The sequence below is a fragment of the Pteronotus mesoamericanus genome, unplaced genomic scaffold, assembly GCF_021234165.1.
Source record: "Pteronotus mesoamericanus isolate MK-2021 breed Mesoamerican mustached bat unplaced genomic scaffold, CSHL_Meso_final contig_657, whole genome shotgun sequence".
NCBI classification, from domain to species: domain Eukaryota; kingdom Metazoa; phylum Chordata; class Mammalia; order Chiroptera; family Mormoopidae; genus Pteronotus; species Pteronotus mesoamericanus.
The window spans coordinates 17,940,877-18,012,965 of NW_026555229.1; the positions used below are offsets into that span (position 1 = coordinate 17,940,877).

General features: G+C 48.1%; 2 pseudogenes; both read left to right on the forward strand.

The window, feature by feature from the left end:
- Positions 1-17,884: 17,884 nt before the first annotated feature.
- On the forward strand, positions 17,885-18,844 carry LOC129077053 (dual specificity protein phosphatase 12-like; annotated as a pseudogene).
- Positions 18,845-54,117: 35,273 nt separating this feature from the next.
- Positions 54,118-54,325, forward strand: LOC129077334 (60S ribosomal protein L38-like; annotated as a pseudogene).
- Positions 54,326-72,089: the final 17,764 nt, after the last annotated feature.

The following is a 72,089-nucleotide window of genomic DNA, read 5'->3' on the forward strand; positions in this document are numbered from 1 at the left end:
CCAAAATAAAACAGAGTTTTTTTTTTTAAATTTAAAAGAGTATCAGTAAGCTCTGGGACAAATTCCAGCAGTCTAGGACATATAGAATCAGAGTCCCAGAAGGCAGTGGTTCAGATGATGAAAGTGGGTCTAAAAATGTTCTCCAGCTCATTTCTGTGGCTCCTCCCAGCCTTAAAATATGCACAGGGCGTCCATCAACAGGTCCTTAGGGGGCAGCCACGTTTTGAGACGGGTTAATATACCCAGTTCACAGATTAGGTAACTGGCCCGTACTGAGAACAGCTAGATCATGGCTCGTTTCACTTGGCCTCAATTCCATCCAGAACCCACATGGTCTCAAATCTGTGCTTCACACCTGTGCATCTCAAACTACTCCACAGATGGGAAACTTCTTCTTTAAAGAGCCTGGGAGTAATGTCTTAGGCTCTGTGGTCCACACAGCCTCTGCTGCAGCAGCTTCACTGCCACGGCCACCCAAAAGCAGCCTGGGACATTATGTAAGTGAGCGAGCATGGCTGTGTTCTGATAACACTTTATTTCCATACATTGAAACTTGAATCGCATATATTTCATGTCACAAAATATTTTTTGTTTTTTGATTTTTTTCAACAGCAACAACAACAAAAAAAACATTCTTAGCTCACAGGCCATACAAAAACAGACTCAGTTTCGACTTGGCCACAGGCCACAGCCTGCTGAGCCCTATGCTAATCCATCCACACATCAGGCAAGCAGCTCTCCGTGGTGACGAGCTGGGCGTCTGGGTCCCGTGGGCAGTTTTGGTCTTGAACTCATCACTCCACTGCTCCCTCCTCTGCTCATGCACCCCTCTGCTTGTCCCTGGGCCTGCTGAGCTCTTCGATTCCCAGATTTCCACTCACCCCTCAGACATGAATAGTGTCAACACGATTCACTTCACCACCCCTGCATAGCCTAGGACCCCACTGACTGTTGCCTTTTCCGGAAACCAGGTACTTCATTGGCATGCCACTTGGAAATTCAAGGGAGGGACACATTTATTTTCAAAGAAAATCGTATCCTCCGGGGCAGTTTGCAACCGCAGCCTCAGGTGGGAAGGCCCCCCGAGCTCTAGGTAAGCCTGTTGTCAAAATCAATGGGGCAGAAGTCACGTTGGTTTGATACTTTTCACAAACAGCCCCTTCTGCATTTTATCCTGAAGTTCTCTCTTTGGGACACAAAACTCTTTTTCAGTGGATTATTTTAGCTACAAGCAGTTCTGTAATCTCTGTCCCCTGGGGTCAAGTTCAAAGAGAATTCCGATGTGATTAAGTACGCATATGCAAGTAGTAGATTTATGTTACTGTTCCATTCTTTGTGGTGTTGGCATTGGGGGCAGGGAATTATAAGAACTGCTGTGTGCTCAGTTTATTTCCTAAAACATTAACTCATCAGTCCACCCTGCAAATAAAAGCACTTCTTGGGACATTTGAAATTCAAAGCGAACCACGCTCATGGCTCTATGAGTTGGAGAGGAGGAGGAGATGATTAACAAGAAGGGACCATGACCAGCGAGCTGATGAAGCTCTGCTACTTGTGAACGCAGTTCGCAGAAGTCAGCCTCAGGCGCTGCAGGCGCACGCGACTGAGGAGCTGAACCGCACGCGGTCCCTGGAGCAGTGGACTGGGGCTGCCCCATGCAGGGGGTTAATGGAAACGCAGGGAGCTTCTCCCTTTTAACAAAGTACTTGAGCCTTATCCTGGCACCCCCACTGGGTGAGGGGTTACCAAGCCAGTTAGAGGAGAGAGAAATTCTGTTACAGCCTTGGCCGGCAGAGCTGCTCTGGTCCTGATTGGCCACCAGTGACAAATGATGTTTGGGATCCAAACCCCTGCAGAGCCACCTCTTCTGCACCCCAGGGTGCAGAGGCCCTTTGGGAAAATGACTGGTAAGCAGATTCGAGTCACAGACTGGTCTCTATATAGGATCCCATTTAATCCTCGCACCCATCCCAAGAGGAGGTTTTAGCATCATCCCACCTCGTGCACAGGAAAATCCCATTTTACAATGGAGAACATGGAGAGTCACGGAGGTTATCAAGGCAGAGTGGGGGCTGGGCATCAAGTCAGCTCTTATAATATGCCCTGGGGATAGGGCCCTTGGTATCCTGAGATGCCCTGTTACCTCAGCCATCACATCAAACCCAAGCAAACTGTCGGTCAAGACTCAGTGGGGGTGGGGAAGTGGCTGGCCTGGCCCTTGAGCAAGAAAAAAGAGAAAATGGGGAGGGGTGTATAAAACAAAAACTGGAGGCCCACTCGGATCCAAGTGAGGACCGACCTGCATGGATGCATCCGGGAAGCCCACGTGGGGGTTCTGCTGGACCTGGACATGCACCATGCAAGATGCACCTTGAGAGAGCCCGCTCCCTAGGAAAGGAAGCCTAGGCAAAAGCTATTGGCCTGGCCAACAGATTCGCTGGAGAGGAGGCAGACTCTGATTTAGGTGAGGGATTTGTTGTTTGCGATGGTTGGTCCCTCTGCAGGCCCCATGGAGTCATGACAGAGTTCTAGAGAGGAAGAGCCAGTAAGAGAAAGGTGAATTCATGTGTGCTCATGAAGAGACAGGCCCCGAGGCCAGGCAGCCTGTGCCAAGTCCCGCTGCCCCCTCCTGATACCCATGTGACCCATAGAAGCTGCGTGACTTACCTGGGTGTATTGTATTTTTAAAAAAAGAATGACTTTGTGATTTACTAATCCTATCGTTCTCATATTCTTGGCATGGGAGAAAAGAGAAACAGAAGTAAGGTGGAAGAAATCTGGTAAAAATCCTATAGTTGAATTTGAATAGGAAGTATAAATAAGTATTCAAAATGTATTTCACATCTACAAAAGAAAAGAACTAGTTCTGATATGTATTCCCTGGAAAGGCCTAGAAACAATCACCAACCCAAGAGAAATAAATATCCCTCACACTCATAGAGCGTTTTTGAAATATTATTTCCTACTGAAAGGAACCAGGGTTACTTGAAGATATGCTTGGTTCCAGGACTGGTACAGAAGTTTATAAAATGAGACTAGCCAGAGCCCCAGCAAAGACTCGGGGTCATGACAAAGGACTCAGGAGCTGGTGGGGAAGGGGCTCCCACCGTCCAAGGTTGGAGAAATCTGCGCATCAGTAGAGTAATAACCACCATGGATCAAAACACACCACATGTTAAAATCTGTGAGATGCATTATGGTACTAAAACTAGCCGGTTGCCGTTGGAGGACGCTAGAGAACCCGTTCATTATTTTCAAAACTGATAAACTTAAAGCAAAGCAATCAAGCATTCAACCTGTCCTTCCTAGAATGACCGTGCCGCTGACGACCCAGAGTTAAGGCAGGGACATTCCTCACTATAGAAGCATCCCAGCCAACAAAGAGCCATGATAGAATTAGAATGTCACCATTTTGCAATCCCTAATAAATTAATGGACCTACGTACGCCTTGATCCTTAATGGCTTCTAATATCATAAAGAGCTACAGAAATAGAGATGAGACAGAGACAGAGAAACAGAGACGGAGAACCAGCCACTATGTGCCTTCTGGTAGGAAAACACACCGCCCCCAATGAAGTAGTATTAACCATCCCCTCCCCAAAATGAACTTGAATCTGATCAAGCTTCTAGATTCAACTACCAATTTTTAGGAAATCCGCAGAGGAGCCTGTTAAAGAACACCAAAGGGATGCAGTTGGCACAGCCCAGACTGCGGAAGCCCCATTGGGCAAACAGCCTGGTTTCTTGCCTGATTAAATTGCAAGAGGGGAAACTATAGAATAGAAAAAACTTAAGAGACAAGTCGACCAGTCACAATGTATGGACTTTTGTGGATCCTGATTCAAATAAATTAGCTGTTGAAAAACTATGACATCTATGTGACAAGTGGAAATTTGAACACTGACTTGACGATATTAAGAAATCATTACCGATTTATTTTAGCGCTGATAATTCTACTAGGCATCTGTCTGATGCATCCTTATCTCAGACGCACCCTGAAATATTTACGACTCTGCAGCTGAATTCTGAATAGTGCCGGTTGGCCCCTGAGCTTCAGCGGAGGCCATGGTGCCCCGCCCACACCCGGCTTCCCAGAGGATGCCCAGTCAAAGATGGCGGATGCCTAGAACGCTGGGTGGCCCATGGCGCCACCTGGTGGCAGAGGACTTTATCCTTAGCATGTTTAATTTACTTCCTCAGTTGCTTGGGCGGCATCTTAAGGGTGCCAGAGATCCTGTGTGGGCAGCTGGGATGCAATCAGGTGAATCGGGATTATTACTTGTAACATGACTCTCCTATAGGCTCAGCTGGTAAGGTCTACAGAAAGCCAGGGGACTTATTACTTACAAAGAGGTAACAATTTCTTCCACGAACCTGGAAGGACTTTTTCTAAAGTTCCTTGGCAGCTTCCCAAGGAGAGAACCCAATGGCTTCTTCTATTAAAGTCCTTCTATTAAAGATCACTTAAACCCTAGTGTATTTGGGTTTAAATGCATAGCCCCTTCCTTTTCCTTAGCAAATTATTCCCAAACCAGTGGTGCTCAAACTTTGGAAGGCATCAGACTCAGTAAAATTACAGGTTCTGGGGCCAGCCACGGCTCCAGAATTTTGGGAGTGAGTCTAGGAGAAGCAGGGCCCTTGACAAATGCTTAGGTCACCAGGAGAGGCTGTTCTCTTCCTCAAAAGAAAAGAGAAAAAAAGAGACTTCTCCCTCTCCTTCCCATTAGTTACAACTCAGGACCTTCAAGGCCACCTGCATCTCTCCTGTGAGGCAGATGCTCACTCTGTGTCTTGACGGTGCTGCAGCCTCTCCAAGTGGGCCCAGGAGACAGACCCACAGCCCAGGCCAGCTGATGGTCACGACCCCTTCCCCCTGTCCTCACCAGCTGATTCCAGGATTTCCAAACTACCCCAGGGCTTGATCTTCTTGTGGATTCAAGAGGGGCGGGCAATGGACCTGCTGACAAAACGTGACTTGGGGCGGGGATGACTGATCATGGGGCACGGAGCAGCCTCCTCCTGTGCACGTCAGACCTTGTGCAGGAAGCACCAATGCTAGAGACCTGGCCCCTGGCCCCTAGGACTCCCAGTCTAACCGGCTCCACTCCCCATGCCCTCCACAGCCACCCTCCATCCATCCCTACCTGGCCCTGCCCTGCGCCGGGCCTTCCCATCTCCCCCGAGACCATCCCTATAATCTCCAGTCCACTGTCACCCCCAGTCAAGCCCAGGCCCTGAAGTCTTCCAGCGGCCGACACTGTTTATTCAGGGTTCAGCCGCAGAGCCATTGTAAATATTTCAGTGTGCATCTGAGAAAAGGATGCCTCAGGTAAGAGCTCTCCTTGTAAAAAACAAAAAGAAGAAGAAGAAGAAAACACATCCATAATAGAACTATCACCCCTAAAAGATACTCAACTCATTAGTCGTTGGAGAAATGCAAATCAAAACCAAAATTGAAATACCACTTTATACCCACTGGGATGGCTATAATCAGAAAGACAGATAATAAGTGTTGGTGAGAGCATGAAAAAACTGGCACCCTCATACATTACTGCTGGGAATGTAAAATGATGCAGCCGCTTTGGCAAACAGTCTGGCAGCCCCTCAGAACATTAACCGGAGCATTAGCATATCACTCAGCAATTCTACTCCTAGGTATTTACCCAAGAGAATTAAAAACATGTTCACGCAAACCTTTGTACACAACCATTCGGGGCAGCGTTATTTATAACAGCCAAAAAATGGAAACAACACAAATGTCTATCAACTGGTAAATGGAAAAGCAAAATGTGCTATGCACATCAAATGAACTATTTTTCAGGCATAAAGAGGAACCAAGTACTGAATCATGCTACAGTATGGATGAACCTTGAAAACATTATGCTAAGTAAAAGAAGACAAACACAAAAGACCACGTATTGTATCCATTTATATGAAATGTCGAGAACAGGCAAATTCATAGAGAAAATAGATCAGTGGTTGTCTGGGGCTGGGAGGAGGGGAATGGGAAGTGACTGCTTATGGGCACGGATATCCTTTGGGGGTGATGAGAATGTTCTGGAACTCGATAGCGGTGATAGTGGCAAACCTGTGAACATAATCAAAACCACTGATCTGTACACTTTAAAATGGTATATGTAAGGTGAGGGCTCCATAGCTCAGGGGTTATTAGAGCACTGGCCTTGTAAAATGGTGTATGTAAATTATTTATTTAAAAAACAGCTGATTAAAAGTCATCCAAGATTCTGATCCAAACAATCAGCCTCCTGCACCCTGTACTGATCCCGCTCGTGACGTCCACCCCAGCCTAACGCACCAGAGTCCCGCATGAGAAGAACTGTGCCACTCGCATCTGTTGCTAAGGGGACACCTGCCATTTTTTTACCATGTGATGCTGGGGAGGGGGCACTCCCCTTAAAGTTAACCAGATCAAGGAGCGCCCTAGAGCAGCCACAGACTGGCATCGGAGCAGCCCTTGAGCTGTTAGGTGGGGGGACATCAGGAGGAAGCAGCAATGACACAAAAGCCAAGAGGGACAGTCAGGGGGGGGAAGAGTGGGCAGCAGAGAGGCTGTTGTCCTTCCCGATGGCTCCAGCAGCTCCGTGAGCTGTGCTCAAAGTCCTGCTTTTGGATTTCTGTGGGTGGCTGTCATATCTTACAGTGACCGTCTGCCTGTCACCAGAGCTCATTTGAGGGAGGTCTGTCTTTGTGCTGAAAAGAGCTGGATGACAACACCCAGCAGGCATCTGTAGACCCAGGCTGGGTAGACCAGCTGGCCCTGGCGTCACGGCCTTAGAGATGGGTTTTTTGGTGAGCATCCTTTATGGAAAATACAGCAAATCTCAAAAGACCTTTTCAGGACCCCGGCCAAGAGAGCCCTGAGCCAACTGCCTGAGATTCTGTATGGAGAACTCCAGACTCCTTTCAGATGCTGGCCACGGCAGCCCTCAGACCTGTCCAGCCAAGAGAAAACCCTGCTCCTCTGGCCATGTGAGAGGAGCAGGCTTCTCCGCAGACTGTGACCAGTGACTGTGTTGGTGCCTTTCTTTGCTTCCCTTTGCCTTCTGCCTTATTGATATGAGTGAGCCTCTGCAACCCCCTCAAATTAGCCCAGTTTATCTAGGATAAAAGTTGGTGTGGAATAATAAAGGTAGTCAGACCAGCTATCTTATCTGGAGTGACCTTGAACTTAGCAGTATTCTTCAAAGTAAGGAAAAGACATTTCACATCTCACTTTTAATGAGGTGAAGAATTGTTACGAGAAATATTTACCTTTCATCTACTGTGCTGAGAGATGGGGGAGATTTGTCAGCTTTGATCTCCACTTGTTTAATTACTGGCAAATGTGTGCTCCAGCCAGTGGGATCATGAAGTTTCACTCTTTCTGCAAAAGATGGCAGCAGGGGACCCAGCAGCCTGGCCTTTCATTTTCCCAGATCAAAGCCGAGCCGGCACCCTGAGGAGACGCTCCTGAAGAAGAAGCGGGCTGCGGGATCCTGACCCAAGGTCACTGACCAGCACTTCCCATGGGGTCTCCCTTTCTGCCCTCCCACCCAAAGGGAAAGGCAGGGCATAGTCCGGGGCCTGTGAGGCCTGAGCCACGTAATTGCCCACATGCCGCACGCCCAGCTCCAGCTCCAGGCGAGCGCGGCACACCTGTGCACCCACGGCCTTGGGTCCAGCGCCCATCGCCCTCCGTGCGGCGCTCCTCACACCTGATTCCACCTGCTTTGGCCCTTGCGGCCACAGCCTCAAGCCGGTCCTTTCCTGAACCTCACCTGCACAGCCCAGGCGAGGGACACCATCCCAAGGATAGACCAGGAGACAGAAAATGAGACAAAGGCTGACCTTCTCAAGCTGCCCACAACACAGAAGCTGGGACTTGGCCTCTGGCCACGCACGGGGCTGATGGTGACCATGGGAAGGAGGGTGGGCAGCACCTGGGGGAGGGCGCTGTCAGCCGGGATTGATAGCTCAACCCTCCTAACAGACAGGTAACTCCCTGGTAACCGTCTCCGAGGGAGGGGGTTCACTTACACATTCTCTCAGGGCCCTTCCCACTTTACCATCTGGTCTTCACATGCTATTCATGGAGCCTCTTCTGTAACCAGAACTGTGCTGGCTACTGGAAAAGACACGTGGGGTGACGACAACAATTACAGTGATGATGACGGTCACTCCCATTTATTGAGCGCTCACTACACACCAGACACTGTGCAACAACTAATTCTTTTATCATCTTATCACAAATACCTGTGGAGTCAGTACTGTTATTATTCTCATTTGAGAGATGAGCCCAGAAAGATTAAGTAACTTTCTCAACTTCATACGGCTGTAAGATGACAGAGGTGTCAGGATATTAAATTTCCCTAAAAAAAAAAAAAAAAGAAAAGAAAAAGAATAAGTTTCCCTTATATTCCAACCAAGGAGAAAAGACGAATCCATATGAAACAACAGAAGAGGAAAATATGACATAGACTTAAATTGTGCAATACAAGGTTACGCTCTAGAGCAGGAGTCAGAAAACAACGGCACGTACACCAAATGGCCCGCTGCCTGCTTTTGTAAATAAAGTTTTATTGGAACACAGCCACACCCATTTGGTACATATTGATTATGGCTGCTTCCGTGCTGCAATAACAGAACCGAGCAGCTGCAACAGAGGCCGTGTGGCCCGCAGAGCGCAGAGCTAAAATATTTACCACCTGTCCCTTTAAAGCCTGCCAAACCCCTCTTTTATGGTGACCAACTGGCTGGGTTTGCTCAGCACTAAGGGAGTTTCTGAGATTCCGGGCTTTATGTTTTAAAAGCATTAGAATCCTGGGTAGACTGAGACAGGTTGGTCATACTACCTGCTCTAGAGAAGCTCAGAGGAGAGCAAGGTCCATGGGCATTACAGAGGCAACAGAGGCGGACCTTGAAAAATGTGCAGGGTTTGGATACAGGGTGGGTGGGACCTGGGGAGTGTAGAGAGAGGACGGACGTCTGAGACAGGAAAGACCAGCCGGGGCCTGGAAGAAAATGGCATGAGATGTCTGTGGGACAGCAAGGACAGATGTGGGTCCCCTTGAGCAGAGAGTGCCTGTTGGGCAGCAGAAGTAAGTTCCACTAATGGGAACCTCCACAGAGGATACACTCATTCGTTGTTCGTGGTGGGGTCAGCTGATTCCACCTGCTGGGCAGTTTGTAAATAGGTATCAAATGTTAAATGTGCATGTGTTTGACTGCCTATGGGAGAGTGACTACATTAACAATCCCAAATCTACACCGCCCTGTATCCAAGCATTCTGAAAGGTGACTCTGAGCTCTTCCCATCTTTACCTCTTGTGGTTGAGTTCAACCATGTGACTTGCTCTGGCCAATGGGAAGTTAGTAGACTTGCCTCAAGTGAAACTTGGAAAAGCCCTTGCACGTTTCTGCTTTCTCTCTTGAGCTTTTGCTTCTGCCCTGGGAACATGTCGAGCCATGGAGCAAAGCTGAGCCGTCCCAGCTGTACCAGGCAAGGCCATCTGAGCTCACTCAGCCTGGGGCCAACCCACAGACATGTGAGTGAGCCCAGCCAAGCCCAGAAGAACAGCGCAGTCAAGCTCCGCCTAAGTTGCCAACTGCAGATTCATGAGTTAAATAAATGCTTATTGTTTTAAGCAACTGAATGTTACACAGCATTATTGTGCAAATAGAGAACTACCTTATAGTCCTCTATAAACTTATCTTTTCGATTTAATCAGACAAACATGCAAAGATATGCGAAGAAGAATAGCCCTTAGACTATTGTTTTTAAGAGTCTTTTTAAAGTATTTTTTCAATGATCTGAATGCTCAACAGTGTGGGCTGGGTTTTTAAAAATTAAGACCATACAATGGAATATCATTAGCCAGTTGGGAAGGAAAAACAGCTTTTAAACTATAATCTATTATTTGTCATATTGGAGAGAGAGATGTATGCATCAAAATATTCATAGTGATTATCTTGGAGTGGTTGTGTTTTTTACTTCTTTGTCATATTCTGTATTGCATGAATTTGTAAAATGACAATGCATTATCTTTACAGGCAGAAAAAAGCCAGAAATGTCACCAAAAGAAGCTGTCTCAATATGTATAAAAACTTGGCCTTCCAGTCCATAGAAAACCCCCGTCCTCTCCCCCAGCTCCCCTGCTACCAACTTCTAGAATGGAATCCGATTGACCTTGAGGTTGCCCTTCCCACTAGCCCAGGAAAACAGAACCCACCTTGGTTGGGGGGCAGGGGAGACAAAGCCCCAGGGAGGCCTCCTTTGGAGATGCCGAGAAAAAGGTCTCCCTTCCCAACCACCTGCAAATGGAACAAGGAAATTATCCGTGAAACCAAATCCAACCATGTTTTTAAAAATCTTTCTATCCAAGTCATAATATTTTTGAAGTGAGATTTACTTTACAATATTTTAATAACTGCAGTGTTGCGACTAGAAGTCCTTTGTAGCTGGTCTCAGGGGCCTTCCTGGGACGTTGCACTTAATGAGGTTTATAATTCAATATAACTACATCTGCATCTTTAATTATGCCTAACATTTAATCTTCATTGCTCCACTTGAATTGGAAGAGCTAAAATTGGGCCTGCTGTAGTTTAATCTGATAATAAACGGCCATGACATTCAGAGCAAAAATGTGCTCATTTCATTAGTGTGGCCGACACATCTACCATTTGCCTGAACTGAACAAATATTCTCACCAGTCCTTCCAACTGTAACAGAGAACATTGTCTGAAACAATCCCCCTGTTGCCGCCAGGAACTCTAGAGCCAAAGAGGACCTTGGACGCTAAAGTAGTCCAACATCACTGTTTCTCAAGGGAGAGTGCACTGAAACCAGAGAGGTTAAATCATTTGTCCAAAGTCACACAGCCAGCTGGCAGATAGAGGATATCACAGGAAACAAGCCCTGGATTCTTGAATTCCTGCCCGATGGTCTATCTTTCATCTCTCTCCTGCCACCCTGTCATATGTGGTAAAGTAGGACACTTTTTGTTAGACAAGCATCCTTTTGGGCAACCACCACCTCCCTTTTTTAAAAAAAATGGAGCCCAGACAAGTACCTATATTGAGCTTCACACCGCAACTCCAAACTCAAAGCAATAACAAAATATAAAAAGAAAATGTTAAAGCTACACCTTCCTTAGAAACAAGATGAGTATCTCCATGGACCAAAACCCATGAAAATAACACATGAAGTAGCCTAAAGCTTGGGGCCATTTGGCTGCAGGTCTGGAAAGAGGCAGAGGGGGTCCTAGTGGCCGGAAAGTCATTTGGAAATGATAGAGTTAGACAATCACACTTTGGCGAGCACCGTAGTAACAATGGACTCGGGCGAGAACCGTGAATGAACACTAAAATTTGTGGGTAAAACTGGGAGGATGAACAAGACTTCCGCACAACATGCTCATTATGCATAGAGGGGAAAATATGAACAGGCAAAGTGAGAGGCCTCGTGGACAGCCCCTCACACAAGTTCCCGTCAGCAGCCACGCGCGCACGAGCAGGAGCACAGCCTCGCTTCCCAGACTCTTCCCACGTCTCCGCTGTTTATGTCGCCATTAACTCATTCTCGTTTGCAAACCCTCTGCCCTCTACGGCTGCACCATCTTGGACCGCCACCTCTCAGGAAGCAGGGATTGGTCTGCTTCTTTTATCTGGAAGGCGCCAGTCAAAAGAGGATGTCCCTGACACCTCACATGTGCACCTTAGAAGGGCTTTTCCACCCAGTTCCTCATTTGAAAGTCTAAAATTTTCTCCCAATTTAAAAAATGCAAAAACAAAGGCTCAGTGCAGTAAAGCCCTTTGCCCAACATCACGCACCTAGCACATGGTGAGGGGGTTGAGCCCAGGTCTCCTGGTTGCAATGATAAGATGCCGCAGTAGACACAGTGGCTGACTCCCCGGTACCCATCCCCCCTCCCACTGGGGGGCCGCAGCCCAGTTTCAGGGACTGGCCCTGCCTCTGTGTGGGCCTTGCTCCGTCAACACGAATCATGGAATCCCATCTCCCTTCTTCAGTGACTGGAGCAAGAGCCCGGCCTAGGTTGGTCATCACGTGCCACTCCCCGGGCCTGGCCACTGGCTCCTGCCAAAGAGACAAGGTAAAGTCCGCTGGGGCTTCCAGGACATGCTTCCTTACTTTTAAGAGCAAAGTCTCACTTCCCAAAATAAATGAGGAAGAAGGAGGCCTCGTTTGCTGCTGGCAGCAAACCCACAAATATGGGAACCTGCCCTAAAATGAAGCTGACAATGTAAATGATAGAAGAGACGAATGGAAAGGACCAGGCATCCGCGATGAACTCATGCAGTGCAGTGCCACACAACCCCGAAGCCACAGCAATTTGGTTCATCTGTTTATCGTGGTCAAAGCACTCCTGCTGGTCACAGGCCCCATCCCCCGAGGCAGCCTGGCAGCAGAAAGCTCAACAGACTGAGTGCCCCACGGAGCTTCACGCTAATAATGCTCCCTGCGCGCTAGCTGCCATATTCCTCCCTCCCCCTCCCCACCACCCTCCAATGGCCCTTTGCTGACCTTATGGCATGGCATCTCTCGAGCTTTATGACCTTGGTAAGGAAGGCTGCTCTACCGTGTGCTGGGAGTCATCCTTCCAAGAAACAGCCCCGGCGCAGAGGCTGGATGAAGATTAATCTGTTCCCAGTACCCACCTCCCCTTCCCCTCCCTGGCAAAGGGCGGCTTTCTTCATACGATGCCTTTCTAACTGCACCAGCGGGTTCCCATCCTGGCGCTTGCTGCTTCTAGTTACTCACTTGGAATCAGAGATGCTGGGAAGTAAAAATGAGGCTCATACTACCAGCCTGAAAAAGAAATGCAGAAGCAGCCCTTCGGCCTCACAGAGGCAAGAATCTGGGGTTTCTCTCCCCCTTCTGTGAACGCCAGGGCTTGGGGCTCTGTGGGTCTAGGAGTTCACAAATTTCTGTTTGGAAATTTTGTGGGTTGGAAGCAGCACTGTCCTCGACTGCCTAGAAAGGAGAGGTGGCCAGAGGCATCTCCCAGGGGAGGTACCCGGGGCAGCCATCTGGCCGGAAGTCACCACGTTTCCATAGGTTGCCTCTTCACTTGAGATGGCAAAGGGCAACCTGCAGGGAGAGGGTGAACGGACCCTGAGCCATGCTTTCACACCGTGTATTAATCTTTTTTTTTTCTTCTGTATTTTTGACATTGTGGAGCCTTGCTGATCCTGGAGAGACTAGCTAATTCCTAAAGACAGCCTTGGGGACCACACCGTTCATAGGCCAACCAACCAACCCAAAGCCCACACCCCCAATCTCCTCCTTTTTCTACTTCTCACAAACAGCCCAGATTTCCCCTGCCCTAAGTCACTCCAGGACCTCTACCAGGCAGCTAGAGGTCCCTTTCTGGCCCGGAACCCACCTACATTATTCAAACTCTCCAACCCTAAACTTGTTCAAATGTGCACACCCCTCTCACCCATTCTTTCCCATGGGAACCACGCTGAGGTTCTGGCCACATTCCCCCGACTCCTCCTGCCTCCCGACCCCCGAGGGGCTTCCCCAGGAGGCCCTGCACAGCACGGTGCTCCCTCTCCTCTTGAGAATGAACTCTCTGTTCAAGGCAGTTGTCTCCAGCCTGTCCTCTCAGCATACCTGATTAAAACAAATCACATAGAACGGAGAAGATTTTGCCGTCTTCGGTAATGTCTTCCACGCTATTCCTGCAAAGTACAACTTATTAGCTTCATTTTATGTGAGGCAAGTGAAGCTCCGAGGGTTGAGTAACTTGCTGATGTTGGCTGACACAGAATATTGATCACGAGGTTAGGGGGCTGCATGCAGTAGACATTTTTACAGAGATATAAGAAATTGTAAAGATATTGGGAGACAGGGACACTAGTCACCAAAATTAAAATGTTTTATTTTAGGAAGAAAATGTATTAGGCTTAGTTAGTGGAGACAAAATGTTAAGTGCATCTGTTTAGAGCAGATATGGGGGAAAATTAACAAAATAACTAGGAGGAAATGGCCAGCATTACTGTATCAAATCTCCCAGGCGGTTGGTTTGCATTCTTACAACCACACAAGGAGGTGAGCAGAATTGGAAGGCAGCCAGCGGTGCAGAGGGTCCAGCTGAGACAGAACTCCACAGCCCCTCTCCAGGGTATTCTAGCTACAAACATGCCGCCCCTGGCCCCTTGGTGATATAATGAGGAAAGCCACATGCAAGAAGTAAATAGTAATCGGGAGAAGAGCAACACGCGGCCCCCTTCCCTGCAACTCAAAGTCTGGTCTGTGGACCAGCAGCGTTGGCATCACCCAGGAATCTTGTAGAAGCACAGAGTCTAAACCCAGCCCAGACTCCTTGAATGAGAATCTGCGTGTGAACAAGAGCCCTGGATGATTCACATGCACGCCACAATTTGGAAAGCTCTGGTCGTCTCGGTAGTTCCACACTTGAGTATAGAGGAGCGGAAGAAATGATTAGGATGTGGGTGAAGGATGAAATCAGGCAGGGATGGACTTCAGCTGTAAACTGAAGGGCTTGTACGGCGCATGCACACTTGCTACCACCTGGGTACCAGGAACTGGATCTTGCTCCCATCGCTTTGGCCGTGGTTAGGTGAGCAGAGCCTTGCCACTTCAGCCCGGATAGGTCTTTGTCACGGGGGGCTGTCCTACGCCACTGCAGAAGGTTTAGCCTCTACCCACCAGATGCCAGTAGTCGTTGCCAACCCCTCCCCTACCCCCTACCCCACTGTGACAATCAAAATCATCTCCCGGCGTTGCCAAATATTCCCAGCAAGCAGAGGGCAGGGAGTATGTATCCTTCCACTAAGAATCACTAGGTTGGTAGGACATTTTTAGGAATTCATGTTGCCTTAACCATGTTACCTGGGACCCATCTGTGAAAGGCAAGCCCATGACTGGGAGACAGTGGCATTCATTGTTGTGGTCAGGGGTAATTGGCTTCTGCCATTACATTCCATCTCTCTGCTGCCACCAAGGAGAGGACAGCCACCAAAGGGATGGGAGGAAGGTCAACAAGAATTGAGAGGGCAGCCGGGATACAAAGCCAATCACCCTGGCTTCTGAGCCATGCCACTTCATTGCACGGTGCCACCTCAAGGCAGGCGGAGTGGGAGGTATTCCGCACTGTGAGCTCTGAGACGTAGGTTCTCATGCCAGCTCAGCCCCTACAGGCTCCGTGCGTCTGGGTGAATCACTTCCTCTCCATGGGCCTCCGTTTTCTCTTCTGGGTTGGCCAAAGGAGTTCCCCTCCCTTTCAGTCACTCACTGAAGATCCCACAAATGATAGAAGTCATACTCATCAACTTCACAGGGCTGAATTCCCATCTGGGAAATGTGGATACAGACAGGACTGAATCTGTCTGATCGTCAACTCGTCGCCCAGCTGCGAGGCAACAAGTCCAAGGAGGGCCGAGAAGCCTCGGTGGGAGGCCCTGGCAGAAAATAACCTGGTTCAAAGCAGAGAATGGGCGGTGAGGGCACGTCTCCATCAAGACAGACACTGCCTTCATTTGCGACAGGCAGGTGTGGGTGGATGATCGCCTAAGAGCCTCACAGAGTGGACGTTCTGAGACCTGAAGGCTGTTGAATTCCCCCTCCCCAGGGAACACTCAGTAACCAAACCAACCCCTGTCCTGGGGTTCTCTTCAAATTATTTGCTGGAACCTAAATAAAACTGGGTCTCTTTCAGGCCCATCTCAGCACAGAGCTGTGCCCAAAGAAACCCAAATCCAACCCCTTAGAGCTCTGAAAAGGAACGATTCTATACAGGAAGACTCCTAAGGAAGTACCAAAAGGGAAGTTATATCACATGACACATAGCAGGCCTGCCTAAAAATAATTTACATTCTCCCCCTCAAACCCCCTCTTCAACTCATCTCCTGGTCTCCCTCTGCCACAGCCACCCTGGCCTTAGCACTAGTCACCTCTGCTTCCTGTCCCCTCTCCCCAGCTGGCCCGTCTCCTGCGGAGCCCTCTGGCTTGCTCCCCGCTTCTATCATTCTCTTTTCCACCGCCCACCCTGAGTACCCCCGCATAATCCCAGTGGCCAGTTCTAGCCACAAGAAACAAATTTATCTGCATGAATCAGAAAATGAAAAGTATCAATGGCTTAAACACTCCCAGTTAGTTTTTCATGTCAAAATGCTGGCAGCCAGCAGTCCGGGGCAGGTACAGCGCCTCCCTCATACCGGTGCCTCTACCCCAGGCCCCCGCGCACAGCGGTCCCTGTTGCCGGGTCTAAGACGGCCGCTACAGCACCAGTCACAATGTGTCCCCGCCCCAGAAGGGAGAGAAGGGGATGAGAAGGGGATAAGAAGGGCACACACGCCCCCGCCCCTTCAGGACACAGTCCAGTTTTGCTCCTTTTTAGGATATAGAAGGATGGAAAAGACTCTATCCTGTAGGAATGACAGCAAAAAAAAAAAAGTCCTACTTTTCTATCACTTTTTTTTTATGCTCTTCAGCGTAAGAACGAAGGATGCCAGGAAGCCTTGATGAACTGAATTCCCCAAAGAAAAGGGCCCTTCATAGGTCAGCAGGGGGCCAAGGCAGCTTGCCTGCCTGGGAGGAGGAGGGAAGCTGATCTGGGTCCACATGGCATGCCCTGCAGGGACAGGTTTTCCAGGAACGAGGAGGAACCAGCCTGGCTTTAGCTGTGTAGCAGCCAGGGTTGGTCAGAGGAAAAGTAGTACTGCCCTCGGTACAGAATCTCATGAGTCTGACCGTATCTCAGGAGCTTGATTTATCTCCCGGGTTTGACCTTATGCAATATGGGGAGCTGGTGGAACGGTCCCTGCAAGCTGTCGCCTCTGCCACTGGTATTAAGCCTGGAACTACTGGGGTCAGCCAGACTGGCAGTCAGAAAGAAGTGAACGAGGTTGAAGGCAGGGACAAACTGGAATCATAGCATGAACTGGGGCCTGTGGGGACAAATTAGAATCCGCATCTGTCGCTCACACTTCTCACACTTAATGCTCTGGGTGACCTAGAGGAAAAGCGAATGCCCTGTGCCTCGGAGGTGCACATGCAATTGACCCAGAACTCCGAGCAGATGAAGGGGCTGGGTCAGGCGGCCCACGGCAGGGGGCAAAGCTCCCTGGTACACCTGCTGACCTCCAGAGAGTATTGGGTTGGCCAAAAGGTTCATTTAGTTTTTTTCTGTACAATGGCTCTAGCAGTGCTTAGTTGTCTTTAACTTCATTCGAAACAATTTTGTTAGATTGTATTGTGACAGCTGTCATATCAGCGTGCATTTAAAAAACATCAAAATTGGTGAATTTTGTGCAGTCATTTTAATATTGAAGATGGAAGAAAACACGCAACATTTTCAGCATATTACACTTTATTATTTCAAGAAAGAGAAAAATGCAAAAAGAAAAAAAAGATTTGGGCAGTGTATGGAGAAGGTGCTGTGACTGAGCGAATGTGTCAAAAGTTGTTTGTAAAGATTTTTGGTACTATTGACATTTTGGCCAAATAATTCTTTGCTGTGGGGCTGTCTAATGCATTAGAAGATGTTTAGCAGCACCGCTGACCTCTACTCATTAGAAGCCAATAGCAGGAGACAGCCAACATACTCAAAATATCCAAATCAATGAAGTTATTGGTGCAAATGAAAAATGTGTCTTTTATTTTATGGAAAAAACATAACAGACTTTTTGGCCAACCCAGTACCACAATACAGCCGCAGCTTGGCTTCTATCTTCTAAGTGTTGTGCGAAATGTCTCCTGTGGCTGTAACGGACCCAGAAGCACCAGGAAATTCTTGGAAACATCATCCCAGTCCAGCTATCACCTACTGTGTGGGCTGCAGGAGGGGTGGACTCTGGAAGAGCCCCAGATGTAAAAAGAAACTGCTCAGCCCCATAATGCTCGCCCGTGTCAAAAATGTTGCCAAGAGAGGAGTCAAGAAAGAAGGGCAGGTGAGCAGAGACAAATCACCTCATCCCACCCACTTCACGCTGATCATGGAGACCGGATTCAGAAGCCCTGGAGGAGTGGAACACTAGGTGAACCAAAAATACCTGGAACTGCATTCAAGCCTCTTCCCAATTCAAAAACTGACCAGGTTGGGGGGCGGGGGGCGGGGAGTAGAAGTGCCACCGCGGGCCCGAGCACCATACCACACCACGTGGGTCGCGGCTGGGAGGCTGCCATCCTGTGGGAGTCAGTCGAGGTGACTGTGTTTCTGATGGAGACTGAGCCGCTCATCTTTGAAAAAGCCCGTGAAAACCTCCAGATGATCCGACCTGAGGCTAAGATGAATGAGGGGTTTGAGCAGCAACTGATGCGATGCGAATCGGGCCGTGGGATGCGAAGGAGGTACCTCTAGTGCAATTTACAAGCAATATCGTTTACAAAAGGTTACAGGGAAGTATCCAGAACTGCAGAACTTACCTCAAGAGCCCTTTGCTGTTGGCCCAACTGCGGTTTCACAAGGACTGAAAGATGAGGTTCTCTACAAATGTAGGAAGTGCAAGTGGTCTTTATTTCAAAGTTCTAGCATTTTGGACCATAAGGAAGGAAGTGGTCCCATAGCCTTTGCCCACAAAAGACCGGCACCCGCTCTCACGCCTGTCTCGGGGAGCCCAGCTCAGTGCATGTCGTATTTCACTGAACCTGTGCAGTGGATGGCACCCACCCTGCCAGGAGTGATGGATGGACAGCTTCTGTGCCCCAAACACAATGCCAAGTTGGGTTCTCTCATTTGATATGGCAAACAGTGCTCCGGTGGTAAGCGGATAACACCTACTTTCCAAATCCGTAAGAACAGAGTGGACGGTGTAAAAATGCTGCTGGTTCTGGGATCACAAACAAGAAAACCATGAACTTGTGACATCTGATAGCTAGGAAAGAAACTTGCTGGTCAACACAGGCCATTTGCTTCTTGTCGTTCACACAGAGTGTCTGCTGTTCGGACCACCAGCATTTATTGGAAATGTAAGAAGATGAAATCACTTGATGTGACTTGAACACTGAGTTTAAGTAGGATACTTCATATGGAAGTCAAAAGTTTTTAATCATGTAGATTACACTTTATTGGATATTAAAATCTTCTGTAACCCGGGGGGCGGGAGGGAAAGGAAAAGGTAGGAGGGACGAATAACAGGTGAACTCTATCTAACTAAGGCTACAGCCCCACCAGGCCCCAGGAGGAATGAGTCTGATTTAGGCTCTCAGCCTGCCTGCAAGACAGAGGAGGGGGTTGCATGCTCCAGGGAACAACCACCACCCACAAGAAACGTCACCCTGCAGCCTCGACAACAAAAATTGTGAAACACAAAAAAGCAGGAACACATAACCAAATGTCAGGAAAATCACAGTCAACAGAAACAGATCCACAGACAAAGTAGTTGTTGGATTAACAGGCAAGAAATTTAAATCAACCATTATAAGGATGTTTGATAAGTTAGAGGAAAAGGTAGAGATATAAGGGCTGGATACATGGGTTATTTCAAGATTAAAATTAAAATTGAAAAAGAACTAAATAGAAACTCAAGAACTGAAAAGTAACAATGATACCTTGTAGGATTTATAGTGCATGTAGAAGTAAAACATGAGAAGAGTGCAAAGGTGGGAGGGGAGTCAAGATTCTTACATTCTTCAAGAATTAGACTTGGTAAATTCAGAATGGAGATATCTGAAAATCCAATAGAAGATGTAAGATAAAACTTGAAATAAGTACCTGCTTAATCCAAAGGATGACTAGACAGAAGAAACAAAGAACAGACGAAACAGATAACAGGAAGGTAAATGTAAACACAACCATATCAATAACTACATCTCATGCAAACGGATTAAGCACTCCTATTAGATAGAGACGGTCAGACTAGATACAAAAGCAAGACCAAACTATATGCTGCCTACCAGAGACATACTTTACAAAGATTAAACATAAAAGAATGGAAGAAATACACCATGCAAAAACTAATTATAAGAAGTCCTGGCTGGTGTGGCTCAATGGTTGGAGCATCACCCTGTAATCAAAAGGTTTCAAGTTCCATTCCCGGTTAGAGCACATGCCTAGGTTTTGGGCCAGGTCCCCAGTTGGGAGCTTGCAAAAGGCAACCAAAAGCTGTTTCTCTCATATATCAATGTTCCCCTCCCTTCCCCTCTCTCTAAAAATAAATAAACAAAGTCTTAAAAAATTAAAGCTTCAATTAGATGCCACTACATAGCCACTAAAGTGTCTAAAATGCAAAGCTTTGACAAGAATGTAGAACACTGGAAATCTCATACATTGATGGTGGGAATATATCAATAAAATAGTACTTTGGTTAACGGTATGGTAGTTTTTTACAAAGTTAAGTATACAACCTAATAATTCAAGTCCTAGTTTTTATACAAGGGAAATGAAAATACATATCCACATAAAGACTTGTACATCAATGGTCACAGAAGCTTTATCATAATAACCCAAAATTGGGAACTAACTTACCCAGTTGATGTACTATTCACCAACTATTAAATGTAAACAAACTGTGTCATGTCCATACAATGGAATGTTGCCTGATTATAAAATACATACACACATGTAAATGCATGTAATTACATGGATAAGATCCAAAAACAGTATGCTGAGAAAAATAAACACAAAAGAGTGAAAATGTATGATTCCATTCATTTGAAATTTTACAAAAGGTAACACTAATCTATAATGGGAAAGCAAACCGATGGCTGCGCAGGCTGAGAAGGGGAGGGGAGGAAAAAGATGGGCTGCAAAGAGGCATTTAGAGGATTTTGTAGGATGATGGAAATATTCTGTACCTTGCCTGTGGTGGTGGTGGTTATACATGCATATGCATTTGTGGAAAATTCTGGAACTCTACACCAGAAATGGATGCATCTTATTGCATATAAATTATACCTCAATAAACTAGGGTATAAAAAAAATACAAGCAGCACTATTTTTAAATGGGAAAAACACTCAGACATCTCACAAAAGAATACATACGGATAGGCAGTAAGCACATAAAAAGTCACTCAACATCGTTAGTCAACAGGGAAATGCAAATGAAAATCACAGTGAGGTACCAATTTACATCCACTAGAATGGCTAAAATTCAAAAGACTGGTAATACCAAATGTCAGCAAGAATGTGAAGCAACTGGAACTCTCATACATTGCGGGTAGAAGTGTAAAATAGATGACCACTTTGGAAAACTCTGGCAACTTCTTATAAATGTCTTATATTTCTCCAGCAATCCTATTCCTGCAACAAGTGGAAACATCTGTCCACAAAAACACTTGTACAAGAATGTTCATAGCAGCCTTAATCTATTAGTCCAAAACCAGAAACCTCCCGAATGTCCATCAGCAGGAGAACGGATAAGAAAATGTGATACATCTTTTAATACAGCACTACTCAGCACTACTCAGAAATAAAAAAGAATGAACTGATAAAAGTTAACAACACGGGTTGAATCTCACCCGTGTTGTGTAAGTGAAAGCAGCCAGATACAAAAGGGTACAAACTGTGTAACTGCATTCCTACAAACGTCAAGAACCAGCAAAACTAACCTATGAGCTGGAAATCAGGACAGCGGTTGGCCTAGGGTGAGGGGAGGGGTGTCTGGGTTGAGAGATGGAGAGAAGGTTCATTGAAAAAGGGGATGGGGTCGGGGGGACTTTCTGCGTATTAAAAATGTCCCACCCTGCCTGGTGGGGCTCAGTGGATCGAGTACCAGCCTGCGAACCAAAGGTTTGCTGGTTCAATTCCCAGTCAGGGCAAATGCCTGGGTTGCAGGCCAGGCCCCTGGTTGGGGAATAGGGGTGCACGAGAGGCAACCACACATTGATGTTTCTTTCCCTTTTTCCCTCCCTTACCCTCCCTAAAAATAAATAAATAAAATCTTAAAAACAAACAAAAAAAAGAAATAACATTAAAAGAAAAAGAGAAAATGTTCCTTATCTTCACTGGAGTGTATACATTTTTCAAATTTCATTGAAAAGCCTAGCTTAGACCTGTATGTAATTTTACATTTCCATTCCTTTTTAAATAACGAAAGAAAAAGGGAGAAAAGGAAGTTGAAGCCACCACTTCTGCTTGGATCTCAACAATAGGAATTTAGTCGCCTGGCCACACTTACGTCCAAGGGAGGCTAGGAAATGCAGCCTTCATTCCAAGTAGCGTTGCGCTCAGTTAAAACTGGGGGAACCTTCACTGCGGGCGAACGCAGCCCCCCATTTCACAGGGACGGCTACCAGTCTCTGCCACTGGCCTGGCAGGCAGAGAAACGGTTCTGCTTCAGAGGGGCGGGGCGGGGCAGGGCCGGTGGGGGAGCCTCAAGGAAGATTTCAAATACATAAAATTTATAAAGCCCTAATTTATGCTGTTATGCTACTTTCTGTAATTTTTCAGTGTTTCCTTTTCCTTACTCGAATCAGGCAAGGCCACGCCTTCTGCAGTGACCATGACCTTGAGGGCTTGCCAAGGGCACACTGGTAACAAACCGAGGGGGGACAAAGGGAGGAGGGCAGCAGCGCTGGGAAAGAAAATGAAACAGCCTTGGAAGTGTGAATGAAAACCTGCCCAGCAGACACCGCATGTGTGACATTCGCCACCTTCCCGTTAGAAGACACCACCCCTTTGTGTTTCAGGCTTGGCTGCCTTCTTTTGGGGGCCACCCAGGATTCCACTGGTTTTCGCCTGTAATGAGAGACGCGCAACAGTCGCACGCCCAGGCCCTGGAAGTCGCGGGTCCCTGCCTGGGCGATGCTGGGGATGCCTGCCAAGCCCCCAGACCCTCCCCTCAACAGACAGCCCGGTGTCGGGCTGCTGCGGGGCCAGAGCATCCCTGCCTCGCATCTCATCCCGCAGGCAGGCGCCGGAGGAGAGCACCGCGCGGTGTTTCCCAAGGGAGCCCCACGCGCGCGGCTCAGTGTCTTGCAGCATGTCATCTTATTCCAGTGCTTTCTCAGGCAGATAACAAACAGCTACTGAACTCCTCCTCTGCCTGGCTCGGGGCTCAAAGCTGGGAAGGGAGAGGGAGCCCCGGGCTGCGGCCCGGGCTGGGAGTCCATCTCCTGTTCCAGGCCCACCCTCTGGCTTGATCCTCTTGGATACAGAGGACAGCCAGAACCACGCCCAAGGCCCCGCAGCAAGCGCCCTGGGGAGGAGCCCTGCTGTAGTCCCCAGCCACCTCCCTAGGCCGCCCCCACCACTGCCGTTGACCCATGCGACCGCGATTTCAGCCTGTTTCAGCTTGAGCCTGAGACAACCTCTCTCCCCACGTAGCAGCTGAGACAGGAGCAAGGCCTGCTTGATGAAACCGGTTCACAAGCTGCCTCCAAGATGTGGCTGCAAGGAGAATGGACTGGAAATTGCATGGTCATTATCTTTGCAGACAAACCTTTCCTCCCCATCTTTTCAGCATAATGAATTGCACGGGGGCCTTGGCTGTCATGGAAGCTTTTGAATTCTGGCCTCACCGTCTTTGAGGACATCCTTAGAGGTTATCTCGGAAAGGCAGGTGGAAGAGGAAATAGAAAGGCTTAACCCTATCAGAATAATTATGATGTATTATTAGCAACCGATGGCAATCTAATGCACGATTTTCAATATAGACCCTGCTGGCTGTAATTTTTCTCTGTCACATGCACGTACAAAAAAAAGGCTACATTTAATGACTCCACGTTCAGAGCAGTTTCTCAAACTAAATTTAGCTGCTTAGAAGCACTGTTTTAATACAGGGTGTTTTAATAAAATAGAGACACAGTCTGAATGTTGGAGGCACTTTCCAGGGTAGTTGAAAGTGTTATGATTAGTATGTTTATTTGAGAAGACCACTAGCTGGCGTCAGCGTTCAGCTTCTATGGCTGTGCCAGCTGTATTATGCAGAAATCGGAGCAGTACCCTGAATGGCAAAATCACATTTGCCACGGGATTCAATCAATCACACCGCACGGAACTTGCAGGCTGATAGTCTCATCAGTTTCTGTATCTTCAACCCCCAGGATAATGCTGGGAGCAAGTAGAGGTTTGCTAAATGATTGTTGGCTGGACAGATGGACGGATGGGTGGCTACACAACTTGAGCAGTTTATTTGAATGCGTTAGGATATCAATCATGTTACTAAGAAGCCAAAAGGCCTGGGGACCTAGTGATGTGATTGCTTGGAATATGTTTGACTTGGTTCATAAGTATCAATACCTGTGCCTGCCAATTAGTCTTTTGTGCCTCTCCATCCTAGTCAGATTTGGAACGCAGAAAATATATAGAAACCATGAAAGGGATTTATTGGCCGTAGCTGGAGCTCACAGCAGACCCAGGAACAAGAGCTGAGGTGCAGGCGGTTTATTTGGGAGATGATCCCATGAAGTGTCAGTGAGGCAGTCGGGAAAGTGAGACTAGAGAGGGAGAAAGCTCAGAAAGGGGTGTGATAGTGAGTGGTCCCCCATGAGGGCATGGGCAGGCCAGTCTCACCGGGGACCCTCTGAGAAATCATGCAGAGCATGTCCTGGGATTTTTCCACTTACCTGCCAGGTCCCATCCCCCATGGGCTGAACGTCGCCCCAGGACAGTGACACCTTCACCCTCAGACTGCCCTGCATTTAGCCCAGCGAGTGGGGAAAACCCTCGATCAGAGAACAAGGCTGGCTGGGGCCTTCAGGAGGGAAGCGGGCCCTGCGGACCACAGCTGCAGGTGAGCCCAGCGGTAGCCGGTGGAGCACCATCAGCACCCGGTGGAGCACCATCAGCACCCAGTGCAGCATGTTAACGGGAGGAGGTTTCATACCCAGAATTAGACACTCACCACACTGGGAGGGATAGTGGAGCTGCTCTAGGCTGGCCTCCAGGACGACTCCCAGACAAATGGAACTGGCCCGGCAGGGACTTGCGCCCTGTGAGGTCACCGCGGCTGCTGTCGCCACCTAACCCTTTCTCCATGACCAGGAGCCTGTTGCGTGGGCTTTGCTGCAGGGCTGCAGAAATTCTGCACTTCTGGGACCTTGCCTATCATCAGAAAACAGCCTAAAGGCACAGGGAGGAGGCCTCTGTCACACTTCCCTGGTCCGAATCCTATGCCTGCGGCTAATGAAAAGGACAGATGCTCAAAAACACACCAGCCGCCAGGGAGCCTGGGAAACGTGGTGCTTGGCTTTCCAACCTCCTGAATGTAAGGAGGGCAGGAACGCGCTTGGAGAAGCTGAGGTACTGTGCCTGCCACGCTCTCTAACAACTCACCCTCAGCCTGTGCTTTTATCGCCCTCTGGGGTCCCTCTGAGAGGGGAGCACCCCTGTGGCCCCTGCCCTCCTATCCATGGAAGCTAGTACCACTGAGGACACAAGGGTGCCTGTTCCGCCCTGGAGCCACACCAGCCTTCTCTCCATTTCTCAAAAGGGCCAAGTGCTCCCCAGCCACAGGGCCTTTGCACACACTATTCCCCCCCGCTAGAATGGTCTCCCACCTCTTGCAGCACCCTCTTCTTCTAGTTAATGTTACCCTTTGAATTGCAACTCAGACACTTCCTCCAGGTAAGCCTTCCCTGACTCCCCAGACTAGATCGACTTCCCCGGTTAGAGGCTTACTCAGCACTACTGCACCTGTGGATGATTAGCTGACGTTGGGCTCCCCGGTCAGCCATACCCTTTGACAGTGTGCTTACGAATCTCTTTTGCACCTGGGCTGGTAGGTCTAGACTGACTCTGATACAGGCTGACCCTCCCTCAGACTGTCTCACCCCCACAGCCCCAGCCCCAGCCTTGTTCTCAAAAGATGCACTGAAGCTGACAATGATCTTTGCAGACTTCCCTCATCTACACATGTAACACCCTAACAACACAGCTGTTTGTTTCTATAATACAAGGCAGACGAAAATTCCAGTCTTGGCACTGACAACAGCCACATCACCGGAGGCGAGTGACCTCACCTTTCTGAGCCTCCGTTTTCTCATCTTTAAACAGGGATAAGAAACACTAACCTTGGAGAGTTGTTGTAAGAACTAAGCAGAATAAAGCAAGTGAGAGAGCTGGCTACTGCCTAGCACCAAGTGCATGTCATGACCATCATCTCTAACCTTTTAGGGGCACTTAGGGTCTTTGCTAGGTCACGTGTAATGCCAGGGTTTGCTGGCTGATGATGTCATTTCTAACTCTTCCTCGGAGGTCAGGGATGATTTTTTTTGAGAACAGAGAGCTGGGAATCCTTATAGACTGTTTTCTGCACATGTGGATCTAACAGGTGCATAGCACCCATGGATGGTGGGGCATGCTGATCCACGCTTTTGGAAAGCAATACAGAAATAGCTATCAAAAGCCAGAGCAACATCTTTACCCTTTGGCCCAAGAATCTCACTCCATGACTACATGCCAAGGGAGTATTAAGTCAAAGCAATTGCCCTGGCTGGTGCGGCTCAGTGGACTGAGTGCTGGCTTGTGAACCGAGAGGTCTCTGGTTCAATTCCCAATCAGCGCACATGCCTGGGTTGCAGGCCAGGTCCCCAGTTAAGGGTGCATGAAAGGCAACCGATCAATGTTTTTCTCCTTCCCTTTCTCCCTTCTGCTCACTCTAAAAATAAATAAATAAAATTATTTTAAAAATCAAACATTCTCCTTGTGAAGCTATTGATCACAGTAACCCAAGACTGAACCTCCACGCCCACCCAATTACCAACAAGTAGGGCCAGGCTGGTACATCCGCACACTGAGTGAGATTTTGCAGCCACTACAAGAATCACTGTGAAATCTCTTTAGAAACATGGAAGTTCATTTGTGAAGAGAAAAGCCCATGTTCGATCTGGGGTCAGGCTGAGAGCACAAGGACAACAACAAAAAGAGTGGTCTTGGGAAGGGGGAAGGTTAAGGGATTCTTTAAAAAATATTCTTTAGGGTTCATTTGAACACTGTGCTGTTTTTACAGGTTTCAATGGCCAGCGGACTGGGCACCTTCTGGCAGATGACTAGAAGCCAAAGAAAATCTCTGTCCCAGCTAACAGAAGTGAGGGGCTCCTTCCTCACTGGCTCAATGTCAGCATGCTGAGATGCACAACTCAGACAAGGTTCTCAGGAACAGACAAGGCAAGCAATACTGGGGAGACTAACTAGTTAGTGGGGAAAAGCAGACTCTCTCAGCCTAGAATGAGGTGGCACATTTACCATCATTTAAAGGGCCGCACATGGTAACGACACACACAGGACAGGTCCTCCCACTTGGATGCACCGGAAGTCGGGGAGGCCCCCTTTGGGTAGTGTGGAGAGAAAGCAAAACAGCCAGAAATGTGCCATCCACACATTTTAGTGGCAAGACCCTGAAAGCCAACCGCTACTTAACAGCATGGCATTTACAGTTGACGTACTATGTTTGACTCAAGCATTTGTCCCCCCCGACCTTGAACAAGAAGCTGACTCACAGATGTTCACGCAATGAAAACACCAGAGACGAGCATTGCCCATGACATTCACAAACATAGAAACATTCTCAAACTTAGAGCGTGGGAACGCATGATGTTCAGCGCTGGGGAGCTCCCATGAACCAGAAGAACTCTATGCTCTGGACTTTGAAAATAAGGAGGCAAACACAGTAAACCCTAACTGCATTCATATCCAGTCGAGGTCAGGACACATTGAGCCCAGTCTCCTGCCGCTTCTGCCCTTAAATATGCAGTAAAAAGAATAAAAGGCAATATTCGGAACGGTGCTTCTTTGTTCTTGCAACCGCCTTGGTTTCACACCCTGGCTGCTAAAGGGGAAAATGCCAGAACGGACAGCTGTCTCAGGAAGAAGGGAGAGGAGGCCTGAGCGGGCAAAGAGCCATTCTCCGGACTGTCCAAGAACAGGAAGTTGGCCCACGGCACCCAGAAGGGCTGGGGTGCCAAGTGTGGGATCCTCAGCTCTGAAGCAAAGGGGATACGAGATGGAGACGGGCCATAAGAAACAAAGCCCGGGCATCGTCTCCTGGAACGCTGGCACGACGGCAGGCGGTGGGGCCGGTGGGGGCCCAGGTGCAAAGACAAAGCGTGTGGGGACAGCAGCATGGCCTGCCAGATGGTTATTTCTGTTCTCCTCATGGCCAAGAAGGGCCCTCACAACATGGTGCCTGGGGGTTCAGGACCGTGTCCACCAGCCCTGATTTCAAACACGCCCCACTGTCAGGCCACGGGGCCCCTATGTGATCTGGAACAGAGTGTCATTATCTAAGTTGGGGCTACCCCGGAAGCAGACACTGGGGTAAGGCTATGCAGTGTGTTTGGGAGGAAGAGGAGGACAGGAGAATAGAAGAGGGTGCAGGAGGGTGTGGGGGGCGGAGAAGAGACGCACCCCTAACCCTAACCGTAGCCCAGATCATGGTGCTTTATCAAGCCAGCTGCCATTGCAGGCACGCGAAGCTTAACCCCCTGGGGAAACTCTGGGAGCCAGTGTGGACACACCCCCCAGAGTTAGACCACCCAGCGGTCACTGGTCAAGGGCCCAGGGGAAGGGGACATTACCCTAACCCTTGCGGCCTTCCCAGCAAGAGCAATATGAGCAAGCAAAATGATTTCAACGTCATAAACATGCCCTCGGCGCTGATGGCTGGGAGTCGGGTCTTCTTTGAGCTATCCTTGTGAGGATGAGGCATGGGGGTGGGCCATGGAGTCACTGTATTTTTAAGGCTGTGTGACTCCGTGATGCCAATTGGTAAGTAGCCCTTCCAAGAGTTCATCCAGCTCCACCCACCGTTCCCCTGGTAACCAGGGACTCACCACCTACTTCCCAGGGCAGCCCAGCATCTCAGTTCTCAGGAAGCACCGTGGGGTAGGAAGTTCACCTCCCCAGAAACTGACAACAGCACCCTGCAGCCCCCACCTCCTGGTCTCAGCCCCGCCCTCTGAGCCACGCAGAGCCACAGGAAGCCTTCCCCCTCTGGGACGTCAGCTCTGCTCACCACAGCGCTCTCGACTCAGGCAAGGCACCAAAGCAAGCAAGCGTGTTTTAGGAGTCCTACACAGGGCTGTCCCAACTAGAGAAAGACTTCAGTTCATTGATACGGAAGTTTAAGTAATCAGACCAGCCCGCTGCTGGCCCTTCTGGCGAATGGAGCTTGCACTGCAGGGGCAGTAGTTATTAGCAGGTGGGCCGAGGGCGGCATGCATTTGTCATAAAATATGAGGCTTAACTTCGATATCAAGATGAAAGTCAAATGAAGGCTCCCCAGGGAACAAGGAGCCCAGCTTTCACAAGCCTAGAGTGGAGAATATTGCCTTCAGCAAACAGTACTTCTAATTTGATCCTGCAAAGATTCCTACAAAGAGAAAGGCAACGAGATGTCAGGAGAATGCGATGTGGGTACACTTCTGTATGTATTTTTTATCATGGCCACATTCTTTAGGATCTCGGTCATCAATTACTTGTGACAGGCAGTCAATCGTTTATCTTTCAAGAACATTACCACCTACTTCCCTTTATATATCTCCCCTGTATTATTGTGGGGACAGGATCATCTGTTTTCTCCCCCCGTCCAAGCCCTTCCGTCACTTACTGCCCAGCATCCCGGTGGAATGTCCTGGAATGATGAGCTTTGTGAGGCTGGAAGAGAAATGACTTTGTGCCCCTGATTCCCATCGCTAATGGATGCGCAACAGGGCACCAACATGGGCGTTTAATTCAGCCGAAAGTCAGGGCCCCATGAGCGGTTAGAGCAGGCGTTCCTAGGAGCTGCCCAGAGAAAGGGGAACAGCTAGAAGCAAAAACATCCCTCCATCCCTGTGCAGAAAACAGGAGCAAATTTCTGCCATGAAAACCATTTTTGCTTCAAACACCAGCCTGAAACAATTGCATATTTGTTGGTGACTGACAGTTGAGTTTTTCCATGAATTTTGATCTCTTTTGACAGTAGCAAATAAGTGGATGGGGAAACACTCTCTTGGGGCTTTTAATGGCGGGAAAAATCACGGTGGGAAAATTGCACCAAAAAGCAAAGCGGTATTTCCATACTTTGCTGAATTTAAGGGGGAAAGATGGTCATTAAAGGTAACAGGGTTGTTATGAAAACAGCAGTTCTATTTCCAGGTCTCTCACGCGCCAAGGGCCTGGGTACACGGTCCCTAAACATGGGAGAATGCCAAACCTGCATTTCTGTAATGTGCCTTGCAAACAACTGGATTTATTCTTAATGGGGCCCGGCTGCATTTTTACATTATGCAGCATGTAATTAGCTATTAAACGACTTAGGAATAAACGACTCAGATTTGTTGGGACCAGTGCCTGACGAATGACTTCATGCTGTTCTTTTAAATCAGTGCTTGGTTGACTGTAATTTAGTGGTGGATTTGAGGGTTTGGGTTTTTGGGGTTTTTTTTTTTGAGGGGAGGGGCGCTAAAGACCTCCCAGTTTTGGAACCTGAAATGACAATGCAATAGTGACTTAATTATAAGCCTTTTAACCAACCCGCAGCCTCCAAGACAGTTCCACGCAACACACGTTGAATTCAATCTCTGTAAATAGGGCCACAGACATCTCAGGTCTTCTGCTCACCAAACAAAACCAAAGAGCACACAAAAGCGTCCCCTTTTCTGTAATTTCAGGGGATTCTGGGGGGTGGCAAGCCTGAATTGTCAACCAATTGGCATCAATTTATGAAAATCCTACCATATGTCCAGAATGGTTGACGCTGGGGTGCAGGGCAATCTATGAAAACCTTAATCTGCATTTTGTTCTTGCTGTACTCAAAGGCAGCTTGTGGGCCCAGGGCCTGAGACAGGGGCTATTTGCAGAAGCCCCTGTCCTGGCTTCTGTGAGCTCAGTGAATGGCTGACACTGGTTGATCCAGGAGGTGAGCTGAGAGAGCAGAGTCTCTTTGAAGAAGGGGGAACAGGAAGAATAGGAAATTGGGGGACAAGAGGTTACTTATCCAAGCTGGGCAGGAAGATAGATGTTTGCAGTTTCTGGATGCAAAGCCCAAGCCACCCAGAGGACGTCTGGAGGAAGTGACTGTGAAGATCACCCAGGGACTGGCCCGGGGGGCAGCTGAGGCACTGGGACTCCCAGGGCCAAGCAAGGGCAGCGGTAAAGTCTGAAGGTGCTTTCGCTCAGCACGAGGCCCCTGGGACCTGCACACGGCCCTGGGGCAGGGTGTGGAGCCCTGGCAGGACAGATGTCCTCACCAGCCTGGAAGGATGAGGCGCTTAGAGTCCCCGCATTGGGGCATTTCTTACACATCCAAGTCTGTGAGGACAACAGTCATATCCACCACTGTCATTGGTCCTGACAGATGGCCAGGCCTCCACCTTCTCCAGCCATCCTGCTATCGTCTATAGCAAAGGTCAAGGCTGGAACTACAATGGCCACGACTTGGGTGACTCCAGGCCCCCAGCAAGCATGGCCTGGAACGACAACCTGAAAGCCAGCCAGAGTCAGGAGCTGGGGCAGGGCCGTTCCTGGGTCCCGAGTCCCACCATCGCCTCCTGCCCTCTTCCCATCACTGTAGGTAACTCCTAGGCCTGTGTGTCCACTCTAAGATCTTCCTGGCTTCCTCACTCCCTGCAAAGCAGGCCCACCCTGAACCCAGGGCCTCTGACCAGGACCTGGACTTCACGCTCAGAGCCACGGAGAGAGGTCCTGTCCTCAACACAGATCCATTAATTCCCACCTGACCCCACATCACCACCTGCTTCCCTGGGCCCGCCTCCGAGTGCTTCAACAGCTGGAGCTTGACAGGCAACCCCAATGATCAGGTTAGTCCCCCACATTGTCTTCTTGCCCTTGTACTGCCTGCAGGTCCCATAATGCCTTGCAATGCAAAACCTGGCAGTGAATGGGAACCAGCTTGACTGCCATCTTGAAATGGGGTAGGAATGATAGTAATCAAGGTGAGAACAAAGCCTAAGTTAATGTCTCAAGAAATCAGAGTAGCGCAAAATAATTACAGGAAAATGCAGTGCCAAGCATGGAGCATGGGGCATGCTCGTGGCAAAGGAGAACCCTCTGGGCTGGGAGCAGAGGACTGAACTGAGTGGGGGTGAGTAGATGGAGGATCCAAAACCCCAGAGAAGGAGTCCACCATGGTTTGCATCTTCCGAGACCTGTGCAGTGAAGATGGCACATGCTGTGAAGGAAGACAGGAGGAAGCAGCCAGCTGCTGCTCAAGTATTGCTGATACGACGGAAAGAGGCCCAATCTTTTCAAAAGCAATTTGTCAAAACATTTCAAGAGCCATAAAAATCTTCTAACCTTTGATCCAGTAATCTTTTATCTATAAAAAGCACAGTCAAAAACACAATAAGGAAAATAATACATTAAAGTAAGTGAGCACCCACTCTATGCCAGGCACTATCCTAAGCACCTTATATTTGTGTTTTCTCATTCAATTCTCACAACCCTATGAGGTGGATACTACTTTTATGCTCATTTTACAGATGATAAAACTGAGGCACCAAGAGTTGGACAACTTTTGCCATGGCTCGTGTGGCTCAGTGGATTGAGCTCCAGCCTGAGAACCAAAGGGTCACCGGTTCGATTCCCAGTCAGGGCACATGCCTGGGGTGGGGGCACACAAGAGGCAACCACACATTGACAGTTTCTCTCCCTTGCTTTCTCCCTCCCTTCCCCTCTGTCTAAAAATAAATAGATAAAATCTTTATTTAAAAAAAAAAAAGAATTTGACCATCTTTTACACAGCCACAGAGTCGGGTAAGAAGCCAGCACCACAGTGGTATTCCCGGGGCCGGGACTTTGTTAGAGGCCCCTAAGCTTCCTCCAGGCACTGGAGCTAGATGAGACCAAGGAGACGAATGGGCCCAACCCTCCCCTTTTATCAAAGGGGAAACAGAAGAGAATGGATTCAACCAACAACTCAGTGGGAACTGGAACATGAGCTTCCTGACACCCGACCCCGTGCAGAAATACAGCCCTCGCTCCCAGAACTTCCCTCAGCTACGCCAGAAGTCCTGGTAAGGATGGCTTCCTTTAATTTCCCAAAATGACTGCTAAATGCGGGAGGTACGGACTCAATTTCAGGACCCAGCGACCTTGCCCTCAGTTACAGTGACTTATTTAATACATCTTTATTGAGCATCTACTGTATACCAGGCCTGTTCTGAGCTCTTGGAACATGGAGATAGAGATAACATGGCCCTGACCTTGAAGAGCTAAGGATCTAGTTACTATTCTTACACAATCAACAAACCATTATTAAGCACCTGCTGCAGGCCAGGTACCGTGCTATGCCCAGGAGTTATGTGGCCAGGAACAACAAAGAGACTAGGCCTGACCCACTCCTTTCACTGTGTGCTTTTGAGCCCTCCCCTTCTCCAGGCCTCAGTTTCCCCATCTTGCATACTGACGTGATCTTTCAGAGAAGGTACATCACCTGCAGACTCTTCTCTTTTCGCTGTTCTCTCTGCCCCTGGGCTTTAAGCCCAGACAAATGTGACAGGCCTTGGCCAGAGGGGCGTCACGCCAGTGTCCATGCACCGGACCTTTATCTGGTGATGAAATGGACCTTTTCACCTAGTGGAGGAAGAAGCCCTTTCTCTCCCACCCCATCACCACTGAGCACCAGACACAAGAGTCAGAATGCATCCCTCCTTTCTTGTCTAAGAGGAGCCCCAACCGAGCACTGCCCACATAACTCCAGAGGGAGCCTTTCTAACCAGCTGGAAGCAAACGCTGCCCTCCCCCCCCCCCCCCCCCGCCCCTGCCCCCGCCCCCGCCCCAGCAGGGCCCAGCATAGCTGCAGGGCTAGGCTCTGGCCCCACCCCCACCAGGACAGGGCACGCCCCAGAGCGTTTGACTTTGGGGAAGCCGGAAAGGGGACAGCCCACAGGCACAGGCAGGTGGTGGGCGGAACAGGAGCTGGCTGGCGTTCCAGGGCGTAGAGCGCACAGTTTGGAGGCAGCCGGCTGAGTCCTGTCCAGGCTGTCTCGGCCACTAATGAAGACAATGCTGGGAAGAGGGTTTGCCGAACTGGCTGAAGATGAAGGGGAAAAATCAGTTCAGACAGCTCGCTTTAAATTTAATTGTCCCATTTTGCAAATCCGCCTGGCTGCCAGGAGGTTCACCCGCGCGTCTGGGCCCCAGCCCAGGCTGGGGGAGCCAGTGTTCCCGCGACTGAATTGTCACCTCTCCAGGTGCTCTCTTGGGGCAGTGGCTCTGAGCTGGGTTTAGGGGAGCAAATGACAGTTCCTGAGTCCTGCCGCTTCCCCTGAGTCCCTGCCTCCCAGCACAAACGGAAAATCTACAGTTAATTTAATGACAATCTGTGGCCCAGAGCCCCAGAGCAGGAACGCGGCTGAGTGTCTGACTCGCCACCAATTTCAATTAACCAGAGACAGAGAAGGGGACAGGAGGGACAGGGGAGAAAAGGCCACGTGTGGGGGCCTGTCCGAAGGCCTCAGCCAGGCTCTGGATGCTTCCTGGCAACATAACAGGAACTCTACCACACAGAGACTACCCCATCATAATGGGGCAAAAAAGCAATGCCTCTCTGCATTTCATTCAGGATCATGGCACCAAAAACCGAGCTCATGCGCGTGCACACACACGTCCTTCATCTGGTTGCTGTTTTAGTCCTGAGAGGGCCATTAGAAAGGGCACTTGATGAGGAGACAAGAGACCAACATTTAGCACTAGGTCAGCCATTTTTAGCTGCTCATTCTTGGATAAATCACCTCCCTTCTTTGGGCCCCAAAAGGGATTGGACTAGATCAGTGGCTTTCAAACTTTTCTTCAAATGAAACCTTCCATGGAACCTCGACAGATACCGAAAGAAAAAAAAAACAACTTTCTCACGATTTGAAGGTGGGTGGGCTTCAAAGCTGCTGTCCTCTTCCCCACCCTTGGAAAGCCAGGACATTGCAGGTCATCCATTCGGGAAACACTGAGCCAGTCACCCACTGCGACAGGCTGGAGAATGGACCCCAAAGAGGCCTGTGCCCCACTCCCCAGAACCTGTGACTATGTTAACTTACATGGCAAAAGAGACCTCATGGGTAGGACTAAGGATCTTGAGATGGGGAGACGCATTCAGGTTGGCCCAAGGGAGTCACAAGGACCCTTACAAGCAGGAGCAAAGGGCAAGAAAAGAGCAGGCGATGCGACAGAGGAAGCTAAGCAAGAGTCTGAAAGGCCGCTCTGCTGACTGAAACGAGCCCTAGAATCAGGATCAGCAAGGAAATAGCCTCTCCCTAGAATCTCCAGAAGCCATCAGCCCTGCTGCCACCTTGATGTTAGGACGGCTCACCTCTAGGACTGTAAGCAAACAGATTTGTGTTGCCTTCAGCCTCTAAGTTGGTGGTCATGTATCAGAGCAGCAACGGGAAACGAATATACTCACATTTGATAGTCCTGCAGGGAGAGTCATGAACTGGAGAGAATTTCCCTCATTCTTAGCCCCTCTCCTCTCCTCTCCCCCGGCCAATCGTTAGGAAATTCTGCATCAGAATCCGTCTATTCTGAGCAGCCAGTCCCTCCCCAGGAGTGGCCAGTGCAGGGAGCCCAGTGCAAGGCAGGCCCAGGAAGAGCCAGGGCTGCTCAGCTTCGAGTGGCATTTGGTTGACTGGGGAAGGGACCATCCCCTCACAGGTGTTCCAGGGTCCCTGAGACAGAGCTTTAACCCTCTCCCCTAGGGTTTAGTCTGCATTTACTGATTTATGAGGGGTTTTTTCTTTCTCTCTCTCTCCTCCCTCTTTTCTCAATTTCCTCTGATGGGAGAGCAGGATTAGAAAGGAAAACTTTCAATTTGGTTTAGGGACTAACTCAAGGACATGCATATTCATGAGTTCATTGCCCCCTGCTGCAAATCCACTGGTCAGAGGGGATTTCCCAGCCACCCGCCCCTGGATTGCCATTCTGGGCCCTTCCTCTGAGGCCCATGCGGATCTCAGGGGCAGCCCTCGGCATGGAAGGTGACTGCTGGGGGACACTAGGCCAACCGCTGTACAGACACTGGCATTCGCCAACTCCAAGGAGGCAGGCTGGGCCGTGGACCTGAACGGCCTAATGACAAGAGGCCAAAGCACCCCAGGGCCACAGGACAGAGCACAGGTGGAAAGGATGCAGAGCAAACGCTGGCCTAGTGATAGGGATTGTAAACATGGAGGGCAAGACCACCTGCTAATAATCAGGTGGGTCAAGAACACACCTGGCACTCCTATCCTTTGGGCATCTCGCCAACGGGAAGGAACCGCCACTTACGTATCGCTGTCTCCCCAGCCACCAGCACAGCTACGGGCACACAGGAGTGGGCGCAGGGAGGGAGACCCCAGCTCACCACCACGCCACCAGGTTTGAAGTTCTGGGCTCAGCAGAGGAAGGAGGGCCCCATGTGCTGAGAGTGAAGTTCTCTTTCTAGTACGTAATCTATATTTCAGAAATTCGTCTGAGGAGCTACTCTAGTATTGGGGCCTGATGTCTAAGGACCTGTCCCATATGCTCGTGTCCACTCCCTCCCTTGTCAGCCTGCCCTTGGAGAGACGGCGTAAAGCCATCTTTGCCCATTTCTGCCTCTCGTGACAGTCTAGCGGGGTCAGGCTGGGGAGGAACGGGACACACGGCACCACGGCAAACATACTACTGAGGCCTGCTAATCATACCCAGCTGATACCTGCTTTTTACACAAGCAAAGGCGGTTTACAGTGTCTCATTAAAATCAGAAGAAGGATGAAGAGGCCCCTCTCTTGATTAATGACTTTCCCTGCCTGAAAGATACAATCCCTATAACTCCAAATAACTAGAAACAAAATGGAATTTGTACCAAGAGACCATTCGGGGCACGGGCTGCACCATGCCCGAGTCATATTTTCTTTATATATTTTAACCAGCTTAAAAGCACAAGACGTTTTGATCCCACAGGTATGTTCTGCTATAGGTAGCAGCAGCAACAGAAGGAAACGTCACAGTTTTTTGTTAGACACTAACAAGTTTATACTTTTAAAGAAACAGCCACTTTCCCTTAGGTAAAGGCATGCATTTAAAGGTGTGTAAATATAATGCACAACTATGTAAAGATTACCCATCTCCTCAGAACCTTTTAGGAAAATAGGCCTCAATATATCAAAAACAAAGTTTCTTCATGGACTTCCCTGACTTTCTTCTCTGCCTCTCAGATATGATAGGAAAATCAGAAGACTGCGGGCTGTTCAAGGTGGGAGGGACCTTCCTGACCTTTTGGTTAAACCCCAGCACCTGACAGACGAAGAAAGTGATGCCCAGATAAGTAAGGGGAGTTACTGAGAACTAGGGTCAGCGTACTGCTAGCCTAGTACTTTGTTATCACTTGCTCACTATCTTAGTCCATTTGGGCTGCGGTAACAAAAAGACCACAGGCCAGGCAGCTTACAAACAACAGAAATTCATTTCTCACCGCTATGGAGGCTGGGAAGTCCAAGATCAAGGTACTAGTAGATTCAGTGTCTGGTGGGGGCCCACTTCCTGGTTCAAAAGTGACTGTCCTCTCACCACGTCCTTGCACGGCAGAAGGGACGAGGGAGCCTCTCAGGTCTCTTTCATAAGAATATTAATCTCATTCAGGAGGGCTTCACCCTCATGACCTAGTTGTCTACCAAAGGCACAGCCTCTGGATACCATCACACTGGGGGTTAGGGTTTAACTTGACTTTGGGAGGAACACAAATATTTAGTCTGCAGCACACACACACACACACACACACACACACACACACACACATCCAAGCCAGCATTTGCCAAGCCTCTTCTCCATGGGAGGCATTACAGGAATCCAAACAGAGAAGATGCTCATGTTCCATCCCCCATCTCCCTTCTCCCTTCTCCTGCACCGAGGCTGGAAAGTTCACACACTGGCTTCCCTAAACTCCCTTGCCGCTGGAGGTCTAGGTGTGGTTTAGGTCCAACAGTTGCTTGCACTTGCACAAGACCTTGATCAAAAACTAAGCTGATGGAGAGAGGCGCCTGCATGAGACTCTGAGTTAAGAAGGAATGACATGTGTCCGCTTTGCTGGCAGATCCTAGCCGAGGTGGAACAGCTCCAGAGCCAGGGGCTGGGGAGGGCAGCGTCCTCCTTCAGCAGCTTTCTGACCATGGAGAGGCAGCAGCTCCTTGGTGGCCCAGTTCAGCAGCCTGGCTTTGGGAGTCATTCCTGGAGTGTAGCCTCCAGACTGTCTCCTTAGCCATCAGACCGTTCTGAGAGCCAGCTGGGTTTCCTAGCAAGTCATCCCCGTTTAAACCTCCCAGAGTAGATTTTGTCAGTAGTTAGAAATCTAATTAGTCACACAAATACTTGAATTATTTAAAATATAAATCAGGAATCGGCCCTGGCTGCTGTGGCTCAGTGGATTGAGCGCCAGCCTGCAAACCAAAAGGTCACTGGTTTAATTCCTGGTCAGGGCACGTGCCTGGGTTGTGGGACAGGTCCCCAGATAGGGGCGTGCAAGAGGCAATTGCCGCTCACTGTTTCTCTCACACAGTGATGTTTGTCTCCCTCTCTTTCTCTCTCCCTTCCCCTCTCTCTAAAAATAAATAAATAAATAAATTTTTTGAAATAATAAAATAAATCAGGAATCCGATGTTGTCCTAATCCAGACTACCCTTCTCGCATGTAGTTCAAATTAGACAAGGCTGATCATATACACAGGCATTGAATGAAACATACACCCGGAGACTGAACGCCTTCATACAAAGAGGCAAAAAGGTGCTCATCCACGTTAACGTGGATATGGGTCATGTGTTCCCATTCGTGTCAATGATTTCTAGTAGGGAGTTTCAAAATGGTTAGAATCACATCAGAGCTTAAGCAAGGACGGTGAGTGAAATTTAACGATCTGGAATTGGGATCAGCATCCACAGAGGCATCAGTTCAGAACTGAGTCACCAGGATGCGTAGCCATTTCCCGGATACAGGAAGGACTAAGCCTCAGTGCCATAGAACAGGACTGTTTATCTGATGCTCAAGCTTTCCAATCTCCCCCTCTTCTGCTCTTCACCTCCACACTTGGGACCTGGGGCCCATTGCAGTATCCAATTCCCCTGGGTGGGCTGGTCCAGCGGAGGCCACAATCCTCAGGCTGGACCAGTAAGTCTCCCCCTAAGACTTACCAAATTGGAGCTGAAGGTCCTGGTTCCTGAATAACACAGAGGTGGTTCTGCCAAGGGCCACCCACCCTAAAACATGGAGGGAAAAAAAGCCTGTTTTCAGTTGGAGAGACTAGCCCAGGCACGAGATGAGATGGGGCCTGCAGGGGAGAAAGCAAGTTGCCTCCGTTGTCAGCGTAACTTCAGCTGGGACCCTGGTTGCCAACTCCCTTAGCAACCCCACAAGCTGTCGTGGGGCCCTTCCCAGCAATGTGAATCATACACTCTTTGTTTGGGCCAGAAAGGCCTGGTTTCTTCAATCTGGAGAATCCCCTAAACTGGCCATGAAAAGTAGGAAGCCCTCAGCACCCAGACACTGTTCTCCCCAGAAGATGGAGACCAGGAAAGGGGTCATTCAACTGGTAGCAGCTGCTCCTAGAAGACAAGGAGGTGCCTCAGCTTCCCTGAGAGCAGCACTTGCCTCAGCAATATCCTGACACCATGAACCCCGCTCCAAGTCCATGCATTGCCATGAAGGCTCCCACCTGTTCACAGTGCCCCTGGCCACATGCCACAAGTCAGGCCCTGCCAACACCCTCAAAGATGTGTCGGCTCCCCCCCGCCCCGCCCCCAACACACACACACACACACACACAGACCTTCCCATCCCTTCCACAGCTCGGGTGGGCAGTTGGAAGGAGGGAGCTTATTACCCCCGATGCTTCGTGACCACCCGGGAGGGTAAGTTCCACCACTGCAAGACTCCTGTTTTACTGAGTTTGGTTCCGCGCCCTGGAAGAGGTTGCTAGGGCAAAGTGACTTGCTCTGAATAAAACAAGGATGAGAAATGTAAACTCCCAGGGAAGCAAAGAAGGAAGGCTGGACGCTGGCTATGGGAAGGGGCACTGGTGGAGGGGGTTCTGCATAGAGAAGCGATTATGGTTCTTGAGGATTTTTCAAGTTAAAAGCCTCTGCGCCGTGCAAAATGATCCCTGCCTGGACCCGCAGATCTTCAAAGGGCCAAAAAGTGCTTGGTTCACTTGTGTTTCTTGTGGAAGCCAGTGAAGGGGCTGAGCTATATTAATGGGAGGACCTGGGCTGGGGCCAAAACAGCCAGGTCCCCTGAACGAGGGGACACTTGGTATCAGGTTGCATTCCTACAGGTTTGAATCCAATAAATCTTAATACAACCTAGTAAGTTAATACACTTCTAGTTAATGAGATATCACAGTTACTTACAATGATAAAGCTAAATATAGGGGGAAATGTGCAAGGCTGTATGTTTTTTAAAGAGAACTTTGCTTTGCATGTTCCATATGAATATGACTCTGAACATACACAAAACCTGAAAGGTGAAATACAAAAATAAGATGCGTTGTATAGGGTAGGGTCATTGGGGTGGTTTTCTATTCTCCTCTAAAAAATCCTTCTAATACCACTTTAAAATCCAGATCATTAAAAGAAACTTGAATTTCCTATGTGGGCATTCGGTGAGCACCTAATACGGGCAAGGCTCTGCTCAGTGTCTGATCCGGGAGAGCTCTCCAGGAGCCTGCAGGCCAGCGGGGAGAGGGTGGCTCACAGCGAAGGAAAGGGAGGATGTGATCTATACAAAGACTAGGGGAGGAAACAAACCCCCTATCGGGGCATGGAAGAGAAAGCATGTCAACTAGCAGGCAGAAGGATTCTGGAAGACAGAACACAAAAATGCCCGACATCGCTTCTGAGGACAACGGGAGTCCCTGAAGGCGTCTGGGAGGAGGCGTGCTGGGATCAGAGCTGCTTTGTAGGAATGCCATAGGCCTAGAGAGAAAGGACTATCATAGACCAGAGGCAGAAGGCTTGGCCTAGCAGAGTGCGGGGACTAAGAACAGGAGAGGAAGAAGTACACTAGCATGCAGGTTATGGAATAGCTTGAAGGCAAGAAAAACCCCAGGAGGGCAGCGGGAGTAGGAAGGCAGAGGGAGAGTAAAGGTTTGCATAAAGATGGCAGGTTCGGCAGTTTGCTCGGTCTGCCAGAGCAAAAGGCCACAGACTGGGTGGCTTAAACAACGGAAAGCTATTTTCTCACAGTTCTAGAGGCTGCAAGGTCCAAGATCAAGGTCTGGCAGAGTGAGGCCTCTTCTGAGAGCTCTTCCTGGCTTACAGATGACCAGCTTTTCAATATGTCCTCATACAGCCTTTCCTCAGTGCATGCATGCGGAAACAGAGAGCTCTTCTCATATGGACACTAATCCCATTATGGGGTCCCACTGTCATCTAAACGTAGTTACTTCCCAAAAGGCCCGCCTCCAAATACATCATATTGGGAGTTAGGGCTTCAATATATGAATTGGGAGCGGGGGGCGGGGGACACAATTCAGTTCGCTGCATCTGGGCAGTACTGCCATTCCTTGTTTGATGGGTGAGAGGGTGAAGAAGAGACACATTGTGTGTATGTCAGGTAGCATTGGTCAGAAGAGAAATTTATTGCATTAGAGGATGAAAGTCAATCAAGATTAGTGAGTAAAAATAGAATGTATTATGTCACAGACTTCAGGGGAAAGCATAGAGGTCATCAAAACACTGTGGGAAAGCAGATTAGATAAGCAGAGGAAGATAGCAAAGTGCTCTAATTCTTGCAATCACATGGTGAGTTTCAACCAGAATGTAGGGACATGCGCACATAAAACAGATGTGGACTTCTGCTTCCAGCCAAGGTGGAAAAAAGCAACCAGACCTACCTTCCTGCCTGAAACAATTACGAAACTGGACAGAATGTTTGAAACAACAGTTTTCAAGAGACCAAACATGAGACAATGAAAGACCGAGGTCCCAGAGAGTCAGGAAGGAGACCAGGTGACCCCACAGGGGCCCGGCTTGCTGCCTTGGCGGAGTTTCCAGACTTCGGCACTAAAAGGGAGAATCCAGGCAGAACCCGGGGAGAAGCCCTGAGCTGAGCAGACAGAACTGAGAATCCACAGAGACAGAGCAGCAAGGGGTCACAGGACAATGTACCAGAGAGGAGAGAGCTTCACAGAGAGGTGATTCCACATACCTGCAGAAGGTCCCTGGGGAGTGTTCAGCAAAGTACTGATCAGCACAGTGTGTGCTGATCACACACTTGAGCACTGGACTGTGAACCAAAGGATCAACGCCTCAATTCCCAGTCAGGGCATGTGCCTGGGTTGCAGCCCAGGTGGCCAGTAGGGGGCACTCGAGAAGCAACCAGACATTGATGTTTCCTCTTTCTCCGTCCCTTCCCCTCTGTCTAAAAATAAACAATAAAATCTTTTTAAAAAAAGACCCAAAAAGAGAGATTAAAACTCTAATGTTTGAGATTAAAAATAGACTCAATTAGATTAATAGCAAATAAATATCACAGAAGATTTGTAAACTTGAGACAATAAAAACTATTCAAAATGAAAAATAGAAAAAAAGTTTTTTTTAAATGAGTTGTGAGACAACTTAGAACAACCTACGATATGTGTGAATAAGTCCCCAAAGGAGAAGAGAGAAGAGGGCAAGCACCCCACAAGAAAGTATTTAAAGAAATCATGAATGAAATTTTCCAAATTTAATGAAAGCCATAAACCCACTGGTCCAAGAAGCTCAACACACCTAAATACAAAAACATATTAAAAAAATGATTCCAAAGCACATCGTAGTCAAGTTATTAAAAAGTAATTATGAAGAAAAAATCTTCAAAGTGGTCATTTTTTAAAAAAGCATTACATACACAGGGAAAAAGAGATGAACGACGGCAGAGTTCTCCTCAGAAACAATGCAAGCAAGAAGAGAGTGGGATTACATCTTTCAAGTACAGAGAAAAACCTTCAACCTTGAACTCTACACCTTGTGTGGTTTTCTATTGCTGCGTAACTATCACAAACTTGGAGTCCAATAACAAAACAAACTTATTACCTCACAGTTCCATGGATCACATTGTCTATTTTCACATCAGATAAAGTATTGGGTTGGCCAAAAAGTTCACTTGGTTTTTTGCCATAAGACGGCTCTAGTAGCATTTAGTTGTCTTTAATTTCATTTGAAACAATTTTGTTAGATTGTGACAGCTGTCATATCAGTGTGCATTTTTTTATAAAACTTATCAAAATTGGTGAATTTTTGTGTAGCCATTTTAATACTGAAGATGGAAGAAAATATGCAACATTTTTGGCATCTTATGCTTTATCATCTCAGGGAATAAAAATGCAACTGAAAGAACAACAACAAAAAAGATCTGTGCAGTGTATGGAGAAGGTGCTGTGACTGCACAAATATGTCAAAAGTGATTTGCAAAGTTTTGTGCTGGAGACTTCTCTCTGGGTGATGCTTTGCAATCAGGTAGACCAGTTGAAGTTGATAGCTATCAAATCAAAACATTGAGAACAATCAACCTTATACCACAAGGGAGAGAGCTGGCATACTCAAAATATCCAAATCAATAAAGTTATTGGTGAAAATGAAAAATGTGTCTTTTATTTTACAGAGAAAACTAAATGGACTTTTTGGCCAGCTCAATACACTTAAGAACAAAGAATATTACCAGGAAAGAAGAATATCATTTCATAATGATAAAAGGATCAATTCATCAGATGATATAACAATCCTAAATGTTTACACCCCTAATAACAAAGTTTTAAAATACATGAAAGAAATAGAACTTAAAGAAGAAATAGAGAAATCTACTAATTTAGTTAAATATTTCAATACCCCTCTCTCAATGATGGATAGGTCAAGTGGGCAGAAAATCAGAAAGACAGAGAACACTGAACACAATCAATCAACTTGACCTAACTGATATTTACAGAAGACTTCACAACAGCAGGACAGACACACATTCTTTTCATGTGCACACAGAACATTTATCAAGATTCTGCTCTATATAACAAGTCTTGATAAATTTAAGATTCAAGTCACAATGTATATTTTCCTTCTACAACAGAACTTAATTAGAAATCAATAACAGAAAGACCTCTGGAAAGTCTTCAACTGTGTGGAGCCTAAATAACACATTTCTAAATAACTCAAAGGTCAAAGAAAATACCATAAGGAAACAGAAAGTACTTCAAAGTAAGCTAAAATGAAATACAGCATGTAAAAATTTGGTAGGTCCCACTAACATAGTGCATAAGGGAGAATTTCTAGTGCTAAACACCTATATTAGAAAGGAAAGGTCTCCAATCAATGACCTCACCTCCCATCTTGAGAAACTAGATAAAGAACAAATTAAACCTAGTAAGTACAAGGAAACTAAGAAAGATCAGAATTCAATGGAAGAGAAAATAGAACAACAGAGAAAAATCACAAAAACATTAATAAAATCGATAAATCTGAGCCAGACTGATCGGGGGAACAAACAGCCACTGCAATTTCAGAAGGCCAATGACCAGTTCTACATCCATTTGACACTAAAACAACATTGTTCTCAGCCCAGATTTTGGGCTGTAGGATAGGTTTTGTACTTTTCTTAAAACCTTCTATACTCATTGTTGAAAATTTGGACTTTTCACATCCTACGGAGGCGTTTCCTGGATCACAAGTTTTCAGCACTGAAACTAGGACAATCCCAGGCAAACCTGGTTAGTTGGTCGCCCTAAATTCGTCACCTCATCGTGAACATCACTACAAGGCAGACATAGTGGTAGCCAGCTAAGTCCGGCATGGCCCACATTCCCAAATGGTCACCAAAAGGGTGACGTGGAGCCTTAACTCAGCACACCCCAGCTTGGGCTACTTAACTATCAACCCCTGCAGAGCCCTCACGGAATTGCATCTGACCCTTTCCTGCCAAGGCAGGGGCGTTGGATACCAGGCAGATTGTATGCCGCTATTTAGAATTAACTTATGCCATCTGAAACATCCCACAAGGTCAGTATTGTTCTTCGCCCAGTTAATCAAAGCATTGATTTTTTTAAGGACACCTTTGATCATTAAAAACATGAATAAGACTTCCTACCTCTTACCCCCTTTCTCAAAGGATGAGCGATGAGTCTTCCTGCAGCAGAGCGCCTTGGTTCTTCCAGCAAATGTGCTCCCTGCAATCTTGTGTGTAATTAGCCTCTCTCTTCAGATGAAATAATTGTGTCCCTGCTCTGGATTTCATTCATAAGATCACTTACTTCGCATATGGCAGGCTTTTTATTGACTCACTCATTTATTGCAGGGCCATATGGTGCACACAGAGGAAAGCAACGATGCGTTAGGCGGAAACCCAGCAGGAGCAGGGAAAATGCCAACAGCCTGACATCAGTCAGGCCGCCAGCAGACATTTAATTGACCATCTCCTCTGTGCTGCCTGGCTGGAAAGTTCAGAGATGAGCAAGAGGCACAGGCCCGAACCTTAAGGCAGAGTTTCTCAACCTCAGCACGATTGACCTTTGGGGTCTGATAATTCCTAGTTGGGGGCAGCGGGGGCTGTGCTGGGCATTATGGGATGGTGAGCAGCATCTATGACCTCTACACACTAGATGCCAGTAGCACTGCCCCTCTACTCCCAGTGTGACTCATGGCCCTAGGAGGCAGAGTTGCCCCCATGTCAAAAATCTTAAGGTGTTTGCAATCTAGAAGATCAGCTAAGACAAGTACCCAGATGTTCATGATGCAGAACATCACAGGCCAGTGCCAGCAGGAGTACAGAGGCTAGAAACGGCCGAGCCCTTGTGGGCAGGGACAACAGGAATGCCAGGAAGGTGGGGGGGACACATCTAATGGGGGGGGATGACCCCGCCACAAGGCAGCAGCCCTGGCCTCAGCTCCGGCCAAGTGTGGCCAGGTATTCTGATGTGGATTCTGAAGTCAGGACTTTCATGTGAAATCTCTCAATTTTTTAATGTCCATAACTAGTTTAAAAATATTTTCAACATAATGTAAACCCAAAAAGTAAAGTTAGAAAGATCAAGGCTCTAATTCAGTCAGAGGCCCTTCGGTGAGAAAATTGGGCAGACCCTGAGGATTCTGGGTACTATCTCTAGCTCGCCTGTACCTCTGGGTAGTGGGGTCTGTTTCTGGAAAGTGGAAGGTGGTTTATACGATTGAGCCCACGACGTTGTTCCTGACCCTGGATACCCATTCAAATCACGTAGCAATATTAAAAAGCCTATCAGGGCACAGACCCCACCCCAGACCGATTAACCAGAGTCTCGGAGGGTAGGGTCCAGGTGTCCATGTTACTCAAATCCTCCCAGGTGAGTCTAATTCAGGCCCGCTGGAGAAGCACGGGGGTAGGGGGACACCGATGCAGGTCAAGACCCACCCGCAGGTAATACGTCAATTAAGATCTGAATCTGGAGGCTCAGGGTTCAAATCCTGCTCTACCACAGGCAACTATGGGGTCTGGGAGAAAATTAACCAAGGCCTCAGTGTCTCTGTCTGTTGAATGGAATAAATAACACTACCTTTTTCCAGGTTGGTGTAAAAAGTCAGAATCACTGTAAAATGGGGCCCAGGCCCTAGTGTTTTTTTATTTTTCAAGATGTTTCTAAATAGCAACCAGGATTGAGAAGTAATCATTATTAGGTTTTGCCCGCTGCAACGTTCTGTGAACTTCCTTTTGTGTGAATAAGAAATCAGCACTAGACACCCACGAAGTCTAGGACTGAGATGCCCCGTTGGGATCCCTCAAGAAGGATTGGAAATAAAGAGCCAGCTGCTGGCTAAATGCAACATAAACTCCAAAGGATCACAGTATAACCTCCCACACACGGTCATTAGCTGCTTGGAGGAAGTGCTTTGAACACGATTCTAAGAGGTCTTGGCTTGTAAGGACTGCCTCCTACTAACATGAAGGGTCTTAAAAAAAGAAAAACAACAACAACAACAACAACAACAACTCAAAGAGCCCTGACATCCAAACACTGAGTATCTTCAAGCATCTGATCCAGTGTCATGCTGGTAATATTTCCATTATTCACCTGAACATCTATAATGAGATGGCTAACTATGGGGCTTCCACTTGGGACACACGCATTTATCATTTGATTAGGAAAGATTACCTATTTTTAGATAAAACATATATCCCCTAACAGGGATGGACAGTTACAAATAACTTGGGAAACTCTAGCCGACGCCCAAAACATCATGATTTAGGTTGAAAGAAAAAGCTTTTCTGATCACTGTCCTTTTGTGTTCCCCAGCACATTTTTCCTGTTTACTTGCTGTCACCCCAGATAAGTGATCCCCTTGGCTGTACCCCTTTTCTTCACAAGCTAAGATGGGAGGAAGAATTGCCACAATCAAATAGGAAGGATCAAAGCTCCAGGAAGGAGAGGGAAGGGTCTGGGGCCTTCGCTCTGCGGTCATCTTATTCGTCCATTTCCAGTTTACATAGGCTAGCTCTTCAGGAGCCACAGAAATGGCTTCAAGTCAGGCCTCTGCTGAAGCTGTCAGATGAAAGAAGGGCTTCAGGGAAGCCAAGCCTCTCCTCCCACACTGAGACACAGAGGCCTGTCGCTTCCTCGAGGGCCCTTCCTTCCCTGGCAATTGAAGCAGCTCAGGTGGATTCTGATGCAAAAAAGAAAAGACACTCCCAATGACTATAGCTGGAAAACTCTGAGGAGGGAAGGAAGGGAGGGAGGGAAGGAGGGAGGAAGAAATATCAGAATAGAACCTAAAGTATAAAATAACCATGAATCCAGAACTTCTGCTTTTAGGAAAATGGCATAGACCTACTTTTCCCTAACTCTTCCACTATGTACAACTAAAAGTCTTTAAACACTGTGTGCAAAGCACACATGAGAAGACTGAAAGGTAAAGGGCAGAAGGTAGACCTGGGCATCCAAGGAATGACATTGTGAGTATCCTCAATTTCCTTTTTACTTCATATATCCCAGTCATGGAGTAGAAGAACAGGGAGCTCAGAAATGCTAACATACACACAGCGGGGGCGGAAAAAAAAAGAGCCTGCTCTCTCTGGCCAAAAGGCTGGCAAGAGCCAGCCTAGCAAGGCAGAACACCTTTGGCCAATAACCACTCCAGTCCACACCCCAGTAAAAATGGTGGTCCCACCTCTACCCACGCCAGCAAATATCAAGTGAGAAGCCTAGATTTTCACCCTCTTAAAGCAGTAACAAGATGTCCTCACACCCCCACCCAGATGGTATCAGACAAGGCCAAGTAGGGACCCAGGGCTTGTATCCCATCATGCATGGTGGTAAGTATCCCCTGCCCCCACCTCCAGCGTCAGTGAGGACTACATGATAGCCAGAATTCCTAACAAGACACCCTCTTGCCTCATCTGTCAACAAATACAAATCAGGGAACCTGGACTTCTACCTCCACCTGGCAGTAACAAGACAGCACTACAACTTCCACCACTGAAGCGGTGTCAGAGAAATCCAACTAAAACAAAAGGTTTAAATAAGATACAGAGTCTCATAACATAATATAAAAATGCTCAGGTCTCAGTAAAAATCACCCATCACACTAAGACCCAGGAAGAGTCCAAACCAAATTCAAAAAAGACAATCAGCAGATGTTAACACCAAGATGACAGGGATGTTAGAATTATGTGACAAAGATTTAAAAGCAACCATGATAAAAAATGCTTCAATGAGCAATTACAAATTGCACTGGAAACAAATGAGATGATAGAGAGCCTCAGCAAAGAAACAGAATATATAAAGAAGAACCAGAAATTTTGGAACTGAAATAAATCCCGGTGGATGGGCTTAATAGCCAAGTGGGATACAGAGGAAAGAATCAGTGAACTGGATGACAGAATAACAGAAATGACCCAATCTGAACAACAGAAAGAAAACAGACACACACACAAACAAAAAACAAAAACCAGAACATAGCCTCAGGGACCTATAGTACTACAATAAGAGATCTAGCATTCATGTCGTCGGTATTCATTCATGCCACAGGAGAAGAGAAAGAGGGTGAGGCTGAAAAGATACTCAAACAAATAATGGCTGAAAACTTCTCAAATTTAGCAAGAGACATAAACCTACCAATTTGAGAAGATGAGTAAACCCCAAATAGGATAAAACCAAAGAAACCCACATATAGACACATCATAATTAAAATGGTAAACACTAGCCCTGACTCGTGTGGCTCAGTTGGTTGGGCATTGACCCACAAACTGAAGGGTCTCTGGTTCAATTCCCAGTTGGGGCACAGGCCTGGGTTGCAGGTTTGGTCCCTGTCGAAGCACACAGGAAAGAGACAACCAGTCAATGTTTTTCTCTCATATCAATGCTTCTCTCCCTCTCTATCTCCCTCCCTTCCCCTCTTTCTAAAATAAATTTAAAAATAAAAAAATAAAGTTGTAAAAACTAAAGACATAGAAGAAAACAACCAGTGGAAAAATGATACCTTACCTTTAGGGGAAAACAATTAGAATAACAGTGGGTTTCTCATCAGAAACCATGGAGGCCAGCAGGAAGTAGCACAACATGTTTCAATTGGTGAAAGAACAAACTGTTAACCTAGAATCCCATACCCAGCAAAAATATCCTCAGGAATGAAGGGGAATTAAAGATATACTTCTAAATAAATCATAACTAGAAGAGGAAGTCTCAAGGGAAATTAAAAAAAATAGATTGAACTAATTGAAGATAAAAATACACCATATTAAAAATTTGGGGACCTAGCTAAAGCAATTTTAGGAGAGAAATGTATATGCTGAATACAGAGAAAATAGGAAAAGTCTCAAATCAATAATCTAAACTCTCACCACAAGAACCTAGGAAAAAAGAACAAAATAAACTCCAAACAAGCAGAATAAAGAAAATAATGAAGCCAGGAGTAGAAATAAATGACACTGAAGAAAAAAAGAAAAACAATAGAGAAAACCAACAAAACAAAGAGCTGCTTCTTTGGAAAAAGATCAATAGAATTGACAAACTACTAGCAATATTAACAAATGGAAAAAAAAACAAGAGAAGACACAAATTACCAATATCAAGCATGAAAAAGAGAATATTACTCAGACCCTGCAGACATCATAAGAATAAAATGGGAATACTGCAAACAACTCCACACACAAAGATGTGACCGCTTACATGAAATGAGCTACTTCCTTGAAAAACAAACTACCACAACTCATCTTATATGAAAGAGATCACAAGAGTAGTCCTCTAACTATTAAGAAAATTTAATTTATCATTTAAACCCCTCTCCAAAAAGGAAAATAATAACACAGCGATCTCTAGATCTAGATGGTTTCACTGGTGAATTCTACAAAACAGTTAAAGAAAAATTAACACTGGCCCTACGCAATCTCTGCAAGAAAAGAGAAGAAGAGGGAACAACTCCCAGTCCATTCTGTGAAGCTGCTATTATGTCAACACCAAAACCAGATGAAGACAATACAAAAAGAGGAAACTACAGACCAATATCCTTCATGAATATAGACACAAAAATTCTTAACAAAATACAAACAAATAGAGTTCAGCAACGTATAATAAGAATCCCATTCTAAAACCAACTGAGGTTTATCGCATGAGGCAAGGCTGGTCCAATATTGCAAAATCAGCCAGTATAATCCACTCTATTAACAAGCTAAAAAAGAACAATCACATGATCATCTCAACTAATACAAAAAATCATTTTACCAAATTCAAAACACACTTATGTTAAAAACTCTCAGCAAAATAGGAATAGAGAGAACTTCCACAATTTGATAAAGCGCATCCACAAAAACCTTATATTTAACAGTGAAAGACTGATATTTTCTCTCTAAAACTGGGAATAAGGCAAGAATATTCACTCTTGCCACTCGTAACATAGCGCTAAGTGTTGTAGCCAGGGCACTGATGCAAGAAAATGAAATAAAATTCTTACAGACCGGAAATTAAGAAATAAAAGTGTCTCTATTTGCAGATTACATGATTATTTACATAAACAATTAAAAGGACTCTATAAAAACTCCTAAAATTAATAAATTATACCAGCAAGGTTGTAGGATATGAAATAAATGTACAAAAATCAATTGTATTTCTATATACTACCAATGAATATGTATACACTAAAATTTTTTTTAAAGTATTTTAAATTGCTCCCCAAAATTAAAATACTTAGGTATAAAGCTAACAAAGTATGGACAGGGCTACATGTTGAAAACTATAAAATGCTGATTAAAGAAATTAAAGAATTTCTAAATTAAGAAAGAGATACAGCATGTTTAGACTGGAAGACCTAACACAATGAAGATGTCAATTGTCCCCAAATTGATGTAAGTGATTTAATGCAATAACTTTCAAATCCCAGAAAAAAATTTACAGATATAGGCAAGGTTATTCTAAAATGCATATGGAAAATCAGAGGAACTACATGAGCTAAAACACTTCCGAAAAAGAGTAAAGCTGCTGTAATCAAGGCTGTGTGGTGTCAGTGCAGAGAGACATGTAAATCAATAAACAACATAGAGCCCTGGCTGGTGGGACTCAGTGGATTGAGCTCTGGCCTGCAAACCAAAGGGTCGCCAGTTCAATTCCCAGTCAGGGCACGTGCCTGGGTTGCGGGCCAGGCCCCCCGGCTGGGGGCATGTGAGAGGCAACCACACACTAATGTTTCTCTCCTTCTCTTTCTCCCTCCCTTCCTCTCTCTCTGAAAATAAATAAATAAAATCTTTAAAAAACAAAATAGAGAACCCAGAAACATACTCACACAAATATGTCCAACTGATTTTTGACAAAGGTGCAAAAGCAACTTGATGAAGGGACAATAGTCTTTTAAATAAATCATGCTAGAGCAATTGTACATCCATAGATCAAAAAAAAAAAAGGACATCTAGTTAAGTCTCATATCTTACATTAAAAATTAAATCAAAATGGATCATGGACTTAAGTGAAAAACATAAAACTGTAAACCTTTTAGAAAAGAAAACAAGAGAAAATCTTCAGGATCTAAGGCTATACAGTTTTTAGATTTAATACCAAAAGAATGATCCATAAGAGAAAAAGCTGACAAATTGGAGTTCACCAGAATTAAAGACTTTTGCTCTATAACAGACTCTGTTAAGAAGATAAAAGCACAAGCTATACAGTAAAAGAAAATATTTGCAAAACACATATCTAACAAAGGACTAGCCTCTAGAATATAGAATGAACCAAAGGTAAGAAAGATAAATAATCTAATTTTAAAATGAGCAAAAGACATAGACATTTCACCAAAGAGAATATGCAATGACAAATAAGCATATGAAAAGATGTTCATCATCAGTAGTTACAGAAATGTAAATTGAAATTACAGTGAGATTTCTTGAGTATGATACCAAAAGCACAAGAAACAAAAGGAAAAATAAGTAAATTAGATTTCATCAAAGTCAAAAACGTTGTGCTTCAAAGCATAACATCAAGAAAATGAACCCAGGCAGTGTCTGGGTCCAGAGCCCGGGAGGTTAACCACCATGCTGTTTGCCTCCTAACAAAATGAAAACAGTCCTCAGAATGGGAGAAAATATTTGCAAATCATGTATCTCTAAGGGACTTTATCTAAAAATATATGAAAATAATTTACAACTCAATAATAAAATGATAATTAACCCAATTGATAATTATGAAAGGCTCTGAACAGGCATTTCTCTGAAAATATACAAATGGCAAATAAGCACATTAGAAGATGTTCAACGTCATTCGACATCAGGGAAATGCAAATCATAACCACAGTGAGATAGCACTCCACACCCACTACTCAGCAATTCTATTCCTAGTTACATCCAAGGGAAATTAAAAGCATATGCCCAACAAAAACTTGTACATGAGTGTTTATAGCAGCATTATTCATAATAGCCAAAAAGTAGCAACAACACGAATATCCATCAACTGATGAATGGGTCAAAAAATGTGGTCTATCCATGCAATAGAATACAATTGGCAATAAAAAGAAATTAAACACTGATACATGCTACAGTATGGATGAAATATGAAAATAGTATGCTAAGTGGAAGAAGCTTGCCACAAAAGACCACATATTGTATGATTCCATTAACATGAAATGTTCAGAATAAGTACATCTATAGAGACAGAAAGCAGTTGCCTAAAACTGGGATCAGACGAAAATGGGTCGTGACTGCTCACGTATACAAGGTCTCTTTCTGTGGTGACAAATATGTTCTAAAATTAATGGTGGCTACCATTGTCAACTCTAGATACACTAAAAACCATTGGCTTGTATATATTTTTAAAATTTTTATTTATTTTTAGAGAGAGGAGAGGGGAGGGAGAAAGAAAGGGAGAGAAACAATGTGTGGTTGCCTCCCACACACCCCGCACTGGGTACATGTCTGCGACCTAGGCATGTGCCCTGACGGGGAATCGAACTGGCAACCCTTTCCAGGCTGGTACTCAGTCCACTGAGCCATAGCAGCCACTGTGGCTTGTATACTTTAAATGGATGAATTTGTGGTATGTGTCAATAAAGCTGTTATAAAAATATATGTGTATAATTTGTGCAAAAGAAATCCATGAGTCCATACTGGTATAAATAAATGTATAAATGGGGAAAAATAGGGTAAAAAAGTTCCAAATAATTTATGGATATACATTGCCCTCAGGGAGAATGTTTCAAAAATCAATTGCCCACCACCATCACAAAAGTAAAGGCCAAGATCATTTTTTTAAATCTGTATTTTTTCTCAATAGTGGAGAAAGTGATGTGGATCAGCTTTCAGGAAAGTAATTTGGCTTTGTATATCAAGAAACTCTCAAATGTCAGTCCAAGTGAACCAGTAATTTTGCTTCTAGAAATCAAGCCTGAGAACATGATCCAAAATGAGGTCAAAGCCCAGGCAATTTCCTTTATTGTTAACAATAATTTTTAAAAAATAATAAAAATTTCAATATCCATTAGGGGAATGACTAAGTAAATTATTGCACATATAATTATAGTCATATGATAGAATTTCATGTCATTGTTAAAAATATTTGTGAAGAGTTCTTAATGACATGCAAAAAGATGGTGAAATAGCAGCCTATAAAATCAAACTTAAGATATGACCTCAAATTGGGGGCAGAGGACTTTTATAGAGAGCTAATAATGGTTATCTCTGGGAAGCAGGATTAGTGCTCATTGACAGCTCTTCTCTTTTTAAAAACTGTCAATATTTTTCTGATTTTCATCAATGAGCATGCATGGAATTTTTAATTTAAAAAAATAAAACAGGTTACCACCTGCTGTGTCGCCCATGCACTCTCTGCGCCTTGTAGCCATGCCTCCCAAAAGTGAGGACATTAAGGACTTCCTGCTCACAGCCAGGCGAAAGCATGCCAAATCTGTCAAGATTAAGAAAAAGAAGGACAGCATAAAGTTTAAGGTCCAATGCAGCAGATACCTTATCCCTTGGTCACCACAAAGAGAAAGCCAAGAAAATGAAACAGTTCCTGCCACCAGGTTTAGCAGTAAAGGAGCTGAAATAAACCAGACACAATGACTGGTATTAAAATGTTAAAAATTTAAAAATAAAAAAAAAATACACGAACAAAAAAGTGTGTTGTCCAAAGTAAAGTAAGGGATTTTGTAGCAGACTGCTAGTTACCTCCTGGTACTCTCCCTTCCCTCTTCTTAAGAGAGCCCTTTTTGAGGTGGGCACAAGGACAAAAAAATAATTTCCCTGCCTCCCTTGCAGCTAGGAAAGTTATGGCACTGATTGCCAAGAGATGTGAGCAGAAAAATTATAAAGGATGACTTATAGGTATAGGCTAAGGCTTAAAGTCAAGTTTTGTGTGGGTTGTTGAGTATGTGCGGAGGGGGTTACCAGGCAGAAGCAGCTGGTGGGGTGTAGAGGCAGAGAGATGAGGAGTCTATAAGTGACAGCTTGAGGCACAGGTAACCCTAGGCCCCAGGCTCCAGGGAGCCCCATCTGTGCTCAAGCACTTCAGGAGGTGCTGCTGGGAGCTAGTCTGAAGATTAGATTTGGCCCTCAAAGACCTGGAAGCAGAGAGAGATGAGAGCCTGCTTGGGGTAGCTGAACCCCACCCCTGGCTCTCCCCAGCCCCTCCTATTCAGGCACCCAGTAGGTAGCCTGCAGGAACCTCTCACCAGTTGCCTTAAAAGTGACATCTCTCAGGCTCCATGCCTGGTATCTTTCCTTCCATACCCAAAGCCCGTATCGGTCTGTCATTTCATAACCGAAATCATACGACTGCGAAGCCAGGCAACTCTATCCAGGATTAAAGCCCTCCTAAAACCTACAAGAATGTCTAACATTTTGTGGGAAACCATACTCATCAAAAATCACCCAGTGCCGTGTTTCATGCAATGCTAGCTCCAATAAAGGGTTGGGTGGAAGGCAAAATATATTTGGAAAATACTTCATACTCTATCCCCATTTAAGAAATTCATGCTACATATTAATATATCAAAGGCTCTGGAAAATCTGCCATAAAGAAAACTTTTATACTTAAGTATTTTTTCTAAATTATCTAACCAGGAACCTTTTTTATAGGGCACTTCTTAACTTCTTTTGGAACACACACAACTGGAAATGCTATATGAGATGCTCGAAAAATACTTTATTTTGCTCCCTAATTATGTAAACTTCCCATCTGTTGGAATAACCATTGCTGTTTGTCATTATTACTACTTTTGGAATTTCTACATCTTGATCTTGGAGTGAATTCCCTTTTGACTGAAAAATGCCTAGTTTATTGCACTGCAGGGCCAAGGAGAATCTTTCCTGGAACATTCTTTTCTGATTTCATCAGTGTGGTTTGGATATTATTATTTGCATCTGAACTATTTCTCCTATTTCAGCTGGAAGTGATACAAAGTTCAAAGAGCTAGTTCATTCATCATTTATTCACCATACACTTATTAAGCCTCTACTACATTCCAGAACAGTGCTTGGCCCATTACACACAGTGTTCCAAGTTCTCACAACAGTGAAAGGAACTGTTATCATACCCATTTCACAGGTGGGAAACTGAGGCTAGCTAAGTCTGGGTTATGAACCCAGGACCACCCAGGGATCAGAGCAGGAGCTGCATGGCTTGGCTGGCAGGAAGCCAATTCCAGCCTCGAGTGTGGCTGCTGCATCTGAACTCAAAGGCAGGGTCTGGGCAGGTGAAGAATTGGACAGAGCACCCAAGTGCCTGGAAGGGACGTGACTGGGAAAAGGACCAGCCACCCCTCCACCCCAGCCCACTGCAGGCCCACTGGAGCCAGCTGATTTTTTTCAAGAGAAGGCAGAAATCTCCATACTTTGTGAAATCTACCAAGTTTTAATCACTGCTAACTCTAGCGGGTTGAATAGCATCCTCCAAAAATTCATGTCCACCTGGAAACTCAGAATGTGACCTTATATGGGTATCGGGTCTTTGCAGATCTAATTAAGGTACAAAGTGATATGGGATCACACTGCATTGAGCTGGCCCCCAAATGCAGTGAGTGTTTTTGTAAGAGACAAATTTTTCTAGTATTCACTAATCTCATTTAATACATAGCCACTTCCCCGATCAACTTAGAATCCCCCTCCTCCAGGAAGGTTTCCCGGACTCCTCTGGGGAAATTCATCTCTTCCTCCACCAACACTGCCATGACACTTTGTTTCCACCTCTGCTCTGGCACTTGGCCCCGTCTGCTCATTCTAGAGTGACATCTGTGCTTGACTCTCTGCCGCTGGCCAAGATCAGTCCCCGGAGGAGTGACCATCCTCTGGCTTTGAGTTCCCTCGGGCGCCTGACCCAGGGCAGAGCACACTGGATTCCTGCCTGTTGAACTGAATATGTGTGTGCGCGCGTGTTGGGTTTTCCTGAGCTCCATCAACCTGAATCTGATACAACAGTCTAGTGATGCATCTTCTGCCAATCACCTGATTCCTGTGAGCTATGTTGCATGGGTGGGGGTTACAACAATGGAGTTGCCCTTGGCCAGGGCCGCAGTTCACATAACCCGCCCTTTCAGCCCAGACTGAACATCACACCCCACAGAGGAGCTCAGGTTCTTCCTCTGGACCAGCTCCCAAAACAACTGGGGACGGTTTTCTTCCTTCCCCGGGAGTGGAGGTCCAGACCCTTGCTTAGTGGAAAAACCCCCAGAAGCTTTACCCCTGTGGAGTAGCTCTGCAAGAAGGTGTTTGGTCCTTTCCAAGTGGGTGACTTTTTGAACTTGACTTTGCAGATGCCTCCAGCAAATTAGAGCCACAATTACACTGTGACTTAACAGAGTTAGTCATGCACAGGCCTCCTGTGCCTACACTTCTCATTCCCCTATTAAAGGAAACGCAGCCTGAGGCTGGCAGGGGAGATGGGAGAATTACCTCCTCGTCCCCTTGGGTCCTAAGGCGCAAGATAACAGATTTAGTACAGGATACCCAGTTAAATTTGAATTTCAAATAAGCAACAAGTAATTCAGCATAAGTATATCGCAAGAAATTGGGAGAACATCCTTATGTTAAAACAATATTTAAATGCAACTGGGCATCCTATATTTTTATTGATAAATAGGGTGATGCTACTCAGGCAGGATCTTAAAATGCTCATGCCCAGGATCCTCGAACTGCTTCCTGGGAGGGTCCTTAAAGTGACGGAAGAAAGGGCAGAGAAACCGTAACAGGGAGTCAGCTCATTTATGAGCCCCGCAGAGCCGAAAGTCCAAACACACGGCCTAAAAAGCCTGATCAGACGCTCAATGCAATTCACACAAAATATTTTTCAAGGGTGTAATTGCTCGGATAAAACCCATCTGCATTAGTTCTGTACTCGGCATAATGACACGTCCCCTCCCCTTACTTGTTCTTCCCAGAGGAAACACTTGACCGCTTCCATCAAGTCACCTGCTTGAATGCCCCGCTGCACCAACTGTGTGCCAGTTACTGGTTTTTGATGAATGACATAGTTCCCTCTTCTGGGCTATTACCGCTTTGTTTTCAAACGTTACTTAATTGTTCGATGATTTCTGATTTCTTTTCCTTTCCAGAGAAATAAATGCAAAGTGTTTATTCTCCAAAGGCTGTAAACAGAGCTTGCGGGTCTGGTTTCTATGACAACCCTACTTGACACAGCAAACCTAGATTATCTCTAATGACAGACATGAAGTTTAAATTGCACATTCTGAACAAACAGTGCTCTGCTGACCTTTTATTGAAAAATGGAATACAGGGTGATTAGCATAATGTGTTATATAAAAGGGGAAACCGTGCATTCACGGGCATTACGCACCAGCAATTAGCTGCACTACTAGTCTTTAAAACACTGCTTGCCGGGATGGAGAGCCCAGGAAATGAAGATTTGCCATCTATCATTTTCAAATTCAGTGAAGTCTGCGGCAGTAATTGCACTAAACAGTTTTCAAATAACACATGCTGCTGTGTCTCTGGCTTATTCAATTGAGTCTTTTAGCAGGGGAATGAGAACAGAGAGGAAAATTTTACCCACTCTAGCAAAAAAAATAAAATAAAATAATGATTGTTGGTTCCAATAGCTATTCTGAAACAATCTCTGCCTCTTCATCCGCTAACGTAATTCCTGAGGGAAGCCAGGGCCCCGGCGCGGCCGAGTAGCAGGGGTTCAGTGGAGGGCCCACGGCTGGTTAAGCAGAGACGGGGTCGAATGGCCCAGTGAGAACTGGGACCAAGTTCTGCGCTCAATCAGCTGCAAATGAAGGGCTGGGGAGTCTGGGTTCCGGAGTAAACCTCTTGGTTCAAGTCCCGGCTTTGCCTCTCACCTCCTTAGGACGTTGGGCAGGTCACCTGGTCACGCAGCCCCTCCAAGACCTGGTTCCCTTCCTACACAATGGCAAGTAGATGCAATGGCAGTCGGGTTCTTGTGACAGGACCCACTTCACCGTGAGGACTCAAGGAGGCAACGTGAACTGGCCGGCAGGGTCCGCCCTCAGTGACCCAGAGCTGCCTTCATTGCTCAGGGCTCAGGTTCTGTCTTCTGTTTCCACAGGAGTGTGTTATTAACAGGACTTCTCCAAACAGTGCCCTGGGCTCTAACAAGACACTGTGGGATAGTGGAAACAGACTGAGAAACTCTGCCCGAGAGAATGCAGAATTGAAAGAGAAAAGAATTTGCCTTCTTGGAGTTTATAGCACCCCACCCTGATGGAAGACATGTCTGTCTCCCTTCTCCCTCCCCAACCCCCCCGCCCAACACACAAACACACACATGTGCACACACACCACCTCATTTGCTGTCCTCCACCGCAAATGGTCTTTTGGTTTTATCTGAACAATTTTCTTGCTCTCCAGCACTCCAACCCCAACCCCAGTTGGGTCATTTAACCTTGATTAGCATCTTTGGTTGATGGGGGAATGATCTGGCTCCTTAAAAGAGAAGTCAGATTTTCACAAGCTGAAAAGGCTTAAGTCACTCACCCCAGAGAGCCATGCCTAAGGGAGGAAGTGGGTCAGCCTGGGCCAGCGCCTCCCCTCCCAGCCTCCCCCTTCCAGGATGAGAAGCGCCCAGCTCACAGGTGGCTGGGCTCCTCTGAGAGCTTGGTGTGGGTTCACTCATTCATTTAAACCTCACAACAGCCCTGCCAGGATGAATTATGATTCTCTCCATCTTCCAGATGAGAAACTGAGGCACAGGGAGGAGAGGAAGGTGAGAAACCCAGCGAGCAGGCCACACTGCTGACCAGCAGCAAAGAGCTGACCATCTCAGACTCTGCGGCGGCAGACGTGAGTGAACCACTTACTTCATCACTCATTCATTCATCAAACATTTAGTGAGCAGGCCCTATCCTCATGCTCCTTGCCCTGTGGAGGAAATGGACAAGTAGAGACCCATTTCTAACAGTGGGTGGTAACAAACTGCTGGGAGGACCCCAGGGGATGCCATGGGAACACCAGGAGAGAGAGCACCACCCTGGACTTTGGGGTGGTCAGGGAGGGCTTCCTGCAGGAAGCGGTCACCAAGCCAAGTCCTGAAAACAAGTGAGAGCTGTCCAGGTGGAAGGGCATTCGAGCTCAGGAAGTACATGTGTGGCAGCAAGGACCTTTTGGGTAACTTGGAGACAAACAGGGACAGCAAGAGATTAAAGTCAGCTACACTAAGGAAGCCCCTGACCCACAGTCCCAATTCAAGTCAGAAAGTCTGGATTCAAATCCTGACTCCACTTATTTCTAGCTGTGTGACCTTGGACAAGTTCAACAAACTCTCTGGGCCTCAGCTTCCACGGTAGGAACAGGCAGAACAGACAATACTTTCCACACGGGGCTGTTGTGAAGGTAAAATGAGCTGCTATGTATCAAGCAGTTGACCTTGACCTGCACGGAGGAAGCACTCACTGTGTGGCATCATCACCATCATCTGACAGGAGTCAGCCCGGCGGCTGAGCAAAGCACGCAGCCACGCAGCCCTGCAGCCAGGGTCTGATGAGCGCAGAAACGACCCTGGGGCTGCCACAAAGGACAAGAAGGAGTGTTCAAGCCAGGGAGAGCCCAGGAAATCCCACCCTCCCACCGCCGGCCCAAGCCTCGGATTGCCTCCTCCTTCCCAAGATAAGGCCCTGCCAAGAAACACCACTGAAATTCCAAGAAAGTTCACTTTGAGTCGCTCCCAGCCCCAGGGAAAACCTGGGGCTTATTTTCTCCTGGTGCTGAAACCAGCCTGGTGTTAAAAAAACAAACACAAAAAAAAACACTGCAACACCTGCCTCTTCAACAGGCCAGGTCAGGAGGTGCAGGTGGGGTCCCCTCAGGTACGCGGACATTGTCTTGCACTGTCTGAGGGCAGAGGGACCTCTGACGAGTGGCATCCTCTCCCCAAGCCTTGAGGATTTGGAAGGGACATGGGCAAATTCAGCCCATACAAACATCCAAACGGACCCATGAACTGGGGCCACCTGCACCTGACCACTTCCACGAAGGTTCACGGAAATCCTCCCAGGGAATTTTTCAGGTGGACATGTGACCACCTCAGGCTAGCGCCTGGGTCCTTTCTGGGTCCCTTCTGATCTCCTTATTCTCTCAGCCTTTCAGACTCAGTCGTCACTCACGGCTTTTATGAAAGCGCCTTTACAGAAACGCCAGGCACCTCGGGGAGAAAACATGTATTATTCTGATTTATCAAACGGTGGTGCTTCAGCTTCCAAGCACCCATTAAAAAAATGTTTTAATCTCATTTTTAAAAAATGACTCACCAACTCATGAATGCCACCACCAACTTTCAGAGCACCAGGCTGGCCTGTCAGAAGAGAGGGGCGGGGTCACCGAGGTGAAAGGTGAGGACGGGATCCCCAGCCCACCGACTCTGGCCTCTGACGCCCAGCACGTACTTGTTCCTGTCCTGCAGCTCTTGCTCTGTTGCGTAACTGAGACAGCTCCCTGGACGCTCGCCTCAGTTGCCCGCCAGGCCCTGCCACGCCTCGATCCTGAGAGACCCTAACAAGAGTCTCACGTCTGTCCCCTCCTGCCAGACACAGTCCCCTCACTTGGCCCCCTGCACCCTCTTCTCCTCTAATCCATTACCACAGCGTGGAGATTAATTCCGTCAAAGCACGGGACGCCTGCTGCCCCAACGTGCACCTGGCGCTGGTGTCCCAGGGCATCTACTGTTGGGGCCCATCACCGTCTCTGGTCTCCTGTCTTCTGTCACCTGCTAACCATATAACAGGAGCAGTGCCAAGGCCCCCTCAGTATGTCTTCAACGCCACCTCGTGACGCAGGTACAACTATTATTCACGCTTCTTGGGTGAGAAAATCAAGGCTCAAAGAGGTTAAATCACAAGTACAAGGTCATATGCCTAGTGAAGGTCAAGGGGCCACAGCCCAGGATTCCCTGTGGCCTCTAAAACCCACTGTTCCCTCCGGCACTTTCCCCGAGCTAACAGAGCATCTCCGGCCCCTCTAGATTTCGCCTCATCCCATCGCAATCCCTTCAGATCCCATGACCCTTAGCTGGGCATATGCCATGGATCGAATCCTGGGTGTGCCCCACCGCCACCGCCAAAACTCACATGCTGAAGCCCTAACCCCCAGCGTGACTGTATTTGCACAGAGGCCCTTCAAGGAGATAATCAAGGTTAAATGAGATCACAGGGGGGTGCCCTAATTTATAGGACCAGTGTCCTTATAAGAAGAAGACGACAGACCTGAAATAACCGTAGCTTGCTCTCTCCCTCTCTCTGGAGACGCACAGAGGAAAGGCCATGTTAGGACACGTCAAAAAGCTGGCCACCTGCAAATCAGGAAGACAGGTGTGAGCAGAGGCCAGCCTGATGGTCTCTCGATCTGGTACCTCCCGCTGCCAGAGCTGAGCAGGGAGAAAAGAACTTGGAGCTGTTTAAGCCTCCAGTCCGTGGCATTGTGTTAAGGCAGCCCGGGCCGCCAAACACAGCATACCAACCAGGTACCCAGAACGCCCTGCCCTACCGCTTACCACCGGCCCCCACCCCAGGGACACGGGATGGAGCGCAACTCAATGAGAAATGAGAGAGAGGATTCGTGAAAATACAAAGGGCTTGGGAGAGGTGACCCTTTGTGGGGGGGGGGGGGGGGGGCAGGGGGAGGGAGCCAGCAAGGGGAAAACACCAAGTACAGCCTTAGAGAAAGCTGCCTCCTTGCTCTGCTTAGTGGGCCAGTCTCACAAACACCTGTGTTTGATTCCCTAAGCCTTTTTAAGCTTCAGGTTCCTCATCTGTAAAATGAGGATATTAATATTGACCACACCAAGTTGTGATGCCAGGGTTATTAAGAATAATATAGGTGAAAATTAAAAGATATCAAATTAGAAGTTTCTGCCGTCACCCATCTCCCTATTCGCCAAAGAATTGTTTCTTTACCCAGGTTCTTGATGCCAAAACAGGGCACTACCTTGAGAAAGTGGCTGCAGTAGAAAGGGATGTGCCTCATGTCGAGTCGGGAAGGGGACGGGGAGGAAGAGCCAGGGAGAATCTGGCATTAAGAATGGAGGGTGAGGGATTATTTTGGAGACAGCAACTGTGTGAAAGGCAGTTGAAAGCTGAAAGGTGGAGACAGGTGTTTCTAAAGAAATTCACACACTGCACAGAGAATATTCTTTCCTGCCTTTGATATTCCTCAAGAGATGCAGTCAGATTTTGAACTACCTTTAATTACTTCTGCAGTGCCACACTATACTCTTTGAAAGCAGCTCCCCATGGAGACTGGGACACAGGGGACCCAGTAACAACCAGGTTACATGCAGGAAGCCCCTCGAGCTCAGCATCTGACAGAGTAAGTGCTAAATAAATGATCTTTCTTTTGGCTATTATTAATAATAATCTACACAGGCTATTTGATCTGAGGCAAGAGATTTTCAAATATCAGCCTGAAAGCCCTGGGTCCCCAGTCTCCTTCCCCACAGAGAAACGCAGCGCAGCCTGTGCATGGCACTTTTCTCTGAGTTGCCATGGACCGGGAGGTCAGACACCCGCTGTGCGAGGTACCTCCCGGCCAGGCCATGGCACCCTGGAGCGGACCAGCCCTTCAGAGCCCCGGTACGCATGAACCCTGGGCAGTGGGGGACAGCTCCAGAATGCTGATGGATGGGGCCCAACTTTCATCCATCAGGAGTCCAGGTGCAGCCTCAAGCCACATGATTCATCCCAGGAGACAGAAGTGACTTAGAGTGATCGCTACCCTGCTATTGCTCCAAATAACCTGCAGCGCCAGGAGCAGCTGGTGACAGTTGGGAGAAACACTGCCTTGGGAATTCAGAAGAAAAAAGTGGAACCACTAGTTGTCCAGCTTGAGATGCTGTGGGGGTAGGGAACCTGTGTACCTGCGACTCCCTTTGGGTGGGTCTGTCTCAGAGTCTAGGAAGGCAGGTCGGTATTTTGTACCACCTCCTTTATGTGCGTCTTTTGAGATCAATCAGGTTTTTTTTCTGGGGACTTTTAGTGCTGTTATTTTTCCCTCCGAAAAAATACCCTAGCAGTTCCTGGGGCGGTGAGCAACAAGGTGACCCCTGGCCCCACCTCCCTCGGGCTATAAGGGACAGGAACATGCACACACACAGAGGCAGCCCATCAGTGCCGAACTCTGTGTCCACCAAAGCCTGCTGTTCTCCGCCTTCAGGAACCAGGGGCCCCCACGGGTAGCAGGGCCGTGGCTTAAGGCCCGGCTCGACACAACTGTTTGCACCTGCCCCCACGCCGGTGACTTCCGTTGGTGCTTTTTCTTTCTTGTCTTCCCCGAGTTCTCAGTCTGTACAGAGCAGCTTGACACTGAGTTCATTGAATTCCCACGGTGCACTCCAGGGAGATGCTCTTACCATCCCCGTTTTGTAGGTGGAGCAACAGAGGCCCAGAGAAGCAGAGCAGCCCAGCCAAGGCCACAGCAGCATGAGGTGGAGTGGGGATTCAAACCGCACTCAGAGCCCACATTCTCAGCTTCCACCTGACACCGCAGACGACGGCAACCAACCTGCTCCAGGTGCCCCGGACTGCTCTGCTGCTGCTGGGCACTGACACCCGCCAGATGGGACTCGCATCCCCAGCTGCTCCGAGCCCCTCAGTCTGCCTTCCTCTGGCCGCCTGCAGCTGCGCAGCCGCCAAGTACAACAGGCTGCGTGGGAGGAGGTGCTGCAGCTCTTTGTGGACCCCCTTTACCCGCCAATGCCCACCCGTGCGGGGCTCTGGTTCTTGCATCCTAGCTCCTGTCCCCAAGAAGCCCCAGAAAACCCGTCCCGACGTCTCCCCCAGGGACTGCTGCAGTTCGGAGGGCCTCTAACGCACACCTGGACCACGCTCCCGAGGACAAAACACTTGCCCCTCCTACTCATCAGCTTAGAGTCTACACACCCAGCTCGCTTAATGCCCCCAGCAAGCGTGTGCAGTGAGAGGGCCTGTGTTACAAGCAAGCAAAGGAGGCTCTGGAGGGCTCTGCTCGCCATCGAAGCATTCGCCGAAGAGCCAGCTCTGAGCCACCTGCTCTGGCCACCGATCGTCAGCTTTTTCCTCCACGCCTCGCTGTGTTCTTCAATGTTCCCACCATCTGAACACTAATCCATAAACCAGGGCCCAGACAGGGCAGCCTGGTACAGCCACGCAGGCTGCCCACTGCACAACTCCAGGGGGCGCCATTCACATAGACTGCAATGTCTGGACTTCTGCCCTAAGCTGTACCCCATGCAGACCTGGCTCAGCCGCTCCCTCCATTCCACAGAGTCCAGTATCCCCTGACCTTGTCTGTAGGGCTCTCTCCATTGGGCATGGCCACATCAGCCTGGACAGACCATGTCACTCAAGAGCCTGCCCCGGTCTGTTCTTGCCCTAAGCCACGCCCTTCCTGAGCCTGCGGCGTGGCCTCCAGGGCCAGCGGGGCTCTCCTGATGTCAGGTCAGTGGGAAGTCCACCCTCCACAGCCAGCCGCACCTCGTCTGCCCGCCTGTCTGGCTCTACCTTCCAATGGGCCCCTCAGGGCCGGCATTCAGTGTCGCTGCATAAACCTCTGCACGGAATAAACGCAGCCGGCGTCCCCAGGAAGAGAGCACAGCACTGTTGGCAGCTAATGAAATCCCAACACTGGCCTGGAACCAGGCTCGTACCAGTGATTTATCCTGCTCGGCTACTTCTCCGGCATTGCTGATCCAACAAGAGGCTTGTAACTAAGGCGCTTGTGAGCAAGAGGAGGAAACAAGTGAGTCCTGCAGACCCGCTCTTTGGAAGGAATTCAACTTCGAGCCACAAACTCGCTTATATTCCTTCACAGCCCCCAAGCCGCTTGACCATCATTCACTGAGTGCTAACAATAAGTCAGGTGCTTTTCGAAACTCCGTCCACACATCAGCTCCCTTAGACCTCACAACAACGCATGGAAGTGGGCACTGCTATTGCACCCACCTTAAAGCAGGGCCCCCGGAAGGCCCAGGAAGGCCCAGGAAGACGGGCTGGAGGCTCTCGCTGGCCTGAGATCACCGGGCGGGCTGACTGCAGAGGCCCAGCTCGGGCACTCCATGATTCACTGCTCCTGTCTCACGTGCACACTTGTCCCCACAGTGCCTCCTCGGTGCCACCCCCTTGCTAGGTGCCAGGGATAATGGTGACCAGAATCTACCACAGGCGCGCCCCTCATAGAGGCTGGGGGGCAAGATGGGCATTAGTCACTCACACGGGCGATATCAAATGCACCTGCGGTCAGAGTCCAAGAGAGGGTGCAGGGCTGGCAACGCATGGCAAATGGGGTCCCTTCGGGCCTGGGCATCAGGGGAGGCTCGTCTGAGGAAAGGACAAGAGGCAGGGGATGACGACAGGCAGCAGGGGGTGTAGAGAGAGGAAGGCCAGACCCTGGGGTAGGAGGGCAAGGAGAGTTCAGAGAAAGTGGAGAAAGGCCAGTGTACAAATCAAAACGAGAACTTACTGGAAGATTCCATTTATCTAAAATTCTAGAAAACACTAACTATCTTGGCAGTGTTGCCCAGCCTGAAGGGTGGGGCAGGGGGCAGAGATCACCAGGAGTGGCTGATCTGTTCATTATCTTGATAGGGGTGATGTTTGCATGGGCACATACACATGTCAAAAGTCGCCAAACCGCACACTTTACGGACAGCTTATTGCACATCCATCACACGCCAGTGGAGCTGTTAAGAAATGAATACGTAGCCTTGGCTGGTGTGCTCAGCGGGTTGAGTGCTGGCCTGCGAACCAAAGGGTCGCCGGTTCGATTTCTGGCCAGGGCACATGCCTGGGCTGTGGGCCAGGCCCCCAGTTGCAGGGTGTGAGAGAGGCAACCAGTTGATGTATCTCTAGCACATCGGCATTTCTCTCTCTCTCTTTCTCCCTCCCTTCTCCATTAAATCAATCAATCAATCAATCTTAGGAAAGAAACAAATATATAGACAGCTAGACAGCCAGGGGCTGGCGTGCACGGGGGCGGGGCAGCTCTGCCGGGCTCCGTGACCCTCTGGGCATGGACCCCTATACGCAGGCAGCACCTTAGGTTCCCAGGCTGCCGGAGGCTTGAGCAAGAGAAACTTGCTGTCTCCCAGCTCTGGAGGCAGGAAGTCGGAGGCCAAGTGGTGGCAGGGTTGCTCCCGTCTGAGGGCTGTGAGGGAGAATCTGTTCTGCGCCTCTCCCCCAGCGTCTGCGGGTCTGCCGGCAACCCTTGGCTTGTAGAAGCATCCCCCCAATCTCTGCCTCTGTCCTCACATGGCCTTCTCCCCTTTGATCAGGACACCAGTCATACTGTATTAGCCACCCCCCAACTCCGGCATGATCCCATCTCAACTCATTCCATCTGCAATGACCCTATTTCCCATCAAAGTCTGAGACATTGGAGGTTAGGACCTGAACGTCTAAATTTGTGGACGTCCCAATTCAACCCATAGCAGGCGCTGTGAGAAGTAAAGAATAACTGAGTGAGCAGGGGGAGAGAAGGCGAGAGGCAGGGGAGGGGAGGTCCTGTCATTTCCCCTGGAAGCCCCGCACTCACTGAGCCCCTCGGAGCCTCTATTTTCTCCCCTGTACAACAAAGATTATGATTTGTGCTTCCTCCTGCCACCGAGATTGTCCAAGGAGCAAAGGAAAGATCAGCGGAAGTGTGCTGAGGGGCCCACCTGCACCTGCTGGACCCCGGGAGCAGCTCTCCCTCCGACCCGGCAGCCTCTAGAGTTGCTCGTGAGGCCAGCCCTGTGTGCTCCCTCTCCACGCCCAGACTCTGGGGACCCAGAGAGAAGGAGGTAAGGTCCCTTCCCACATGCTCCCAGACCTGCCCGTGAGCCCCGCCACAGAGGTATGCTAAGTGCACCTGGGACCGTAGGAGTGCAGAATACAGAGCAACCCCCCTACCTGGTGCAGTCAAGTAGGGCCCCAGAGAGAAGATGCCTTTCCAGCACCTGAGCTGAGACCCCACAGGACACTGCCATGGCTCAAGCCCCAAGCTTCCGAGGGGAGGGGTGGCAGGCAGAATAACGGCCCCCGAAAATGTCCACATGCTCATCGCTGCATCCTGGAAATACATTACCTTACATGGCCACAGGGTTTAGAGTTGCGAGTAAGGTTAAGGATCTTGAGATCGGGAGGTTATTCTGGATTATCCTGATGGGCCCATCTAATTGCAAACCCTTAAATGTGGAAGGAGAGGCAGAGAGGGTCAGAGATGTGATTAAAGTGGAAGAGGCCCCCGAGGTACAGAGCGTGAAAGGGATCCAACCCACTGGCTCTGAAGATGGAGGGAGGGACCACAAGCCAATGAATGCAGGTGCCTCTAGAAGCCAGAGAAGGCGAGGAAACACATTGTCCCCCAGAGCTTCTAGAAGGAAAGCAGGCCTGTCCACACCTTGATTTTAGCCCAGGGAGACTTGTGCCAAACTTCTGACCCACCGAACTGTAAGATTATAAATTTGTCCTGTTTTAAGCGACCAGGTCTGTGGTCATTTTTACAGCAGCATCCAAAAATTGTACAGTGGGATTGTACCCTTGGTTCCCTGGAAAGGGACGGGTTCAGGCTGGGGTCTAAGAAAGTAAAGTATGAGATTTGCTGTCTCAGGTGCTGACCTTGGTCCCCACCCCCCAACTCAGGGACCTTAAACAAGGTCAAAGGCGCTCACCGTGTCTCCGGCAGTGAGGGAGGGGCCATCACCACCGCTCCGTAGAACTGGCTGGAGTGATGAGGTGACAGGCGATGAAGCCCCAGGTGCTCTGAGGGGCTGGGACACGAGCAAAAGGACCCCAGATGACAGCAGAGCTGGGCTCTCAGAGCCACAGGAACCTCACGTTACTCCTGGAGCCCTGGTTTTGCTGACGAGAAGAAACCTGAAGGAGAAAGGACACTTGTCCGGGGTCCAACATCAAGTCAGAGGCCCGAGCCAGGATGAGCACTCACGCCTCCTAACACCAGACCGGAAGTCAGGGATCTGCCGGGGAATATGGCAGCCCTCTCAGGAGGCTCCCCACTCCCAGCTTGGCTTTCCGAATGAGGCTTTCCACCTCAGCCTGGATCTCAGACCCCGCAAGAACTCTGCCTCCTGCACTCACACCCGCTGAAGGCCTGGCTCAGAGGCATCTCACAACCTGCTGGATGCCCCCCAATCCAGGGAAGCTAGGCAGCAGTTAGACAACGGCCAGGGCCACCAGCTAAGCTGTCACCCATTCCCAGACTGGGTTCAAGGGGCTTGTCCTGCACAAGGATTCATTTCCACCCCTCAAGATCCCAGTGATCCAGCTCCTAGTTAAGGGATCTTTCAGGTCTCAGAAAACTCACTAAACATTCCAAATGTGTCCCCTGGCAGATCCTCCCCTCCAACCCCCCTGCCCCAACAGGTTGACAAGCCACCCAGCCCCGGCTCTCAGAGTTTGCATTCAGTCGTCCTTGAGAGGCTGTAAAAACGAGGGTCGGCTGTTGGCCGTTAAGTTACTCAACAGGGGAAGGTGGGTTTTGCACAAGCAGTAAAGGATTATAAAAGGGAGTGCCAACCCTGGCTGGGTGGCTCAGTTGGTTGGAGCACTGTCCTGTAAACCAAAAGGTTGCAGGTTCGATCCCCAGTCAGGGCACACACCTAGGTTTCAGGTTCGATCCCTGGTCAGGGTGCATAAGGGAAGCAACCAATCAATGTTTCGTTTTCTTCCTCTCTCTCTAAAATCAATTTTTTAAAAAACATATCCTCAGGTAAGGATTTTAAACAAATGTTAAAGGCAGAGTCATTTCCAGCATCAGAGGGGGTGAGGGCACCATGGGAGTGTGGCCAGGGGATCCGTCACCTTGGCCATTTCCTCAGATGACATTGGAGAACGTGAAGAATCACTCCAGGCAGCCTGTCCTTTCTTTCTACAGGCACCGGGATATTTTATAGTCATCACGTGAAGGTCCATTAGCAACGGTCCCAGAAAATGGCTCTTTCAAGGTCAGGGAAGTGCAAGCAAAGGAGCGGAAGGCACAATCACTACAAACGTGGGGCTGCTCAGAGGCTTCCCGTTTCATAAAAGGGAGGCATCCAGTTGGAAATGAAACCGCACATGGAGTTCCAGGCACGTTTCCTGATTAAACACTAGCGGTAAGATGGTGCAAACAGACATTGCTCAGATGAAAATGCAGGCTGGGGACCATGAAGCCCCAGGGTTGGATGTCTTCCTGCCCCACCCCCACCCACTGCCCGAGGCTCAGCTTCCAGTCAGGCTCCTCCAATGCAAAGCCCCAGCAAGGCTGGAGGGGGAGGGTAGGAGAGAGTGGTGGGGCCACGGGGCCAGCCACAAACAAGCAGGGCCTCTTAGTACAGCTCCAAACTGGTGGTCTACACCCGCTCCAGGCTCTGACACCACTCCCTGCCCTTGACCCTTCCAGTTAGCGGGGGAGAAGCTCACCATCCCATCCCCGCCCTCCCCTTTGTGAGCAGTCCTTGAGCTCTTGCCCCTCAGGGACCCCAGTCAGGTGTCCCCTCTGTTCCCCACCAGGACTTAATAATCTTCCCACCTCCTGCAGAAACTCTTGGGGACAACTGCGGCCTCCGTCCTCAAAGTGCCATAAACACAGCTGTTCTTTGGATGCTGGTCCCATTTGCCAAGCCCATTTCGGGCCCCCAGGGCAGGACCCAGAGCATACACACTGCTCACCTCCCCACAGTGCCCACTAAACAGTTGTGTGGTTAAGCTGGTCATACCCTCAGCATTAGACTCCCTTTTCCCTGCCAAGTTCATAGAACAAGAGGGCAGTGGAGCCTGTGTGAGCTTGGAAAAGAGACACCAAGTATCAGTGACAAGAGGAAGGGCAAGGGCTGGCACCCCCAAGTCCTCCTCCCCACTCTCCTCCCCTTCTTGCCCCCTTCAGCTGGGCAGCCTGCCCTGAGGCAAGAGGCGGGGTTCCTTTCAAGCTCCAGCTTCCTGCTTCCTGGAAGAGAGCTCAGCCAGTCAGCAAACCTCCATGGAAAGGTCACTGGGTCACGCCGAATCAGGTGTCGGAGCCATGAACACACAGGACACTTCTCTGGCTGGGCTTCTGGCCTCAACCCTACACACTTCACAGACCTGCCAGCACCCCCAGAGCCAGCCAGACACGGTCAAATCTTGACCACTTAGCGCCCATGGGTTCCCCCAAGTCAGACCATGGTGCACGGGTTGGGCACAGGCTCTCAGAAGCAGACAGGCGTGGCAAGGGAGGGCAGAAAACCAACAAAAGGTGTGTCAACAACCATGGGCAGCTGGGGCTCAACCCACGGCAAGTCTCTGGGACACCGTCCCACAGAGGGCGTGGAATCGGAGCACTTACCTACCAATCCCCCTCCCCCTACTGGTTGGAAATTTGGGGAAAGCTCCAGGGTGTCAACTCCCTGACACTTCACATCAGCCATCCACACAGGGACCAGTACAGAGAACACCCTCCGAAAGAGAGCTGGGAAGTCACCAGCCTGATGCAACTGTCTATAGGTGACCTCAGGGGCGGGCCAAAGAGCACACCCTCAGCCACTTGCTCCCCCCACCTCCGAGCCTCGCTGTGAAGGGGGAGCAGGAGTGCAGAGGAGGCTGAGCGACAGGAAGCCGCAGGTGCCCTGGCGGCTCGGCACCTGACACTCAGCGAGGGCTCTGGACAGACGGCCTTGTCAGTGCAGAATGACAGCAATGCGGTCAGCACGCCAGTCCCACACAGGAGGACACACTTAAAGAACAGGTAGTGTTTGACCAGAGGAGAAGGGCCTATTTCTTTAGTGGAGTCGCTGACGCGTCACCTCTGGAAGGAGACTCGGGAATCCAGTGATCCCTTCAGAAGACAAGCGAGGGAACCAACCCAGAGAGGTGAGAGGCGTCTCCTGGTCGGAGGCCCGCGGCCCCCGCCCCACCATGAAGTTTTGCCCCCTGCAAATGGCCACCCCCCTACAGATGGCCACAGTGCTTGGGCACCACTAGGACATGTGCCAGTTCTTGAAGGACCAGCAGCCTGGAGCTGCCATCCAATTCCCTCAACGTGCAAGAGCCTCCCAAAAATGCCCACAAGCAACTGTGATGAAGCCAAGTGTCAAAACCCAGGAGAGGCAATGTCATACCAATCCCAGACGCACGGTCCCTGAAGTCCGCCATGGGAGTCTCATTCTTCTGATTTAAGTCCTTTTTCATCCTGTAAACATTTATTGAGGCTTTTAGGAGACAGTGATGTGATAGAAGGATTGAGGACCGAGTCCAGAAGGGAGACAAACTTAAGTCAGTGACAATAATACCACGAAAGTGTGATAATGGAGAAGGGTCAGCGCTATGGGAATGCAGAGAAGGGGACAGGTAAGTGCACCTGAGGGACACAGGAGCTGCTGGCTGAGCTGGGTCTGAAAGCACACAGAGGAGCCGCCCAGGCAT